This window comes from Mus caroli, unplaced genomic scaffold, assembly GCF_978045245.1.
Source record: "Mus caroli unplaced genomic scaffold, Mus_caroli_1 scaffold_2, whole genome shotgun sequence".
Lineage (NCBI taxonomy): Eukaryota > Metazoa > Chordata > Mammalia > Rodentia > Muridae > Mus > Mus caroli.
In genome coordinates, this window is record NW_028227257.1 from 97466840 (window position 1) to 97538928 (window position 72089).

Below are 72089 nucleotides of genomic sequence, written 5' to 3' on the forward strand. Positions count from 1 at the left end.
TTATCTCACTCAGGATAATATTCTCCAGATCCATCCATTTGCCTAAGAATTTCATAAATTCATTGTTTTAAGTTGCTGTGTAGTACTCCATGGTGTACCATTTTGATTTAATTTGTTTATTTATCAGAAACCATCCAAAGGATAACCACATTGTTCAGAAGTCACCTGTTAGGGGAAAAAATCATGGAGCTTTATAAAAATGATAATCTTCAATTTAGACAGAACTATTTTAGTTAAAAGTAAGCTAAACCCAAGATTTAAACTTTATTTTTATACTTACAAATAATGACTAGAAGTTAATCATATTTAAAGCCAACTTTTTATTATTCATATCCAAAGTTTAATCTAATAAATTTTTTCAACATGGTGAATGTCAATCATGCTGATGGATATATAGCAAAGTATCCCCTGTGAGCTTCACTTTCTATTCGTGTAACTATTATATAATTTAGTACATATATAAGTACATATATATTTATACATTTTATATGCTGTTTTGTAGTGATCTAGTTCAAGGTTTACCTGGGTTTTACTTGACTTTCTTTTATTAGTAAAAAGTTAGTATATCTATGGGTATGTTGTTTTGATTACACTTATGTACTGCATGATTTATAAATATATGTTCAAAATTTGTAACTTATCTTTTTAACCTTGATACTTTATTTTTGATGTCATAATTTTATTGTTTTTATTTTAGGGTTAATCTTGTTTTGTTTGACAATGAGTCTTGTCTGCTCTATGTGTATGGACCTATTCTTCTGAATTAGCATAGAGTGTAACACTGTAGAGCATACTGTAGTTGTCACATTCTGTATCTTCGACAGGATATACAGAAGGCAAGAACTTGTTACCACAGTGCTCATCAAGTTCACAGGTTATTTGGCTCACCTTCCCTCTTCCACTCACCATAGTCTTCCTGTGATAATTTGTGGATCATAAACAAGTTTTTTTTGACATGTATAGAGGAGACCTAGGAGACAGAATATACCTTTGCAGAATTCTCTAAATTTATTTTTTGTTTTCTATTTTGTTAGCACATATGTCATTAAAATACTGGCAGTTTTATTTTGTCTTGTCTCAGGAATTTGTCTTGCTTTTATTTCCTCATAACACGATACTTATCATGAGATATACATAGTATTTTCATACATTAAGTTCATTTATTTAATGATAGATTTAATATATTCTCTTTCCTGGAGTCTTTTATGGTACATCTGTTCTACACCTTAAATCTTAGATATTCCTCAAATTGCAGGTATAAAGTCTTTGTCCTCAGCTTGGTACTATTATTACAGAAAATGTTACCCTTTAAGAAATGGCGCTCTTAGGTTACTGATGACATACCTTTCAAGGACACCACAGGTATTAGTCCCTTCTCTAACCTTTTACTTTCTGGCTGCAACGAGATGAGTGGCTATCTCTCCCATGTGCAGTCCAGATGCACTGTCTAATCTCTGACCTGAAAGCCATGAGGCCAGCTGAGCATGAACTGAGTCCTCCACACTGCAGAAATCTAGAAATCTTCCCTCTTAATAAGCTGATTTTCACAGATAGTTTCTTATTGTAACAGAAAATTCGTGCATGCAGCATACATGCTAGTTCTGTAACAATTTGCTTGGGGGAATGAAAATGTGCTTTTGTAGCACTAGTGTCTACTGTAACCGAAAAGACCAATTGTAGTTTTATATAAAAATATGGGATTCAATGAGCAACTAAAGTATGCTATAAATTTTTGTACAATAAATCTGTATATTTTGTCCATGGATGACCTGGAAGTTTATTCTTAATTACACTAGAGAAGAGATGGCTTTACCTACTAATAAGCATGATTAGGAGTGGAATAAAAACAGAGAACAGGTGTTTCAGTGGTCTTTCTGAAAAACCTTAACAATTAATTTCCATCTGGCTAAAATTGTACATGGAAGACTTGGCTGTTATTCTCCAGGGAAAGTAGCCCTTAAAAGCAGACAAAAAAAAAAAAAAAAAAAAAAAAACCAATAGCATATTGATTAATGATGATTTATTTAATCTTAGTAAATGTTAAAACATCTAAGTATCTGATAGAGTTGTGGTAAATATATCACAGGATTTATTTTATGAGGTGACACTCTTTATTGATAAATTGGCTTCATGTTCATATTCAATTTTGGCGGATTCTGCCTGACTGCTGTGCCATCTGCTTTCAGATCAATGTGCTGTAATTGACTGATGGGAATTTTAAAACAGAAAATCCAGCTGTTTTACATTTGTCCTCTTTGACCATAAGTTAAATTACCATATTATACATCTGCATAATTGCATTCATTTTTAGTGGAGTGTGACCTTGTAGATGGTAGTGTCTTCAGTAATAAGATGATAGGAGATGATGTTTACAGATATTTTAGATTAATAACAGGACAAGTAAAATAGTGCTACAGACTTAAATCTCAAACCAGCCCATTTTAAATGCCAAGACTCTGGAGCCATGAACAATGTCTAATTCTGGGAACTCATCCAAGAGTAAGGCTGCCATAACAGCAGTGTGTGCACACAGCCTATGCCACCTATGCCACGTGAGAGGTCAAACTCATTCAGTTGTACTCATGGTTGTAGTTAGCACATGAATTATGTACAGTTTATGACATTTGTCTTCGAAAGAAATTTCCATGTGATCTATCTAATAAGATTTAATCCATTATATTAATTTACCTATCTAATCAACAAAAAAAAGAACATAACTATGAGGCACTACTGACCATATAGTAGCTAGGCTTTAATCAAAAAAGTAAATAGTAAGTATTGATGAATTCAAGAAGAAATGGAAGTCTTTGTGCACTGTGCAGCTCTTTCCAAAAGTAACCGTCAAGTATATGAAACAGTAACATCCTTTTTCCATGCGTACCCATGGTAAGCGCACCCATGTTTAATATATTAGGCAACATTACTTAGAAACAAATATAGAAAAAAATCCAAATGTTTATAATTGCTAAAGGGATAAAAACCATGCCTGGATTTTTGGAACAGCATCTGACTGTCAGAAGAAAGGATTTGGTGGTCTAGATATAATAGGGTCAAACCTGGAAACATTGAGCTAAGAGACAAGCCAGTCTCAAAAGGCTGAATGTTGCGAGTAAGTTTGCCGAAAAAGAAAATAAGTTGTGAGTTTCTTAAGGTTTAAATTTGGAGAAGGAAGAAATGGAGCTAGGGATCCATCCCATAATCAGCCTCCAAACGATGACACCATTGCATACACTAGCAAGAGTTTGCTGAAAGGACCCAGATATAGATGTCTCTTGTGAGACTAGGCCGGGGCCTAGCAAATACAGAAGTGGATGCTCACAGTCAGCTATTGGATGGATCACAGGGCCCCCAATGGAGGAGCTAGAGAAAATACCCAAGGAGCTGAAGAGATCTGCAACCCTGTAGGTGCAACAACATTATGAACTAACCAGTACCCCGGAGCTCTTGACTCTAGCTACATATGTATCAAAAGATGGCCTAGTAGGCCATCACTGGAAAGAGAGGCCCATTGGACACGCAAACTTTATATGCCCCAGTACAGGGGAACACCAGGGCCAAAATGTGGGAATGGGTAGGTAGGGGAGTTGGGGGGTGGGTATGGGGGACTTTTGGAATAGCATTGGAAATGTAATTGAGGAAAATATGTAATAAAAAAAAATTAAAAAAAAAAGAAGTGGAGCAACATTGCTAATTTGCAGAAACGGTTCTGAAATGAGACAGAATGTACGTGTAAGAGTATATTAAAATGGGGCTGGAGACCTGGCTCAGTAGTTGTTGGCACATGCTACTCTGTTATTTCAGAGAAACAAGCACAGCTCCCAGTAACTACATGGGAAACTCAGAACACCCTGGAGCTGTAGAGGATTTGAGCCCGTTCTCTGCACTCTGTAATCACCTGCACTTGTGCGACATCAACAAATATACACTCAATTAAAAATAAAAAGAATATAAAAACACACTACAATGATAAAATACTATACTTCAAACTGGTTGATTTTATGTAACATTAGTTATTTCTTAACAAAACCACTAAAATTGAAACATTGAAACTTACATCATGGATATAAGCTTGACTTGATATTAATTATTTTTCTGTAAGATCCCCTCCACCCCAGGGGTTACATGTCAGACATCCTGCATATCAGATGTTTACATTACATTTCATAACAGGAACAAAGTAACACCTATGGAGTAGCAACAAAATAATTCTTATGGCTGTGGATTAGCACAACATGAAGCAATGTATTAAAGATTCACAGCATTAGGAAGGTTGAGAACCAGTGCTTTAAAGTCTATTTTATATTGTTTGAGAATTCTATAATACATGTCATGTGTTTGGATCAAATCCCCTCTCTTCTATTCCCATCTTAATCTTCCCTTTACCCACATCCCACATCTTTCCCAATTTTACATGCTATTCTAAAGCATATTTTTCTTTGCTTGTTATCTAATGTATTTGAAGCTTGATTCTATATCTGGGCTATTCTGTGTAACCCTGTAGTAAATATGGTCACACAGACTTATAGTCGACATTAAGCTAATCTAATTTACATGCTTAACAGAAGTGTACAAGGCTTTCTTTCTTTTTTGTCCAATTTCCCTGTCAGTACTCATTATCAATAATCATTTTGATAATAACCATTTTTCGAGAGTGAGGTGGTACCTCCTTGTGCTTTTGCTTTGCATCTCTGATGCCAGATAATTTCAAGCATTTTCTCAAAATCTTTTAAGATATTGTCTTTTGAGAAATACCTATTCAGATCTTTTTGATATTTGCTAATCAGATTGTCTTCTTGCTATTGAGTAGCTTGAGTTCTTTCCTTTCTGTAAATTGTTATTTCCACGTTAGTGTTTCCAATTCCATTCCTCAATTCTGCTTTTGTTGCCTGGGGAGTGGTCAGCTCAAGGATTTTTCTCTCTGTGTGTTTTTCTTTCTTTTCTTTACTGGCTCACATGTAGTGATGCATAGCTTAATTTATTAAGCAATAGGTTATTTCACTCCTTAATCTTACATACACATAAATGTTATTTAATTGTTCCTAATTTAACTCTCTATCTAGTAAAACTAATAATTTCACTTAACCATGAGGTTATACTTACAATATTTATATTTCTTTTTAATTTATTATCATAGCAATGATATTTTTCTGAAAGAATTTTTTATGATTATTTAATAGATTTCTAACTATTTATACATAACATAACAAGATGTTAGACATTCAATATTATTTTTTAATTACAATACTTAAAAATTGGTGGACCTTGATCTGGGATGTAATGAACTGCTAGGTCATAGATTTGATTCCTTGAGATTAGCTTACACAGAGGTGATGAAGATCCTGATTCCAGTGAAAGTTTGATCCTATTTTTAAGATGTGACCCTTCCAAAATTAATATTAAGTGCTCTGGGTGTTCAAAGGGGGTCTTTAAGTCTGGTCAATTGAAATTTCTGTTTCTTTCAGTCTCAAAAATCTGTTCGGTTTCTTAGTCTTTCCTCGGTATCATGAAATCTTAGTCTGTATAGGTAAGCTTATAATGTGCTACAGATTCAAAGTGGCCTCTCTGGAGGATCCTCTTTCTCTCTGTGAGGTTTGCTGGAATTCCAGATGTCCTAGATTCTCAGATTAAGTCCCATTTTTATTTCTTCAAGTTAGCAAGATAATCTCTTCACCCCTCAGTACTAAAGTGTTGTGGCCCACACTATTTTTGGTGCAGAAGAAGGAAATGGACTTCTGTTTTATGATTGAAAAATCAAGAATGGGAGGCAGCATGTACAGGTGCCCTCTGAATAGTGGTCAATAGCCCTGCAGTTTGTAGTTCATGACTGATTGGACGCATGGATGTAACCTGTGTGGACATGGAGAAGTGGCTGTAGTGTCTCTTGCTCTGATTTCATGATATTCACTCTTTCAGTTGCTTCTGCTCCAGAATCTTGTTCTCTTTTAACAAGACCATCAAATCACTCTGTTTTTGAAGCAACATTTTGAAACTGACAAAATGCACTATTTATCCAAAGTACATTTCCACATCATATATTTTCCTTTATTTTTATTTTCAAGAGTTATGTTTATTCACAAATTTACCATCTGTCACATGGATTATTCAACAAACCTTGAAGAATACAGCAACCACCAAACCATAAATAAAATGTTATATCTTAAATGACCTTCATATTATAATTAAAACATACAAAGGTGCAGAGCTAAAACTGAGCATCCTCTCCAGTTGGTATTGCTAACCTTGTTAAAGAGCCTTGCCTTAGTTATGGACAGTTCCACATAAACTGCAAGCTGGATTCTCCTTACCTACTTCATTGTTGTGCCTTTAAATTTTATTCTATTACAATTCATTTCTTCTTTGATAGCATTCTTCCTCTTTTTACTGACTTATAGCAACACATGTTGAGTGTAAAGTTCCTTGCAGAGGACATATTTACCATGTAAACTTCGCCAAATCTATATATTTTCCTAGTAATATCAACAAAACAACTAGCCAAACAGCATAGTATATATCTATTCCTCTGATAACGCATAATAAAGGATTCCCATACATGTGCTGGTACAGGATTTTGTAGGTTTCATATATCTTTTTAGGGAAAAAGATATATATTTTTTTCTTTAAAGAAAAAAATCAGTTCATATGTTAATTCCTTTAACAAAACCGATGAGTGCAAAGTCCTATGTAACCATTCATTCTGGTAAAGATTTTCCCATTTTATAATTTCATAATTTATATTTTACTATTGAATATGAAAGTGAGTCAGTCTATCATATTCAGGATTATGTACAGAAATTGTGAAATTGTGGAGGGAAAATATAATAGTTTCTCTGAATAACAGTATTTTCTTAAATTTTTAAAAGCACACAAAATTATATATGTGAAGCCTAAATTTTCAATATTTAGATTTCCCAAAAAGCACAAATACTTAGAAAAATAAATGGGCATGTAGACTTTGACTGTATCATTAAAATCATGTTTGACTGTGGTTTATATAAAACTGCTAGAGAGGGAAGATGACACAAGACAAAGCTCTGAACTTATGTTTTTCTCCTCTTTTTGGGTCAAACATATAAGTCAATTATTATCAAGTTAAACTGCCTGCTATAGATATGATAGTTATGACACAGTGTGGAGAATACAAGAGGGAAGAAACTTTTCCATTGTAAATAACACATGTGCATTACAAGCCAAACATGATATGAAAATAGCAGGTAGCATTAAATACATAACAATGATCACAAAGATATTAAGTAAAATGGAATGGAAAGAAATGTCAAATATATGGGGGAAAGGAGCTGGATATTGAGATTCCTGTAGGCTATAAATGAAGAAGTAAGTCAAAATAATATTTGAAGTATCTTGACTGGTTTATCTAATCTGAGAAAAAATAAAATCAAAATCATTTCTTATTGTTTTAAATCACAAGTGTTCCTACCGTGATTTAGACCCTAAAAGATAGGGTTTAGGGTCTCACATCCTAAACTAGAAAACAATATAAAATGAAGTATGTCCTTTATGCTTTTCTTTTATTTGTGATCTTTAATATATTTGTAAGGTTAAACTATGAAATAATACCAATATCTGATTTTGCAGGACTTTGTAAGTATAACAAGTTTGAAGTGATAACATGCAGTGATTCAATTTTGTGAAAATATCTCTTGAATTTATAGAAACAACTTTTGTGGCTGGGCATCATAGCCAAGTACACCCTGAGATAATTTAAGCTTTAATCTGCTTTCCTACCAAGTGCCCAGCTTGCTTAAATTTAACCTGCTTCAAGAGAACAATGTGACAGCCAACCTTGGGTTGCCTTGGATTTCCCATGCAATCATTAAACGTATAGCTGTAGTCTTAACTATATACACCTTCATGTCTCTGAAATGAGTGTTATAATCACTTGCTGAAATTGGATGCAACCTTAAATACCATACCTGGCATAAACGTTGGAAAAACGTATGGATATAACTTGATAGAGTCCCTCTGCTTTTCTGAGTGTTTCTCACTCAGTTGGGGTCAGTATAAGCACTTCTTCTATAGAACTTTACTTAAAAATTCTGTAAAATTTCCCTTCCTCCTTTTCCATGTTATGCTTTCTGTGTTATTCAGTAAACACACAGAATGCCCTTTCTTTCTTTCTTTCTTTCTTTGTTTTTGAAGACCTAAATTTTTTATTAGATATTTTCTTCATTTGCATTTCAATGGCTATCCCAAAAGTCCTCTATCCCTCCCCCGCCTGCCCTGCTCCCCAACCCACCCACTCCCACTTCTTGTCCCTGGCGTTCCCCTGTACTGGGACATATAATCTTCCCAAGACCAAGGGCCTCTCCTCCCACTGATGGCCTACTTGGCCATCCTCTGCTACATATGCAGCTAGAGACACAAGCTCTGGGGGTACTGGTTAGTTCATATTGTTGTTCCACCTATAGGGTTGCAGACTCCTTCAGCTCCTTGGGTACTTTCTCTAGCTCCTCAATTGGGGGCCCTGTGTTCCATCCAATAGATGACTGTGAGCATCCACTTCTGTATTTGCCAGGCACTGGCATAGTCTCAAAAGAGATAGCTATATCAGGGTTAGCCCAGAAACTTAGATTACTGAAGATACAATTTGCAAATCACATGAAACTCAAGAAGAAGAAAGACCAAAGTGTGGATACTTCATTCCTTCTTAGAATGGGGAACAAAATACCCATGGAATGAGTTACAGAGACAAATTTCAGAGCTGAGACGGAAGGAAGGACCATCCAGAGACTGCCCCACCCGGGAATCCATCGCATAAAAACCAACAAACCCAGACACTATTGCACATGCCAGCAATATTTTGCTGACAGGAGAATGCCCTTTCTTAGGAGCAGATACAGACATATGGTCAGTTAAACACCAGATAGCATTCAGATAGGCACAGACACATGGAAGAAACTACAGACAGGGTAGTAACCAGATTGATGGAAGATACAGGGAGAGAACTATAGAATGTAAACTTGGTCTTGTTCTTGGTCAAACTAATCCAAGAGGAAGTGCTTTGTTTTCATTTTTTAATGTGACTTCAGAACATTTCAGTGTCTCTGAGGTTAACTTTAATGTATTACTTAATTGGATAACATATAATATGTTCTACTAAACGATGAGAATGATAGTGAGCTCTACCTCAGGATAAGCACATTTGCATAGTTCAACCCAAGTAGTATAAAAATAATTTTATAAAGAACTAAAGGATTGTGTTTGTTTCCCACAGTTTAGATGATGAATACTTAGGTCATTTGATAGATTTTTCTGGTAAACAATATTAATTTCAGCACTGGCTTAAGATATCAAAATTTCATGAGTTTTTTTTTAACACATATTTTCTTTCATAACAGATTTAAAGGCAACCACTAACCTGTTTCTTATAATGGGCACTTGCTTTGCAAATTCTAAATAAAAAAGTTATTTTCTTGTATGTATGTATGTATTTGTGTGTGTGTGTGTGTGTGTGTGTATTTATGTATTCATTCCCTTTTGTATGTCCATATGTTTGTAGGTGCCCATGGAGGCCAGAAGAGGCTGTCAGATCCCTTGGAGTTAGCATCACTGGCCATTCTGATCAGCCCATCTTGTGGGATGGAAGATGAACACAGGTCTTCTGCATGAACTGCAAGAGATCTTAGGGGCTGAGCTGTGGCTCCAGTCCCATGTATCCTATTATAGAATTTAAAAGCCAAATTATAAATCCATAAACTGTCATGTCTGGTTGCTTTCATTAATTTTTTTGGTCCATCTTTGTAGTTGTGTATTTCAGTAGTGTTCCCTCATTTCTCAACATTCATTTCACCATAATGATATGCCACAATTTGTTTGTCCATTTGCCAGTTGATACACATTTAGTTTGTTTACTCTTTGTACTATTATAAAATAAAAAAGCAGCTGTGAACTTTTGTTTACATGCATCTGAATGGATAGGACATGATTTAATTTTCTCTGAATAAATGCCAATCAGTAGCTCAGCTGCACAGAAATCAAGTTGAGCTACCATGTGTCAGTTGTGAATTACAGCAAGATGCCAAACATTAAAAGTTAAGCCTTTGATCACTTATTGTGATAGTATAAAATAAAAAAAAAAAGAAAACTCTGATGCTGGAAAAAAGACCGAGTCTCCTTGTTCTATTTTTGCTGCATAAAAAGGTGCAGCAGTGGAAAGACAGTGGAGTCAACACTTGTGATCTAATTTCTCTGTTGACCTTCGTGAGAAAAAGTTCTTGTGTTTTGCTGGACAGTGAGGTAGGGAGAAGAGAAAGAACATGGAATTTAGAGCAGAATAGCATTGAGTAGTGAGTCAGAGTGTAGACAGATGGCTTTACACTTTCTTCACTTCTCTATTGATAAAGAAATCTAGGCACAGAAGTGTAAGGACTACTATCAAAGGCCATTTGTGCTAGGTCTTCGAGACTGGAGAGATGACTCAGATGGTTATGGTGTTTGCTACCAAACCTGATTACTAGAGATCAATTCCTGGAACTCACATAGCATATCGGGACATATATGACCCTGCCAAATTTTTAAAATATATAAATAGTCTAGGTTTCACGGTGAGAGGTCAAACCTACTCCTTCTTGGGACTGGACTCCAACTTAAAAGGAAAAAAAAGCCCTAGAACTTCACCTGCAGCTGAACCCAAGCTTCAACCACATACCAGGAAGGACCCTCCATCCATGACTTGTCCTTAGCCAGAGTTACGCCCTAGCTACTGTAATCAAATTTCAGTCTGATTGTTTCAGATGCACTTTCAGACCGTTTGTGATTGTATATGGTCTTGCTTCAGCTCACCTACCTGTTGGCTTACAATAGTCATTCAATTAGTTGCTAGCTAGAATGGACAACCCCTCACATGCTTCCATTTCCTATAAAACCTTTTCCTGATGAGAGTTCCGGATGCTTCACCAAACTGTCCTGTGGGCAGACGGTGAGTAAGCCCAAACTCTACTCTTTAGTTTATAATAAAGAGACCCTAACGTGATTGCAAAGGAGTCAGCTCCAGGTTGGTCTCTTGGGCTAGCAAACAAGGCACAGCAATGGTGCTTGGGCTAGGAATGTTTTATTTAAAGAGTATGAGTGGCCAGGGGCAGTGAGGACTTGACTACAGCTTTCTCCAGAGTCAGTACAGTTGATGTACAACTGAGGGATGGTCATTGCAGGTTCCCCCACAAGGGCTTTGTGGCCGAGCTTGAGAGATCCCAATAAGGTTTTAATAAGTAACTTCTTCTCAACTAGGAGTAGAATTCCTGGTTGTATAGTTAAGAAGATGTTTAATAGTTTACCAAATGAAAGCTGTAGGTTTTTATAGATATTTCTTTTAAATTGGGAGACTACATTTGTATTCTTAATTTAATAGTGTTGATGCTGAATAGATATATGTTTCCAATTCATTTCTCTTTCCCATTTGAAATAATCATAAGAATGTTCTTGTTCTGTTAGTATGGTTACATTCATTGATAACTGGATGTGAAAATAGCAATACATTCTTAGACAAATTCCATAGCTTATAAAGTATTCTGTCGTTCATATTTTTGCATTATATTTGCTGATATTAATGAATGACTTCTAAAATTCTGTTCATTAGGAATATTAACCTGTAATTTTCTTTTATGAATTACAGATTTTGTGGCAGAATAGTACATGGTCATAAAGATAATTTATTGTTTTTTGTGTTTCTGGTAAAGAATTTGTATAAATTTGGTAGTTTTATTTATTTTTATTGTGATACATACATAAGTTTGTTAAGATATACATTGCTTTGGGGGAAGATTTATTTTTAAACTTTCAGTTTCTTAATTAGGTATAAATAATTAAAATTTTATTTCTTCATGTCTTATTTGATCAAATTTGTCTTTCAAGCCATTTGTTGCAGAGTTTTAATGTAATTTATCAAATATTTTGGAATAAATCTTAAGTTGCAAAACATTTCTCCTTCCCATTCACATAAAGTAAGTGGTTGTAACAGAAGCTGCTGTGTACTTTTGGCATTGGCTGGCATTTCTGGTCTTTTCATGCAGAATTCTTTCATCTTGTGCAGGTGAGGATATCCTGGATTGCTCCCCAGTGGAGATACATCTGTATTTCTAACTGGGAAGTTTGTGCTTTCAATTTCTCCCTCATTTCTCATTCTCTCGGTTGTCTATCTTAAAGGATCATTGATTCTGCAGATGTGGAAAGTGACTAACTTTTCTTCCATTGTTTACTTTAGTCTAGTCTTCTTTTCATTCAGTGTATTACTACAGCCACTCTCAACTTTTCTTTTTTTTTCTCTTTCTATATAATTAATTACATTTTTACCTCTTTTCTGGCTTCCAAAGAGGGAACTCACTTCAATTTTATACCTTTATTCTGTAATCAATACTTTTTCTTCTGAAACTATTTATTGATTTTTGTGTGTGCATGTGTGTGAATGTGTATGTGCCAGTCTGAGATTTTGTGTACCATGCATATGCATCGATTGAGGCCAAAAGAAGGAGGTGGACTTCCTGGAAGTGGAGTTACAGGGTTGTAAGCTGCTATGTAGGTACTAGGAACTGAACCCAGTAAGAGCAGCAAATGGTTTTAATTACTGAGCCATCTCTCTTGTCCCGTAATAACATTATTAAATAATACAAATTTTATATGTGCTTCAGGAATCTGATAAGTTGTGGTTTTATTGTAGTTAAGTTTGTATTATCCTTTTCAATTATATTGAATCAAATGTTTATAATTAAAGATTTTAATCTATAAAGTTTAGACATTTTAAGCTTCACTATGCTTTATTTGGGGTTTATTTTTTAATTACATATGAATCAAAAGACATATCTGTGAGATTTTAACGTTTTAATTTTTCCCTTTTATTTTCTGGTAGGTTTATAAGGGAACTGAGAACATATATTATTCAATAAGTCTGGAAACTTACTATTAAGAAACATAGTTTATACTTTATATGGGGGACTAATTATAACTATGACTGCTCATCAAACATGTATCATGCCACTTCATTGGTTTACAAGGCTCTAAAAGGTTTGCTTTTTTCTAGAACAAGAACATTTGCAGAATTGTCAGATACTAAAGATTAAGTATTCGAGCCTCATCCATAAATGATGTCGGCAAGAACTAATGGAGATGAATTTCATGTGTTTCCTGTTTTAATCTCTAATTATGGAGGAGCAAAAAATTAACAATAAATAATATATTCCTGGACAGAGAGAAGCTATATAGATCATATCCATATATTTCTCGTAAGGCTCCAGAAATGATTTATTTAAACTTAGTAGCTGTTCAACTCCCTAAAGAGAATGTACATAAATGTTACACATCTCATTAGAACAAAACTGGTCACAAAATCACACCATTTAAACATGTCAGTACTGTGTCTGCACAAGAATGGGACATGAACAATCAGACATAGACTGGGGATGGACTCAGAAATACTTGGTTTTACCCTGGTGGAAATATCAGCTATAAATAAATTCTGCCAGACAGGGAAGTTTCCCTTCCTGCCAATGAGCTCACCAGTCTTCAATGGATAACTCTAAGTTATGGTCACACAGATGGCCCTGCTTAAACTCTGTGAGTCACAACATAAATTAAAGACACATGCATCTGAGAAAGGTAAGTTTATGGAAGTGTATCTGATAGGAGTGGGAGGGAAATAGGAGAGGTTGGGAGAAGAGAGTAATCAGAATGCTTATATACACTTACAAATTTGTCAAAGAATAAACTTAATTAATAATAACACACAGGACCAATCTTTTGCTGGCAAGTAGTAATATTTGAACTTCTATTATAAAAAGTGTCTAAGGGTGATTAACAGAAAAAGTTACTGTGCATCAACCCCTAGAGGTTCAGCTGGCTCTGTGTAGCTTACCCATCTAAGACTGTTTAATGTTTTGAAATGTCCTGACTTTGCTCTCTGTTACTGATCATTACATTTTATAGAGTTGAATGATTAGATAATATCTTGTAAAATTCTTAAATTCATATTATACAAATACATTTATCTAATATACAAGACAGCAAATTTTTGTCTCTTTGAGATGTTTGAAGCTTCTGGATTTTGTGTTGTAAATAAGCAATTCCTGTCTATAGTTTTACATACATATGAGCTTTCTTGATTTCTTTTCTTCAAATCCTTTAAATCCTTTACCTTTTAATTCCTTTTGAAGTTGTATCAATTTGCTGTGTCTCTCATTACCTTGTTAATTAAGATTTTGATGAATTTAATTCTGAGGAAACAAAATATTTGAAAACCAGCCAACTGAGAAACCTAAAAGAGAGTAATAGCTCAAGGATTTCAGTAAAAGAAAAAAAGGATAATTGCTGACTAACAGTTAATGTTGGGAAAATTGCTTAATATTTAACATTAATAATTGCTACTCTGGTTATTTTTTATGTTTTCTCTTCTAAAGTTTCTAAATCTTCTGTTATAAAAGTTTACTTATTGTACAATACAGATTTTTTCAGACAAAATTTATGTAGAAAAATAGCTTTTGGGATATAATAGAATCTTTATTTTTCTTTGACATTTTCCCCTCAGATATGCATAGGTTTACAAAGTTATGTGAATAGTAAGCAGCTCGAAGGACTCAGAGTGTGTTCTGTTGTTATGATTTTTATTGATCAGACATCTATTGATGCTTTATTGCCAATAAGGAAAACTTGGAAATCCAAGGAAAGTGTAAACATTATTACTTTAAAGTTGGAGAAAGATACAGTTCTTTTTGTGTGACTGTATCTTCTGTATCTTTTGTATTTTTTGTCTGATGCAATAGGCAGCTTTAAAACATCAATAACTATATTTCATTTCATCTCGTGGATGGCTAGGTGCCAAAGATCACCTTTGACACCAAAGGGTAAATGGAGGCAGGCAGCCCATGGGGGTCAATGCTGAGAGAAGCTGTAGGGAGTTGGTCCAGATACCAAAGGGGACTGCTGCTGATGGCAGCCAGGGATTAGAGAAATTCCTCAGCAGAATTTTCCCTGAGGGAACAAAGCTTAATTTACTGGGACTGACACTCCCTGTGTCCACCAAAACAAACAAACAAATAAACAAACCTCAACTTTTTTAACTCTTAGGGACTAGAAAGAAAGAAAAGGAAAAAGAAAATTCATACACATGCACACGAATACACACACACACACACACACACACACACACACACACACACACTGAGTGGATGAAGCAAAAGGTAGACTTTTAAACTTTATACATACAAATACATGCACCCACACCCATGTATGCATGCATGCTTACGTGAATAAATACATACAAAGAAACACACAAACATGTGCAGACCTGCACACAGATAAACAAATGGACAGATAGATCCACATTCACTCATAGAATGGGTGGAGCAGAGTTCCAGCAAGCAGGCTCCAAGCATTTCACGTTTGTACATATGTGCATATACATATATACACATATACTCAAATGCCTGTTTGGTGAATGGAATCAATTCCAACATGTACGTTCCAAGCATTTCACAAAAACACACAAGCACATGCACACACACACATATACCAATAATATGCACACGTAGTTGATAGATGGTACAAGCTTCTACACACATGCCTACAAAAGCTTAATATATACACATACATAAAGATTTGATGGATGCAAGAGAGTCCCAACACATTCTCATAAAACGTTATAAATATACATAGATTTGCTACATGTATAAATGCAAATGCACATATATGCATATATACATATACACACATACACACATATACATATATAAGCATACTCATATATATATATACATGTGCTTTCTTCTAGTGAATGACTATGAAAAAAACAACATATTCCCTGATACCTTTACAAGAAATAACATTACATAGTACAGGTAAAGAACACAAAATTATTCCCAAGAACCTATGTTCATTTGTAACTAAGCAACTTCTTATAGATTAACAAAGTGTGGGCAAGCAAGGGAATTTTCTCAGCAAGTTTATCTTAACTTCACAAAGTAATTTGTGGACACAAAGAAAGGATTAATAATTTCCTTATTTATCTTTAAATGAAATCTAAGTATCTTAGAAGAATCACAAATCTAAACTTTTATATAAAAATCAGTCACATCTACTGTACATTCTTATAATGCATATCCATCCATTCGCAATTTTTATTAAATCCTATCAGGAAGCTGGGTAAGATGGGTATAAGAAATTAATCATCACTAGTCCAGCCTCAGTGATAGTCATGACAGCCAGTGCTGTCATTGTTCTTGTTCCCTGACCATAAAGGGTCCTTAGCTTAACTAATAAGAGTGTGCCTTTCTATTGTCCTTAAGATTTTCTACATCAGCGCCAGTAGCAAAAACATCTCAATCTGCCTTCACTAACAATTTTGTTTTTTCCAATGTTTCTAAGGGTGATGGTCATAGCTGACAAACTACATCTAAAAGTTCTTTCCTAGGGTAGTGATTGAATGATTAACCTGTTTCAGTAGCAATGTCTTTAAGATCAAACACTATTATTATGAGTGTCAGACATACTGCCCAGCAAGGGGCTAGAAGCTCCCTTAGAGTTTTCATACAATTCTTAGAATAAGAGGGATGTAAAGAAAACAAATAGAACAGAACTCCGTAACAGCATGGACACATAGTCCTCAGGGTCATGCCTCAAAGTACACCCATCATGACTATGCTGACCGGCGGACCACATTTCATGAGTTCTAAAGCCATTTGTCATTCTTCCTGCATGGACCTTGGCAGCTAGGATTTGTTCATGTGACAATACTGATCTCATTTTACAGACTAAGAAATTGAATATTAGAGGAACCCAGCACTGAGGCCAAATATTTTGAAAGACCAAGTAGTTCCTATCAACTCTATAAAGGATATACTAATCTTATACATTTTTATATCTATTTTCCTTTGATTTTTAACAGAAATGATCGTTTATTTCAATGGGAGTTCTTGAATTCTGCATCATTTATCTGATCATTAAGTCTCTTTTGAACTCTAACTTGTCCTTTGCAATTCCATAAGACACAGTGGTCCCATTTCTATCTGTCATTCAGAGCACGGCTCCTTCCTGACAGGAGGAGCTGCTGCTCTTAAACCTGGCCCACTTAATTCAGAACGCTGCCAGTTGAAATGATGGCAAAGCATAAACAGTTCGGATACTATCTGTCCCCCTGAGACCACGATTGCATTTGGCTCAAACAATGAACTGACTGAAGAGGAGTAGGAGAATAAAAGATGGAGTTAGCTAAGGCACACACAGGAGGACAAATATTGCAAGTTTTCTTTTATAGGATCTAGATTTAATTGTGTGTGTGTGTGTGTTTGTGTTGTAATTATGGTATCATGACTATAATATGTCATGATCAAAATTCTCTGGTCAGTTTATTTGGTGTTTTTATCAGATTGGATGCCCATTTATTTCTCTAGATTTTGATAAATTTCATTTATAATTTATTGAATAAATATTAATTTTTTGCTTTAGTATTTACTTTTAAACATATCCCAGGGTTCTTAGAAGTTATGCTATATTTATTTTGTGCATTAATGTCTGAGTTTAGTTTTACTTTGGTCTTGTAATCCTTACCTGACATTTTCTCCTGATTGATGTTGTATGTTCATAATATTTTCAAATACCTTTCATTCTCAATATTTCTATTTGAGGCCAGATACCTATCCACACCAATAGCCTGCGTGCCTCCCAGGATGTCAGGAGTAACCAAAGACAAGGAGACCAGCTGACACAGGACCCACCCGCATTGATGAGCCCCACTTTCCTACTGCTCTGCTTCTCCACTCAGACCACATCAGCTGCCCAATACCCTCCCACACCTCACAGCCTGTCTGCATGCCAGGAGGCCCAAAATAACTGGGGACACAGGCCCAGCCTGCCTGCCTCCAAGGAGGTCTGCAGGAATGAGAGACACAGGAGTCCTGCTCTAACCAGATACACAAGAGGCCCAACCTAACTAAAGAAAAAGCTGCCTGCCTCTAAGGAGACCAGCTCTATCTGGCTCCAAGGACGCCTTCTCTAGTCAGAAATACTCAGTCAAGTTAACACCAGAGATTATAAAATGGCCAGGGGCAAGTGCAGGGTCATAAGTGACAGAACCCAATGTGACCCAGCAACATGAGAACCCAGTTGTCTTAACACAGCAAGCTCTAGATACTCCAAGACACCTGCAAAGCAAGACAATAACTTAAAATGCCATCTCATGAATATGATAGAGGCTTTTAAGAAGGATATAAAGAACTCTCATAAAAAATACAGGAAAATACCAGTAAACAGGTAGAAGCCCTTAAACAAATAAATCCTTTTAAAAAATGCAGGAAAATACAATCAAGCAGGTGAAGAAATTAAACAAAATGGGCCAAAACCAAAACTGGAAATAGAAACAGTAAAGAAAACACAAAGGGAGGCAATTTAGGAAAGATATCAGGAGTTACAGATGCAAGCATCATCAACAGAATGCAAGAAACAGAAGAGAGAATTTCAGGCATACCATAGTAGAAAATATTGACACAGTGGTCAAAGAAAACAGAAAGTGTAAAAAACTCCTAACCCAAAATATCCAGGAAGCTCAAGACACAATAGAAAGATCAAATCAAAGATTTATAAGACTGGAAGAGGGTGAAGAATCTCAGCTCAAAGGGCCAGAAAACATCTTCACCAAAATCATAGAAGACTTCCCTAACCTAAAGAAAGAGATGGCCAGAAATGTACAAGAAGCTGACAGAACACCTAGTAGATTGGACCAGAAAAGAAAATCCTCTTGTCACATAATAATCAAAATACTAAAGCACAGAACGAAGAAAGAATACTAAAAGCTGTAAGGGAAGAATGCCAAGTAACATGCAAAGGCAGTTCTATCAAAATTACACCAGATTTCTCAACAGAGATTCTAAAATCCTGAAGATCCAGAACAGATGTCATCCAGATCCCAAGAGCACACAAATGCCAGCCTAGTCTACTTTAACCTGCCAAACTCTCAAGAAGGAGAAACCAAGAGATTCCATGAGAAAACATATATATATATATATATGCCAAGGAGATTTCTTACTAAACACAACACAAGAAATTAAATATTTCACCAAAACCCCACAAAGAGAAATATACACACCTAATAACACCCCCAACAACAAAAATAACAGGAACTAAAAATCATCCGTCTTTAATATCTCTCAACATCAATGGACTGAATAACTCCCCAATAAAAACACACAGGCTATATAAAATAAGAAAAATTAAAAAAAAATGTTTCTATTTCATGCCTATGCAGATTTTTTTCAATTGCAAAATGAAATATAGCAATTATAAGCTTTCTTATTCATTTATCTATTTCCTAAATGATTTCCTTATTTCATCTATCTCTTCTTTTAGTCTTCTATGACAGCCATTAAATAATTTTAGAGGTGGAAATCTAAAATAGTTTCTGGTAGCTATTTCATTGTCTTTGGTTTCAGCTGTGGACTGGTTGTAAATTTTCAGAGGGCTTGTTTCATTGAATTGTTTTCTTTTTTTTTTTTTGTATGCTTTTGGAAATTAATGTGACTTCTAGTTTTCATTGTTTAAACCATTATAATTGATTACTTGATATATTTTTGTTAATCTTTTTAGATAGTGATATCTTGGGATATTCATAATTAAGAATTATGAATTAATTCTTTTTTTAGGCTATTTATTTTTTTTAATTTTTAATATTTTTATTACATATTTTCCTCAATTACATTTCCAATGCTATCCCAAAAGTCCCCCATAGCGCCCCCCACTTCCCTACCCACCCCTTCCCATTCTTTTGGCCCTGGCATTCCCCTATATTGGGGCATATAAAGTTTGCAAGTCCAATGGGCCTCTCTTTCCATTGATGGCCGACTAGGTCATCTTTCGATACATATGCAGCTAGAGACAAGAGCTCCGGGGTTCTGGTTAGTACATCATGTTGTTCCAACAATAGGGTTGCAGATCCCTTTAGCTCCTTGGGTACTTTCTCTAGCTTCTCCATTGGGAGCCCTGTGATACATCCAATAGCTGACTGTGAACATCCACTCCTGTGTTTGCTAGGCCCTGGCATCGTCTCACAAGAGACAGCTATATTTGGGTCCTTTCAGCAAAATCTTGCTAGTGTATGCAATGGTGTCAGCATTTAGAAGCTGATTATGGGATGGATCCCTGGATACGGCAGTCTCTAAATGGTCCATCCTTTCATCACAGCTACGAACTTTGTCTCTGTAACTCCTTCCCTGGGTGTTTTGTTCCCAATTCTAAGAAGGTGCACAGTGTCCACACTTTGGTCTTCATTCTTCTTGAGTTTCATGCGTTTATCAAATTGTATCTTATATCTTGGGTATCCTAAGTTTTGGGCTAATATCCACTTATCAGTGAATACATATTGTGTGAGTTTTTTTGTGATTGTGTTACTTCACTCAAGATGATGCCCTCCAGGTCCATCCATTTGGCTAAGAATTTCATAAATTCATTCTTTTTAATAGCTGAGTAGTACTCCATTGTGTAAATGTACCATAATTTCTGTATCCATTCCTCTGTTGAGGGACATCTGGCTTCTTTCCAGCTTCTGGCTATTATAAATAGGGCTGCTATGAACATAGTGGAGCATGTGTCCTTTTTACCGGTTGGGACATCTTCTGGATATATGCCCAGGAGAGGTATTGCTGGATCCTCCGGTAGTACTATGTCCAATTTTCTGAGGAACCGCCAGACTGATTTCCAGAGTGGTTGTACAAGCTTGCAATCCCACCAACAATGGAGGAGTGTTCCTCTTTCTCCACATCCTCGCCAGCATCTGCTGTCACCTGAATTTTTGATCTTAGCCATTCTGACTGGTGTTAGGTGGAATCTCAGGGTTGTTTTGATTTGCATTTCCCTGATGATTAAGGATGTTGAACATTTTTTCAGGTGCTTCTCTGCCATTCGGTATTCCTCAGGTGAGAATTCTTTGTTCAGTTCTGAGCCCCATTTTTTAATGGGGTTATTTGACTTTCTGGAGTCCACCTTCTTGAGTTCTTTATATATATTGGATATTAGTCCCTTATCTGATTTAGGATAGGTGAAGATCCTTTCCCAATCTGTTGGTGGTTTTTTTGTCTTATTGATGGTGTCTTTAGCCTTGCAGAAGCTTTGTAGTTTCATGAGGTCCCACTTGTCAATTCTCAATCTTACAGCACAAGCCATTACTGTTCTATTCAGGAATTTTTCCCCTGTGCCCATATCTTCAAGGCTTTTCCCCACTTTCTCCTCTATAAGTTTCAGTGTCTCTGGTTTTATGTGAAGTTCCTTGATCCACTTAGACTTGACCTTAGTACAAGGAGATAGGAATGGATCGATTCGCATTCTTCTACATGTTAACAACCAGTTGTGCCAGCACCATTTGTTGAAAATGCTGTCTTTCTTCCACTGGATGTTTTTAGCTCCCTTGTCGAAGATCAAGTGACCGTAGGTGTGTGGGTTCATTTCTGGGTCTTCAATTCTATTCCATTGGTCTATTTGTCTGTCACTATACCAGTACCATGCAGTTTTTATCACAATTGCTCTGTAGTAGAGCTTTAGGTCCGGCATGGTGATTCCACCAGAGGTTCTTTTATCCTTGAGAAGAGTTTTTGCTATCCTAGGTTTTTTGTTATTCCAGATGAATTTGCAGATTGCACTTTCTAATTCGTTGAAGAATTGATTTATTCTTATTAAGAATTATGAAGAGAAAGAACTGTGGAAATGGTAGAGAGTTGAAGTAGGAATTGCAAACTATGCAAACTAGATGTCTGAGAAAATAGAAAACACTATTGTTGTATCAAAACAAAAACCAGTTGTAAAAACCTAAAGATAAAAGATAAAACAACCTGCCATCTTCCTTCTGAGTCCAGTGGAGGCCTCTAAGGGCTCGAGAGTGCTCTCCAAGCAGCAGGACTTCAGGATCATGGTGAGTGGAACAGCTCCAAAGAATTGCAGAGGGTCTTGTGCCAGCAGGAACAGGGACAAAGGAACCCCACATGACCAGAGGCTGGGATCCATTCAGGTCGGGTTCAGGACTGCCATCTTCTGTGTGATTCAGGCCTAGGGCATCTAGGGCACAAGGGAACTCTCCATGCTGCAGGACCCCTAGCATGCCCAGGACCTCCTGATCACCTGAGAGAACGTGGGTGATAGAAGCAACAGAGCTTCTTGGTCAGGGTCCAGTCTGGCCTTAATCCTCAGCCAGGAGGCAGAGCTGAGACCCAAACCCTTGGGCACATTTCTTGCCAAAGGAGAGTGGGCCTACAGGGAGAGTTCTGACCCTAGAACTCAGAAGGTGGATCAGAGCTCCAGATAGCTGGACACCTGCCCTGAAAGAGGAGAGCTTGCCTGCAGAGAATGCTCTGAACACTGGAACTCAGGAGAGAGTTGGACTCCCAGGAGTGCTAACAGAGGCTAAAAGAATCACAGGAGGATCAAGCTCCAACCAGAAACAGCTTGAACATTAACATCAGAGATTTTCAGATGGTGAAAGGCAAAGGTAAGAATCTTACTAACAGAAACCAAGAACACTGGGCATCATCAGAGTCCAGTACGCCCACCACAACAAGTCCTGGATACTCAAACACACCCTAAATGCAAGACACAGATTTAAAATCATATCTCCTGATGGTGGTAGAAGGTATTAAGAAGGGCATTAATAACTCAAAGAAATACATGAGAACAGTGTTAAACAGGTAGAATCCCTTAAAGAGGAAACACAAAAATCCCTCAAGGAATTACAGGAAAACACTGCTAAACAGGTAGAAGTCCTTAAAGAACTACAGGCAAACACTGCTAAACAGGTAGAAGAACACAAAAACCCCTTAAAGAATTACAAGAAAACACAACCAAACAGGCAATGAAATTGAACCAAACCATCCAAAATCTAAAAATGGAAGTAGAAACAATGAAGAAAACCCAAAGGGGACAACTTTGGAGATAAAAACCCTAGGAAAGAAATCAGGAACCATAGATGTGAGAATCAGCAACAGAATACAAGAGATGGAAGAGAGAATCTCAGGTGAAGAAGATCCCATAGGGAACATGGACACAACAATCAAAGAAAATGCAAAATGAAAAAAGATCCTAACTCAAAACATCCAGAAAATCCCGGACACATGAAAAGACCAATCCTACGGATAATAGGAGTTGATGAGAATGAAGATTTTCAACTTAAAGGGCCAGCAAATATCTTCAACAAAATTATAGAAGAAAACTTCCCATACCTAAAGAAAGACATGCCCATGAACATACAAGAAGCCTACAGAACTCCAAATAGCCTGGACCAAAAAAGAAATTCTTCCTGACACATAATAATCAAAACAACAAATACACTAAATAAAGACAGAATATTAAAAGCAGCAAAGGAAAAAGATCAAGTAACATGTAAAGGCAGGCCTATTAGAATTACTCCAGACTTATCACCAGAGACTATAAAAGCCAGAAGATCCCAGACAGATGTTATACAGACACTAAGAGAACACCAATGCCAGCCCAGGCTACTATACCCAGCAAAACTCTCAATTACCATAGTGGAGAAACCAAAGTATTCCATGACAAAACCAAATTCACACAATATCTTTCCAGGAAAGCAGCCCTTCAAAGGAAAACAAAGGGAAAACTCCAACACAAAGATAGAAATTACACCAGAGAAAAAGCAAAAAAGTAATCCTTTAACAAAACTAAAAGAAGACAGCCAAGAACAGAACATCAACTTTAACAACAAAAATGACAGGAAACACCAAATACTTTTCTTTGATTTCTCTTAACATCAATGGACTCAATTCCCCAATAAGAAGACATAGACTAACAAACTGGGCACACAAACAGGACCCAACATTTTGCTGCATACAGGAAACCTACCTCAGGGATAAAGACAGACACTACCTCAGAGTAAAATGCTAGAAAGCAATTTTCCAAGCAAATGGTCCAACGAAACAAGCTGGAGTAGTCATTCTAATATCAAATAAAATTGACTTCCAATCCAAAGTTATCAAAAAAGACAAGAAGGGGTACTTCATACTAATCGAAGTTAAAATCTACCAAGATGAACTCTCAATTCTGAATATCTATGCTCCAAATGCAAGGGCAGCCACATTCATTAAAGAAAATTTAGTAAAGCTCAAAGCACACATTGCACCTCACACAATAATAGTGGGAGACTTCAAAACCCCACTCTCTCCAATGGACAGATCCTGGAAACAGAAACTAAACAGAGACACATGGACACTAACAGAAGTTATGAAACAAATGGATTTAACAAACATCTACTGAACATTTTATCCTAAAACAAAAGGATATACCTTCTTAGTAGCACCTCATGGTACCTCCTCCAAAATTGACCATATAATTGGTCACAAAATATGCCTCAACAGATACAAAAATATTGAAATTAACCCAGGCATCCTATCAGATGACCACTGACTAAGGATGATCTTCAATAAAAGCATATAATAGAAAGCCAACATTCTTGTGGAAACTGAAGAACACTCTACTCAATGATACCTTGGTCAAGCAAGCAAGAAAGAAAGAAAATAAAGACTTTTTAGAGTTTAATGAATAGGAAGCCACAACATACCCAAACTTTGGTGTACAATGAAAGCAGTCCTAAGAGGAAAACTCATAGTCCCGAGTGCCTCCAAAAAGAAACTAGAGAGAGCATACACTAGCAGTCTGATAGCACATCTAGAAGCTCTAGAATGAAAGGAAGCCAATTCACCCAAGAGGAATAGACTGCAGAAAATAATCAAACTTAGGGCTGAAATCAACCAAGTTAAACAATAAGAACTATTTAAAGAATCAACCAAACCAGGAGCTGGTTCTCTGAGAAAATCAACAATATAGATCAACCCTTAGCCAGACTCACTAGAGGGCACAGGGACAGTATCGTAATTAACAAAATCAGAAATGAAAAAAGGATCATAACAACAGATCCTGAGGAAATCCAAAACATCATGAGATTCTACTACAAAAGACTATACTCAACAAAACTGGAAAACCTGGATGAAATGGACAACTTCCTAGACAGATACTAGGTACCAAAGTTAAATCAGGATCAGATTAAAGATCTTAACAGTCCTATTTCCCCTAAAGAAATAGAAGCAGTCATCAATAGTCTCCAACCAATAAAAGCCCAGGACTAGATGGGTTTAGAGCAGAGTTCTATCAAACCTTCAAAGAAGACCTAATTCCAACTCTCCCCAAACTATTCCACAAAATAGAAGCAGAAGGTACTCTACCCAATTCATTATATGAAGCCACAATTACTCTGATATCTAAACCACACAAAGATCCAACAAAGAAAGAGAACTGCAGACCAATTTCTATTATGAATATCAATGCAAAAATACTCAATAAAATCTTCACAAACCAAATCTAAGAGTACATCAAAATGATCATCCATTATTTCCAAGTAGGGCTAATCACAGGGATGCAGGGATGGTTTCATATATGGAAATCCACCAACGTAATCCACTATATAAACAAACTCAAAGACGAAAACTGCACGATCATCTCCTTAGATGCTGAGAAAGCACTTGACAAAATCCTACCCCTCTTCATGATAAAAGTTTTGGAAAGATCAGGAATTCAAAGCCCATACTTAAACATAATAAAAGCAATATACAGCAAACCAGTAGCCAATATCAAACTAAATGTAGAGAAACTCAAAGCAATCCCACTAAAATCAGGGACTAGACAAGGCTGCCCACTTTCTCCCTACCTATCCAATATAGTACTTGAAGTCCTAGCCAGAGTAATTCGACAACAAAAGCTCAAGGGGATACAAATTGGAAAGGTAGAAGTCAAAATATCACTCTTTGTAGATGGTATGATAGTATATATAAGTGACCCTAATAATTCCACCGGAGAACTCCTAAACCCGATAAACAGCTTCAGCACAGTAGCTGGATATAAAATTAGCTCAAACAAATCAGTGGCCTTTGTCTACACAATGGATAAACAGGATGAAAAAGAAATTAGGGAAAAAACACCTTCAAAACAGTCACAAAGAATATAAAATACCTTCGTGTAACTCTAACTAAGCAAGTGAAAGATCTGTATGACAAGAACTTCAAGACTCTGAAGAACTAAATTGGAGAACATCTCAGAGGATGGAAAAATCTCCCATGAGCATGGGTTGGCAGGATTAATATTGTAAAAATGGCTGTCCTGCTGATAGCAATCTACAGATTTAGTGCAATCCCCATCAATATTCCCATTCAATTCTTCACTGAGTTAGAAAGGGCAATCTGCAAATTCTTCTGGAATAACAAAAAACCTAGGATAGCAAAAACTATTCTCAACAATGAAAGAACCTCTGGGGGAATCACCATGCCTTACCTCAAGCTGTACTACAGAGCAATTGTGATAAAAACTTCATGATACTGGTAGAGTGACAGACAGGTATATCAATGGAATAGAATTGAAGACCCAGAAATGAACCCACACAAGTATGGTTACTTTATCTTGGACAAGGGTGCTAAAAACCATCCAGTGGAAAAAAAGACAGCATTCTCAACAAATGGTGCTGGCACAACTGGCAGTTATCATGTAGAAGAATAGAAATTGATCCATTCTTATCCCCTTGTACAAAACTCAAGTCAGTGGATCAAGGAACTCCACATATAACCAGGAACACTGAAACTTATAGAGGAGAAAAGTGGAAAAAGCCTCAAAGATATGGGCACAGGGGAAAAATTCCTGAACAGAACAGCAATGGCCTGTGCTGTAAGATCAAGAATCAACAAATGGGACCTCATAAAATTGCAAAGCTTCCGTAGGGCAAAAGATACTGTCAATAAGACAAAAATGCCACCAACAGATTGGGAAAGAATTTTTACCAATCCTAAATGTGATAGGGGACTAATATCCAATATATACAAAGAGCTCAAGAAACTGAACTCCAGAAATTCAAATAACCCCATTAAAAAGGGGGTACAGAGCTAAACAAAGAATTCTCAACTGAGGAAGACCAAAGAGCTGAGAAGCACTTTAAAAAATGTTCAATATCCTTAATCATTAGGGAAATGCAAATCAAAACAATCCTGAAATTCCACCTCATACCAGTCAGAATAGCTAGGATCAAAAATTCAGGTGACAGCAGATGCTGGTAAGGATGTGGAGAAAGTGGAACACTCCTCCATTGCTGGTGGGATTGCAAGCTGGTACAACCACTCCTGAAATCAGTCTGGAGGTTCCTCAGAAAACTGCACATAGCACTACAGGTAGATCCAGCAATAACTCTCCTGGGCATATATCCAGAAGATGTTCCAACTGGTAATAAGGACACATGCTCCGTTATGTTCATAGCAGTCTTATTTATAATAGCCAGAAGCTGGAAAGAACACAGATGTCCCTCAACAGAAAAATGGATACAGAAAATGTGGTACATTTACACAATAGAGTACTACTCAGCTATTAAAAACAATGTATTTATGAAATTCTTGGGCAAATGGATGGATCTGGAGGATCATCCTGAGTGAGGTAACCCAATCACAAAAGAAGTCACTTAATATGCACTCACTGATAGGTGGATATTAGCCCAGAGACCTAGAATACCCAAGATACAATTTCCAAAACACAAGAAAATCAAGAAGGAAGACCAACACGTGGATACTTCATTCCTCCCTAGAATACGGAATAAAATATTCATGGAAGGAGTTGCAGAGACAAAGTTTGGAGCTAAGATGAAAGGATGGACCATCCAGAGACTGCCCCAACCGGGGGTCCATCCCATAATCAGCCACCAAACCTAGACACTATTGCATATGCCAGCAAGATTTTGCTGGAGGGATCCTGATATAGCTGTCTCCTGTGAGGCTTTGCCAGTGCCTGGAAAATACAGAAGTGGATGCTCACAGTCATCTGTAGGATGGAACACAGGCCCCCCAATATAGGAGGTAGAAAAAAGCACCCAAGAACTTAAGGGTCTGCAACCCTATAGGTGGAACAACAATATGAACTAATCAGTACCTGCAGAGCTCGTGTCTGTAGCATATGAATCAGAAGATGGTCTAGTCAGCCATCATTGGGAAGAGAGGCCCCTTGGTCTAGCAAACTTTTTATGCCCCAGTACAGGGGAATGCCAGAGCCAAGAATTGGGAGTGAGTGGGTAGGGGAGCAGGGCAGGAGGAGTGTTATAGGGGACTTTTCAGATAGGATTTGAAATGTAATTGAAGAAAATATCTAGCAAAAAAATTGGGGGAAAAAAAAAGAAAAACAAAGAAAGCAAAAAAAAAAAAAACCCAAAAACAAAAAACAAAAAACTAACCAATACAACTTTAAACATATAAGAGAAACTTAAAAATATGTAAAACTAGAAAGTAAACTAGTTAAAATATGATGTCATCAGTTAATACCTAATTCTTGTCAGGGTGAATAAGGCTTCTACCATCTCCTAAAATGTGCTTCCCAGCTGACACTGCACATGGAAAGAAGGCTACTAGTTCCTAGTTCTAGAAAATACGTTAAATGAGAATGGTTTCCATATTAAATTCTGTTCTTGGACAGAATGTTTTGTAGGCATTCTGCAGTCTTCATTATGGGTTTCCCCCTGTAGTAATTCCACACTCTTGCGACAAGCCACCTGCTACTTATATCCTTTCCTCTTGTATACTAGGTGATCATCTTTTCCACAGACATTTTCCAATGTCTAGAGGTCTGAGAGAGTGGGTATGTACTGGCCCTCATCTCTGATGATTACTATCCCACCAATACTCAGGCTGCTCTCTGATAAATGAATCACAGTCCTTACTTGTAAATATTAGTGTCTGTAGGTCTGTGCCAGGTTCAGCTCACCTTTCATATTTAGATTACTATCAGTATCACAAGTCTGGTCAGTAGAATGGTGGGTCTCTCTGGCTTTTGAGAGATGCCATACTGTTTACTTTTCCAGACTGAGTATTTGGAGCTGAGTGACAGCTCTATAGAAGTCCCTTCCCAGTGTATGTTTCACAGGCCTCAGTTTGGAGATCTCATTTCTGGAATCCATCTCTGTTTTTCTTGCAACCCTAAAGTGGAATATCTTCAATGATTTCAATGATCAGTTGCATCATGGAACTCAGGAATCACTCAATAAAGTATCTGCAACTTTTATTTTCTGATTAAAAAAAAAAAAAGACTTTTCCTGTGATGTTAGATGGGTTTCTATAGGTTGTCATTTTAAATTCCTGATAATACACAGAGTAGAATAAGACTTGGAAATTAAAATTCAAAATAAGTGTGAATAAGTTTTAACAATTACTGAATAATTTATTTACTTTTCATTCATTATTGCATATTTTTATAAAGTTTATCTCCAAAATAGTGATTATAAAGTAACCAAATTCTAGAAAAAGTGGCCTTATAAAATGAATACTTGAAACTTGAGATATGTAGTCTAAGTACAGAAACTTGTACTTCTCTAAGCCAATGTGCATTTACAGAATTTTAGTTATAGAAAGTAATAGATAATTTAAATGCTATAACAAATGGCAAAATATTTTTCCAGTCATGTATATCACATAGGAGTAAAATTATAGATTTCCCTTCATATATATCAAATCATAAGTTCTTTTCCTCAGCAATCTTTCCCAATGAGCCCAAATCATCCCAGTGATTTCTCAATTAACTGTAATGAATGACATGCCCTCCTGTGGTACATCATTGGGGAACACCAGATGAATATTAACTATGATGCTGATTAAAAAGTTGCAAGAGCAAAAGCCAGGTTTGTCAGTTTGTCAGCTCAGTAGCATAATAACCTTTCCTATGCCAAGCCAAATCAAATAATGCAATTTAGCAAGAAATGCTGTACAGATCCCCAAACTGTCAAGTTTGTGTGTTAAGCTAATGAAAGAAACCTCATGAATGTTGATCTTGCTATGCGTGGGTGAAGAAATGCCAAGAAAACCATTGCTCCAATTATTCTGTTTATGACAAGTCAATTATTAGAAGCGAGATAATAAAAATGTAGCAAACACTAAGGTAATCAAGATACTGGCGAATGATTCTAGGCCATAATTTTAATATAATGTGTGAATTCTGAACAGAAAAGCCAAGTTTTATTAATATGTACAGAGATATTTACATGTTAACCATCAACTACTAGTGATAGACTCAGGTAGATCTGGTTTATTATCAAAAGGAATATTAGGCATAGACTGTACTCAGAATCATTTCACTGTGTAGCAGAAATGACAAGCAGTAGTTATGTTACTCTGTCAAGGAAGTTTCAGCAGATGCAAATTCCACGTGTAGATGACAAGTAGTGGCTATCTTCTAAACATGTCAGGTGATTTGTACAGTAATTTGTTTTTGTAGCAAAATGGAATGTGATAAGATTATCTATGGAATCAAATCTTTATTGTAACTTTAGTTGTGCTATATTTCATGCTAGAACACTAAACTTTGAAGACTGTTGTCATTTTTACAGGTGTTACTAAGTACATTTTTTACTAAATAATTTTGCTAATGAAGAATTTAATACCCATGTGTAAGCCTTAATTTTCTCAACCCTACTTTAAATGACCTTAAATGCTTTACCCTCCCTTCTAGCCTACCACCCACCAGATGTACCAGGAAAGAAAGGTTATTAGAATACAGGAGAAGTAGATTTGTTCAGAAATTGTTCTTTGGAGCAAATCTCATCTGTGTTATTAGGAAATCAGCAGCTTAGTTCACAGGAATCATCAGCTGCAGCTCTATCTACTTGCAAACACTTCACAAATATACCAGTAGTCCAGTTGGGTAGTTTAAGGATAACTGAAACAGCTAAGCCTTGGCCTAATCAACATGAGTCAGCAGGAGGAACCAGGACCACCAGGGATGCCAGGAGAAGTTCTATGTCTTGCCTCTTTCAATGAAGTGAAGATAAGTGGAGTTAGGAGATTAAGAAGTGTTCCAGAACTAGCTATGTAAGCAAGACAAGCCCCTCTCACAGTCCATTGAGTCCTATATATACTCCCTCCAAACATCACATGTCCTCTGTGGATTTTGCCTCACCACCTGTCTTACCTTAGCATGTGAGTCTGTCTTAGCAAAACTTCACGTGAGTATTTATCAGGTGAAATGAATCTGACAATTGGCCCAAGTCCATGCCAGCATACTACCAGTTTTTAGTGTGTTCCTCTCTGTGGAGTCCCAACAAAGAATGGCCAATAAACAGTGGTAAGCAGTTCTTTTTTTTTTAATTAGGTATTTATTTCATTTACATTTCCAATTCTATCCCAAAAGTCCCCCACCTGCTTCCCCACCCAATCCCCCACCCACCCACTCCCACTTTTTGGCACTGGCGTTCCTCTGTACTGAGACAGATAAAGTTTGCAAGACCAATGGGCCACTCTTTCCAATGATGGCCAACTAGGGCATCTTCTGCTACATCTGCAGCTAGAGACACGAGCTCTGGGGGGTACTGGGTAGTTCATATTGTTGTTCCACCTATAGGGTTGCAGATCCCTTTAGCTCCTTGGTTATTTTCTCTAGCTCCACCATTGGGGGCCCTGTGATCCATTCAATAGCTGACTGTGAGCATCCACTTCTGTGCTTGCTAGGCCCCAGCATAGTCTCATAAGAGACAGCTATATCTGGGTCCTTTCAGCAAAATCTTGCTAGTATATGCAATGGTGTCAGTGTTTGGAGGCTGATTATGGGATGGATTCCCCAGATATGGCAGTCTCTAGATGGTCCATCCTTTCATCTCAGCTCCAAACTGTGTCTCTGTAACTCCTGCCATGGGTGTTTTGTTCCCAATTCTAAGAAGGGGCAAAGTGTCCACACTTTGGTCTTCATTCTTTTTGAGCTACATGTGATTAGCAAATTGTATCTTATATCTTGGGTATTCTAAGTTTCTTGGCTAATATCCACTTATCAGTGAGTACATATTGTGTGAGTTTTTTTGTGATTGGGTTACCTCACTCAGGATGATGCCCTCCAGGTCCAACAATTTGCCTACGAATTTCATAAATGCATTCTTTTTAATAGCTGAGTAGTACTCCATTGTGTAAATGTACCACATTTTCTATATCCATTCCTCTGTTGAGGGGCATCTGGGTTCTTTCCAGCTTCTGGCTATTATAAATAAGGCTGCTGTGAACATAGTGGAGCATGTGTCTTTCTTACCGGTTGGGACATCTTCTGGATATATGCCCAGGAGAGTTATTGCTGGATCCTCCGGTAGTACTATGTCCAATTTTCTGACCAACTGCCAGACTGATTTCCAGAGTGGTTGTACAAGCTTGCAATCCCACCAACAATGGAGGAGTGTTCCTCTTTATCCACATCCTTGCCAGCATCTGCTGTCACCTGAGTTTTTGATCTTAGCCATTCTGACTGGTGTGAGGTAGAATCTCAGGGTTGTTTTGATTTGCATTTCCCTGATCATTAAGGATGTTGAACATTTTTTCAGGTGCTTCTCAGCCATTCGGTATTCCTCAGTTGAGAATTCTTTGTTTAGCTCTGAGCCACATTTTTTAATGGGGTTATTTGATTTTCTGGAGTCCACCTTCTTGAGTTCTTTATATATATTGGATATCAGTCCCCTATCTGATTTAGCATAGGTAAAGATCCTTTCCCAATCTGTTGGTGGCCTTTTTGTCTTATTGACGGTGGCTTTTGCCTTGCAGAAGCTTTGCAATTTTATGAGGTCCCATTTTTGATTCTCGATCTTACAGCACAGGCCATTGCTGTTCTATTCAGGAATTTTTCCCCTGTACCCATATCTATGAGGCTTTTCTCTACTTTTTCCTCTATAAGTTTCAGTGTCTCTGGTTTTATGTGGAGTTCCTCAATCCACTAAGATTTGACCTTATTACAAAGAGATAGGAATGGATCAAATCATATTCTTCTACATGCTAACTGCCAGTTGGACCAGCACCATTTGTTGAAAATGCTGTCTTTTTTCCACTGGATGGTTTTGCACCCTTGTAAAAGATCAAGTGATGATAGGTGTGTGGGTTCATTTCTGGGTCTTCAATTATATTCCATTGGTCTACTTATCTGTCGCTGGACCAGTACCATGTAGTTTTTATCACAATTGCTCTGTAGTACAGCTTTAGGTCAGGCATGGTGATTCCACCAGAGGTTCTTTTATACTTGACAAGAGTTTTTGCTATCCTAGGTTTTTGTTATCCCTGATGAATTTGCAGATTGCCCTTTCTAAATCATTAAAGAATTGAGTTTGGATTTTGATGTGGATTGCATTGAATCTGTAGATTACTTTTGGCAAGATAGCCATTTTTACTATATTGATCCTGCCAATCCATGAGCATGGGAGATCTTTCCATCTTCTGAGATCTTCTTTAATTTCTTTCTATAGAGACTTGAAGTTCTTATCATAGAGATCTTTCACTTCCTTAGTTAGAGTCATGCCACAGTATTTTATATTATTTGTGACTATTGAGAAAGCTGTTGTTTCCCTAATTTCTTTCTCAGCCTGTTTGTTCTTTGTGTAGAGAAAGGCCATTGACTTGTTTGAGTTAATTTTATATCCAGCTACTTCACTAAAGCTGTTTATTAGGTTTAGGAGTTCTCTGGTGGAATTTTTAGGGTCACTTATATATACTATCATATCATCTGCAAAAAGTGATATTTTGACTTCTTCCTTTCCAATTTGTATCCCCTTGATCTCCTTTTGTTGTCGAATTGCTCTGGCTAGCACTTCAAGTACAATGTTGAATAGGTAGGGTGAGAGTGGGCATCCTTGTCTAGTCCCTAATTTTAGTATTATTGCTTCCAGCTTCTCACTATTTCCTTTGATGTTGGAAACTGGTTTGCTGTAGATTGCTTTTATCATGTTTAGGTATGGGCCTTGAATTCCTGATCTTTCCAAACCTTTATCATGAATGGGTGTTGGATTTTGTCAAATGCTTTCTCTGTGTCTAAGGGGATGATCATGTGGTTTTTGTCTTTGAGTTTGTTTACATAATGGATTACGTTGATGGATTTTCCTATATTAAACCATCCCTGCATCCCTGGAATAAAACCTAGTTGGTCAGGATGGATGATTGTTTTAATGTGCTCTTGGATTCGGTTAGCAAGAATTTTATTGAGGATTTTTTCATCTATATTCATAAGGGAAATTGGTCTGAAGTTCTCTATCTTTATTGGATCTTTCTGTGGTTTAGGTATCAGAGTAATTGTGGCTTCATAGAATGAGTTGGGTAGATTACCTTGTGCTTCTATTTTGTGGAATAATTTGTGCAGAACTGGAATTAGATCTTCTTTGAACTCTGATAGAACTCTGCACTAAACCCATCTGGTCCTGGTATTTTTTTGGCTGGGAGACTATTAATGACTGCTTCTATTTGCTTAGGGGATATGGCACTGTTTAGATCATTAACTTGATCCTGATTTAACTATGGTACCTGGTATCTGTCTAGCAATTTTTCCATTTCATCCAGGTTTTCCACTTTTGTTGAGTATAGCCCTTTGTAGAAGAAGCTGATGGTGTTTTTGATTTCTTCAGGATCTGTTGTTATCCTTTTCCCTTTTCATTTCTGATTTTGTGAATTAGGATGCTGTCCCTGAGCCCTCTAGTGAGTCTGGCTAAGGATTGATCTATCTTGTTGATTTTCTCAAAGAACCAGCTCCTTGGTTGGTTGATTTTTTGAATAGTTCTTCTTGTTTCCACTTGGTTGATTTAGCTTGTGAGTTTGATTATTTCCTGCAGTCTATTCCTTTTAGGTGAATTTGCATCCTTTTGTTCTAGAGCTTTTAGGTTTGTTGTCAAGCTGCTAGTGTTTGCTCTCTCCAGTTTCTTTTTGGAGGCACTCAGAGCTATGAGTTTCCCTCTTAGAAATGCTTTCTTTGTGTCCCATAGGTTTGGGTATGTTGTAGCTTCATTTTCATTAAACTCTAAAAAGTCTTTAATTTCTTTCTTGATTCCTTCCTTGACCAAATTATCATTGACAAGAGTGTTGTTCAGTTTCCACGTGAATGTTGGCTTTCCATTATTTATGTTGTTATTGAAGATCAGCTTTAGTCCATGGTGGTCTGATAGGATTCATGGGACAATTTCAATATGTTTATATCTGTTGAGGCCTGTTTTGTGACCAATTATATGGTCAATTTTGGAGAAGGTCCCGTGAGGTACTGAGAAGAAGGTATATCCTTTTGTTTTACGATAAAATGTTCTGTAGACATGTGTTAAGTCCATTTGTTTCATAACTTCTGTTAGTTTCACTGTGTCCCTGTTTAATTTCTGTTTCCAAGATCTGTCCAGTGATGAAAGTGGTTGTGTTGAAGTCTCCCACTATTATTGTGTGAGGTGCAATGTGTGCTTTGAGCTTTACTAAAGTGTCTTTAATGAATGTGGCTTCCCTTGCATTTGGAGCATAGGTATTCGGAATTGAGAGTTCCTCTTGGAGGATTTTACCTTTGATGAGTATGAAGTGTCCCTCCTTGTCTTTTTTGATAACTTTGGGTTGGAAGTCGATTTTATTCGATATTAGAATGGCTACTCCAGCTTGTTTCGTCGGACCATTTGCTTGGAAAATTATTTTCCAGCCTTTCACTTTGAGGTAGTGTCTGTCTTTTACCCTGAGATGGGTTTCCTCTAAGCAGCAGAATGTTGTTTCTCGTTTGTGTAGCCAGTTTGTTATTCTATGTCTTTTCATTGGGGAGTTGAGTCCATTGATATTAAGAGATATTAAGGAAAAGTAATTGTTGCTTCCTTTTATTTTTGTTGTTAGACTTGGCATTGTGTTCCTGTGGCTGTCTTCTTTTTGGTTTGTTGCTTTTTCTAGAGCGTGATTTCTGTCCTTGTATTGTTTTTTTTTTTCTGTTATTATCCTTTGAAGGGCTGGACTTGTAGAAAGATAATGTGTGAATTTGGTTTTGTCGTGGAATACTTTGGTTTCTCCATCTATGGTAATTGAGAGTTTGGCCGGGTATAGTAGCCTGGGTTGGCATTTGTGTTCTCTTAGTGTCTGTATAACATCTGTTCAGGCTCTTCTGGCTTTCATAGTCTCTGGTGAAAAGTCTGGTGTAATTCTGAAAGGCCTGCCTTTATATGTTACTTGACCTTTCTCCCTTACTGCTTTTTTTTTTTTTTTGGTTTTTCGAGACAGGGTTTCTCTTTATAGCTCTGGCTGTCCTGGAGCTCACTTTGTAGACCAGGCTGGCCTCGAACTCAGAAATCCGCCTGCCTCTGCCTCCCGAGTGCTGGGAATAAAGGCGTGCGCCACCACGCCGGGCTTCCCTTACTGCTTTTAATATTCTATTTTTATTTAGTGCATTTGTTGTTCTGAATATTATGTGTCGGGAGGAATTTCTTTTCTGGTCCAGTCCATTTGGAGTTCTGTAGGCTTCTTGTATGTTCATGGGCATGTCTTTCTTTAGGTTTGGGAAGTTTTCTTCTATAATTTTCTTGAAGATATTTGCTGGCCCTTTAATTTGAAAATCTTCATTCTCATCAACTCCTATTATCCATATGTTTGGTCTTCTCTTTGTGTCCTGTATTTCCTGGATGTTTTGATTTAGGATCCTTTTCCGTTTTGTATTTTCTTTGATTGTTGTGCCGATGTTCTCTATGGAATCTTCTGCACCTTCTCTCTTCCATCTCTTGTATTCTGTTGCTGATGATGGCATCTATGGTTCCAGATTTCTTTCCTAGGGTTTCTATCTCCAGCGTTGCCTCACTTTGGGTTTTCTTTACTGTGTCTACTTCCCTTTTTAGGTCTAGTATGGTTTTGTTCATTTCCATCACCTGTTTGGATGTGTTTTCCTGTTTTTCTTTAAGGACTTCTACCTGTTTGGTTGTGTTTTCCTGTTTTTCTTTAAGGACTTGTAACTCTTTAGCAGTGTTCTCCTGTATTTCTTTAAATGATTTATTAAAGTCCTTCTTGATGTCCTCTACCATTATCATGAGATATGCTTTTAAATCTGGGTCTAGCTTTTCGGTTGTGTTGGGGTGCCCAGGGCTAAGTGGGGTGGGAGTGCTGCATTCTGATGATGGTGAGTGGTCTTGATTCCTGTTAGTAGAATTTTTACTTTTGCCTTTCGCCATTTGGTAATCTCTGGAGCTAGTTGTTATAGTTGTCTCTAGTTAGTGCTTGTTACTCAGGTGATCGTGTTAGCCTCTATCAGCAGACATGGGGGACTAGCCCTCTCCTTAATTTCAGTGGTCAGAGTACTCTCTGCAGGTAAGCTCTCCTCTTGCAGGGAAGGTGCCCAGATATCTGGTGTTCGAACCTGCCTCCTGGCAGAAGTTGTGTTCCACTCACCAGAGGTCTTAGGATCCCGTGGGGGATCCTGTGTGGGTCCTTTTGGGTGTCCGGAGACTCCCTGGACCAGGAACCCTGGTTCTGCAGTGGACCAGAAGGGACTTGTGCCCCTGATCAGGCCGGGTTATTTGCTTCCCTGGTTAATGCAGTCTCAGGTCCCGTGCGATTTCTCTTGTTTTTTAGAATCCACATTTAGTACTTCCTCTACAGCCATTGTTATTAGACCATCGTTTAGATTTTGGGAAGTTTCTCAAGGCCTGTGTTCCTGAAGAAAACTGATTCTCACAGCAGCTATCAGTTGGCAATAGCTCCTCAGATACAGTGTGGTACTTTGTGAGCTTTGCCCACACTCATGGTGGCAATTTGGCTGGCTTGATCTTGTCCAAGGGTTGTGCATAAAGTCACAACTAATGTGAGCTCATGAGTGCAGTAAGCCTGTCATGTACAACAAATACTACAATGCAGTATTCACTACTGTTTGATCCTACAATATTTCTTGCTCTCTTCTGTGATGATTACTGAGCTTTCAGGGGAGGGGAAGTGATATGGAAGTCCTGCATAGCTGGTCATTCCATGATCACTTATTCTTGGGATATTGATGGATGGTGAGAGATATTGTCCAAATTTCATAAAGACTGGATAGCAATAATCAATGTTGAGTGAAGCTACCAAAATTCATATTTCTCTGTCTCCTCTCATTGTATGAGAAATGTATATTATGTGGAAAGTGTGTCTTCAAACTCTACATTCCACTTGGAAGGTGTTGTAAGTGGGCTGCTAAGTAAGAAAGTAGCCAAAGTTATAGTAAATAAAATATGTAATGAAGACCATGGGACACAGTATAAATATAGGTGAACTCACATATTTAAATACAATAGGCTGAAGCTGGACATATGATGCCAGACATCAAAAGTAAACCTAAAATCCAACTTATTTGTGTAAAGATCCTCTTTTAAGTGACTGTTTCAGATTCTGCATTGACTGCAAAGTTTATGAGACAGAGATTGGTGTCAATTATTCTTATTGCTACATTCCCAAGACTTTGAACAGTTTGCTAAGATAGTGATTTATGTACATTTCCTGGGTAAACTGAAACTGAACTACAGACAAGAAAATTCTGACATAATAGAATTATTAATGAAAAACCTACTCACGTTTCTCTATCTGCTTGCTGCCATAGATCAGTGTTGTACTATTAAAAATCATTAACTACTTTAAAATGTGTTGCTAAAAATCCAAAATTACTAGGGGCAAAATTAATTGAGGGGGGGGAAGGAAGACTAGAATTTATGGTACTGAATAAATACTAAATAATGTAAAAATCATGAGATGACTAAATATAAACATATTATATTTGTAGTGGATAATTGTCTGGTTTCTATGTTTAAGATTTATTTGATAGAGTGGTCTGTGTTTAGAGATCATGAAATAGCTATTAGCAGCCCTCTATCGGATGAAGGAGTGGTAAAGATCTTTTTCCAATCTGTTGTTTGCCGTTTTGTCCTATTGACAGTGTGCTTTGTCTTACAGAAGCTTTGCAATTTTATGAGGTTCTATTTGTTGATTATTGATCTCAGAGCATAAGCATTGGTGTTCTATTCAGGAATTTTTCCCCTGTGCCCATGTGTTCGAGGCTCTTCCCTCCTTTATCCTCTATTAGTTTTAGTGTATCTGGTTTTATGTGGAGGTCCTTGACCCACTTGGACATGAGCTTTGTACAAGGAGATAAGAATGGGTCAATTTGCATTCTTCTACATGCTGACCAGCACCATTTGTTGAAAATGCTGTCTTTTTTCCCACGAGATGGGTTTAGTTAGCCCTTTGGTTAAAGATCAAGTGACCATAGGTCAAAGTAAATGGGTTTACCTCACCCCTCAAAAAACAAAATAAAATAAGAATAGTAAATAATACTAAAGTAGTAAAGTCACATTGAAAAAATATTAAAGAAAGCCAAAGATTTAACGAAGAGGTTAGAGATTGAGAGACATACAATATAATGTCCAACTGGTGATTGATCAGCAATCTCAAAGAAAAATGAGTGTAATCATAAATGTGAGCCTAGAGCTCTTTATGAAAAGTATGAACTACAGGAAAGAGGGGGAAATGATGATTTTTTTTAAAAAGGCAAGCAGGCAGAAAGAATGGAAGAAAGATAACAGAAGAAAGAAAATCATTACTTAAAACTGTATTTAATGACGTTTAACAGCTTGGTAAAGGTGGCACAGGCTTTGCACAGTAGCACTTGCAAAGTATTGGTGATGGGTTCCAATGAATGAAATTGTCCCAAGCTAGGGTTACATAGTGAAAGCTTATAACAACCTCAGATGAAATGCCCTGTAGTAGGGAGAGGGAACTTGTAGAGTCCACTTCCAATAGAAAGACAGGTCATCAAGTGGAGGGATGGGGTTGCCATTCCACAGTCAAAAACTCAGACCTAGAATTGTTCCTGTCTGAAAGAGCTGCAGGAACAAAAATGGAGACGAGTTTGAGGAAAAGGATGTCCAGTGACAGGGCCAAATTGGGACCCAGCTCAGGGTGAGGCCCCAAGGCCTGTCACTATAACTGATGCTATGGTATGCTTACAAACAGGGGCCTATCATGGCTGAACTAGGTAGAGGAGTGGTATTGTGAGTAAGAATGGCCCCAATAGGCTTATAAATTTAAATGATTCTTGGTTGGTCCACTATGTTGAAGTAGGTGTAACTTTTCTGGAAGAGGCATATCACTAGGAATGGGTTTTGGAATTGCAAAAACCCAGGCCAGAGTGAGTCTCTCTCTTTGTCTCTCTTTGCCTTTGTCTCTATTTTGTGGCTCTTCTGTCTCTTTATCTAAGTGTATGTCTCTGACTCTGTGCAACGTATTGACCATGTGTGAGCTCTTAGTCACTGACCTAGCACCATTCCAGCATCCCTGTCTTCCTTCCTGTCATTGGTGATCATAGACTCAATCTCTGAAACTATAAGCAACCCCTAATTAAACAGGCTTGGATATTTTAATGCTTTATTTTAGAAGTTGGTGTGATCATCGTAATATATTTCTAGCAGTAGAAAAGTAACTAATACACAGAGTTAGTAGAGATCCCAACATCCTGAGAATATAGATTTTCACAGAGATATGTAGGATATGACAGGAGTTAGAAAGGCGTTTTATCCTTTGAACAACAAGGATATCTTCCTGTTCGCATTGTAGCACAACTATGAAATATCAAAGCAAGTGGAAATCATGAGCAGTTGTCAAGAAAGAACACTTACTGCTAACAGAGATATGACAGTTAAAATTACGGCAAGTTTTCCATCAGTCACAATACGTGACAGAAGTAACCAATCTGCCATCTCTATCCAGATACATTTGAAGACTAAAACAGAAATAAAGATAATCCAGCACATATGTAGTAAGCATGAACTGAGGAAAGTAAACAACAATGAATTTCAGAACAAAAATGTACCTCAAAATAAAGAGCTGGTTAAAAATATTAGAAAAGCCACCATTCTTAATCTTAATGCATAGTCAGTAACAATAATGCTGGTAGTTACGAGTTCGAATGAAAGTTCATCTAAAAACATAGTCTGGACTCTGAAGATGATGACAGAAAGCCATGGAAGGACAGGTCTCTAGTCACATATCTAGCACAGGATGGCCTAGTTGGGCATCAATTGGAGGAGAGGCCCTTGGTCTTGTGAAGACTAGATGTCCCAGTGTAAGGGAATGCCAAGGTGGGGAGGCAGGAGTGTCTGGGTTGGTGGGGGAACACCCTTGTAGAAGCAGGGGGAAGGGAGATAGGATAGGAGGTTTCCATGGGGGGAGGGGGGACCAGGAAAAGATATAACATTTGAAATGTAAATTAAAAAAATATGCAATTAAAAAAAAAGAAAAGAAGAAAATGCTCAATTGAAGTTAGCCTGAAGGAGTTTGTAGAGCATAGCAAGGAGAGTCTTTCATGAATAATGAAGTTTGAAAGCATGGTAAAATTAAATAAAACTCAAGTGAACACCATGGAATCAACAAATGTAAAGGTAACAGCATACTATTCCCTGCACATGAAATCATAGTAGCCTTATAGATATATGCAAGAACCTGAAACTGTAATCCCTTAATCATGTAACAGAACATATTTACAGTATTTGTTGATCTCTTTACATTGCTGTAACAAATGTCCCAGTGGGTATCTTTTGAACAGTAGAATTTCCTTTTCTTTTTCCAAAAGATTTAGCTGGAGGGATCCCTCTTATTTTGGACAGTGATGGAAGCTCATTGTGTCCTAACACATTGAAGACAATATAGCATTAGGGAACAGACTAGCCACCTCTTGGTACAACACATTTCTTATGTTTAATTGAAAATATGTAACCTTTGGCCAGCATCTTTCCCACCATCCAACTCCACATGCCTCCAATTCTTCATAACCTGAGATTTTTGCCTAGTCTATGAGATGAATGTGTAAAGTCTATTCATAAGAACATGTGCTTGTTTGCCTTTCTGGGCTTGACTAATATCCTCACCAGATTACTTACTTAGTGTCACAAAAGTCAAATTTATTTGGATTAAAATCCAATAGATAGATAACAATTAAAATCAAATAGATAACTAAAGTTATCTATGTTCTTTATAATGTCTCCATCTTATTAATTGAAAGTACTCTTACATTAGATACATGAAATAATGATTTGATACATCTTTATTTTTATCAAATGTTAATGTTATCAAGTTAATTTGCTCATGAACTTATTCTGTTTTAAACTGGAACGAATTTTATGAAACTTTCAATTAAAATTTGTACTTTTTTAAAAATATTTTTATTACATCTTTTCCTCAATTACATTTCCAATGCTATCCCAAAAGTCCCCCATACCCTCCCCCCCCCACTTCCCTACCCACCCATTCCCAGTATTTTTTGGCCCTGGTGTTCCCCTGTACTGGGGCATATAAAGTTTGCAGGTCCAATGGGCCTCTCTTTCCAGTGATGGCCGACTAGACCATCTTTTGATACATATGCAGCTAGAGTCAAGAGCTCCGGAGTACTGGTTAGTTCATAATGTTGTTCCACCTATAGGGTTGTGGATCCCTTCAGCTCCTTGGGTACTTTCTCCAGCTCCTCCGTTGGGGGCCCTGTGATCCATCCACTAGCTGACTGTGAGCATCCACTTCTGTGTTTGCCAGGCCCCGGCATAGTCTCACAAGAGACAGCTATATCTGCATCCTTTCAGCAAAATCTTGCTAGTATATGCAATGGTGTCAGCGTTTGAAAGCTGATTATGGGGTGGATCCCTGGATACAGCAGTCTCTAGATGGTCCATCCTTTTGTCACAGCTCCAAACTTTGTCTCTGTAACTCCTTCCATGGGTGTTCTGTTCCCAACTCTAAGAAGGGGCACAGTGTCCACACTTCAGTCTTCATTCTTCTTGAGTTTCATGTGTTTAGCAAACTGTATCTTATATCTTGGGTATTCTAAGTTTTGGGCTAATATCCACTTATCAGTGAGTACATATTGTGTGTGTTCCTTTGTGATTGTGTTACCTCACTCAGGATGATGCCCTCCAGGTCCATCCATTTGGCTAGGAATTTCATAAATTCATTCTTTTTAATAGCTGAGTAGTACTCCATTGTGTAAATGTATCACATTTTCTGTATCCATTCCTCTGTTGAGGGGCATCTGGTGTCTTTCCAGCTTCTGGCTATTATAAATAAGGCTGCTATGAACATAGTGGACCATGTGTCCTTCTTACCAGTTGGGACATTTTCTGGATATATGCCCAGGAGAGGTATTGCTGGGTCCTCCGGTAGTACTATGTCCAATGTTCTAAGGAACTGCCAGATTGATTTCCAGAGTGGCTGTACAAGCTTGCAATCCCACCAAAAATGGAGGAATGTTCCTCTTTCTCCACATCCTCACCAGCATCTGCTGTCACCTTAATTTTTTGATCCTAGCCATTCTGACTGGTGTGAGGTGGAATCTCAGGGTTGTTTTGATTTGCATTTCCCTGATGATTAAGGATGTTGAAAATTTTTTCCGGTGCTTCTCTGCCATTCGGTATTCCTCAGTTGAGAATTCTTTGTTCAGTTCTGAGACCCATTTTTTAATGGGGTTATTTGATTTTCTGGAGTCCACCTTCTTGTGTTATTTATATATATTGGATATTAGTTCCCTATCTGATTTAGGATAGGTAAAGATCCTTTCCCAATCTGTTGGTGGTCTTTTTTGTCTTATTGACAGTGTCTTTTGCCTTGCAGAAGCTTTGCAGTTTCATGAGGTCCCATTTGTCAATTCTCGATCTTATAGCACAAGCCATTGCTGTTCTATTCAGGAATCTTTCCCCTGTGCCCATATCTTCAAGGCTTTTCCCCACTTTTTCCTCTATAAGTTTCAGTGTCTCTGGTTTTATGTGAAGTTCCTTGATCCACTTAGATTTGACCTTAGTACAAGGAGATAGGAATGGATCGATTTGCATTCTTCTACATGATAACAACCAGTTGTGCCAGCACCATTTGTTGAAAATGCTGTTTTTCTTCTACTGGATGGTTTTAGATCCCTTGTCAAAGGTCAAGTGACCATACGTGTGTGGGTTCATTTCTGGGTCTTTAATTCTATTCCATTGGTCTACTTGTCTGTCACTATACCAGTACCATGCAGTTTTTATCACAATTGCTCTGTAGTAAAGCTTTAGTTCAGGCATGGTGATTCCACCAGAGGGTCTTTTATCCTTGACAAGAGTTTTTGCTATCCTAGGTTTTTTATTATTCCAGATGAATTTGCAGATTGCTCTTTCTAATTCGTTGAAGAATTGAGTTGGAATTTTGATAGGGATTGCATTGAATCTCTAGATTGCTTTTGGCAAGATAGCCATTTTTACAATATTGATCCTGCCAATCCATGAGCATGGGAGATCTTTCCATCTTCTGAGATCTTCTCTAATTTCTTTCTTCAGAGACTTGAAGTTTTTATTACACAGATCTTTCACTTCCTTAGTTAGATTCACGCCAAGATATTTTATATTATTTGTGACTATTGAGGAGGGTGTTGTTTCCCTAATTTCATTCTCAGCCTGTTTATTCTTTGTGTAGAGAAAGGTCATTTACTTGTTTGAGTTAATTTTATATCCAGCTACTTCACTGAAGCTGTTTATCAGGTTTAGGAGTTCTCTCGTGGAATTTTCAGGGTCACTTATATATACTATCATATCATCTGCAAATAGTGATATTTTGACTTCATCTCTTCCAATTTGTATCCCCTTGATCTCCTTTTGTTGTCAAATTGCTTTGGCTAGGACTTCTAGTACAATGTTTAATAGGTATGGGGAGAGTGGACAGCCTTGTCTAGTCCCTGCTTTTAGTGGGATTGCTTGAAGCTTCTCATCATTTATTTTGATGTTAGCTACTGGTTTGCTGTAGATTGCTTTTATCATGTTTAGGTATGGGCCTTGAATTCCTGATCTTTCCAAGTCTTTTATCATGAATGGGTGTTGGATCTTGTAGAATGCTTTTTCAGCATCTAACGAGATGATCATGTGGTTTTTGTCTTTGAGTTTTTTTATATAATGGATTACATCGATGGATTTCCGTATATTAAACCATCCCTGCATCCCTTGAATAAAACCTACTTGGTCAGGATGTATGATTGCTTTAATGTGCTCTCGGATTCAGTTAGTGAGAATTTTATTGAGTATTTTTGCATTAATATTCATAAGGGAAATTGATCTGAATTTCTCTATCTTTGTTGTTTCTTTCTGTGGTTTAGTTATCAGAGTAATTGTGGCTTCATAGAATGAGCTGGATAGAGTTCCTTCTACATCTATTTTGTGGAATAATTTGTGCAGAACTGGAATTAGATCTTCTTTGATGGTCTGGTAGAACTCTGCACTAAACCCATCTGGTCCTGGGCTTTTTTTGGCTGGGAGACTATTAATGACTGCTTCTATTTCTTTATGGGATATGGGACTGTTTAGCTCATTAACTTGATCCTGATTTAACTTTGGTACCTGGTATCTGTCCAGAAATTTGTCCATTTCGTCCAGGTTTTCAAGTTTTGTTGAGTATAGTCTTTTGTAGAAGGATCTGATGGTGTTTTGGATTTCTTCAGGATCTGTTGTTATGTCTCCCTTTTCATTTCTGATTTTGTTAATTAGGATGTTGTCCCTGTGCCCTCTAGTGAGTCTAGCTAAGGGTTTATCTATCTTGTTGATTTTCTCAAAGAACCAACTTCTCGTTTGGTTAATTCTTTGAATAGTTCTTCTTGTTCCACTTGGTTGATTTCACCCCCGAGTTTGATTATTTCCTGCCGTCTACTCCTCTTGGGTGAATTTTCTTCCTTTTTTTCTAGAGGTTTTAGATGTGTTGTCAAGCTGCTAGTGTGTGCTCTCTCTAGTTTCTTTTTGGAGGCACCCAGTGCTATGAGTTTCCCTCTTAGAAATGCTTTCATTGTGTCCCATAGGTTTGGGTATGTTGTGACTTCATTTTCATTAAACTGTAAAAAGTCTTTAATTTCTTTCTTTATTTTTTCCTTGACCAAGGTAAATTTGTACTTTTTGACTCAACTCTTTTGACCCAAATCTTTCGACCTCCCTCCCTTGCCTTGGTAGTCACTAGTCTACTATATGGTCATGTGACCTTGACATTTTACTCTCCATTTTTAACAATATCATATCTTTTTTCCCCCTGTGTCTGACCAATTATTAAACTGTTCATCTACACCCAATGTTCTCATATCACAAATTTCCTCCATCTTTTAAATATGAAAAGACCTACTAAATCTTCAAACCTAGGCTGCTTTTCAGTGAGAAGTGTTCTTTCCTTGATATATGCACCTTGATCTATCTTTTCTTGCACATGACTATAAGACGTAAGAGGGGAGCCATGCCTTCTTTCCACACTTTGCTTACTAATTTCTACAGTCACGTATTCATGCTCTTACCTTTCAAGTTCCATCTCATACAAAGCAATGTACACAAACACAATCCAGTCAAGTTATCGGCCATTTCAAAATTGATTCTCCTCAAGTTTTCACCTAGATTTTACTAGAGTGGGTGGCTTAAATAACTGAAATGTATTTCTTGTAGTCATATGAGAAGTTACGGATACATGTTAAAAGCAAGATCTGTTTCTGATGACATAACTGTATTTCAAAACTATGACCACAGATGTTTTATCTTCAGGATTGCTCCATTCACATTTTACATTTATATATACAGGTAAGGAAAAGACCTAGCAATGACATCTTTACTCTTTGCCTCTGGGCTAGGAATGAGCCAAGTGCTGCTTCTTGATTCCATATGCTCCTTTCCATCACACTGCTAGTAATTTATGCCCCCTTTTAATTTATGCCCCTTTGAAATAACATTTAAAATATGTTCTGTTCATTTTCTCTTAAAGAAAATGACCCCTTTTGAGGGGTCATAGTACTATCAAATACATTTCTGACCCTATCAGATTCCCAAGAAGATATTAAGCAGCAATCAAGATTCTGTGCATATAAGATGATTCTTTATCTGTCCCAGTTCTATTTGCTTTCTGAGCTTGTAGCAGAAGCACCTTAAAATTTCTTTAGTCTCTAGTTCTTATGTAGTTTCAAAACTATATTAATCATTTGTTACCGCATCTCATTTCCTGATGCCAACAGTCAATTCTGGTTGTCACAACAACATGCCATAGGGTGGGCGATTAGAAATAGGACTCATAAATTGAATGCCAGTACTAGAAGAAGCAAGTTCCCACATTTTGAAATAAGGATCCACAGTATCTTGGTTCCTTTTTAATATCTGTACATACTAAAAGGCATGGGTGTGAAGTTTGAAGTCATGTTTGTTACAGCTAAATATGAATTTTAAAATGGCAAGTGCAATCCTTTGCATTTTTGGCTTTTTTCCCCACTCTCTGTAAATTGTGTGTATATTTATACTCTCTGTCCCTTTGCATGCACTTTCTATGCCTATAATATCATTTACTTTTTTCCTTGCAGGGAAAAAGTTATTCATTTCTACTGCTGTCTCAAACATGTTTGTTTTTATTTTATTCATCTTTTTATTGCTGTCTCTAAAATCATTATTTTTATCTTATTCATTTTTATTGTTTTCTTTATTTTTTTCTGTGAAGTGTTCATTGGACATTTCTTAAAAATTTTTATTTCTCTGAAGTTTCAGTCAGTGCTGTATGATTAAGTATATACACTTTTTTCTTATCAAAATGTTTGGTATATGTAACAAAACAATTAAACTTTTCATAATTATACTAAAATTGGATGCTGCTTTTTTTTAAAAAATCCAAAATGATTGTCTGACAGTGTGTTTTACTAAGTAAACAAACAAGAATTCACCATTTTTATGCTAATTTTGTTTTTGCTATGCACAGCATAGTAATTGTGTTTCTTCTAGGGTACACAACTAGTTCACTGTGAAAGGATTGACCTCTGTTTACTATATTCTTAATGTGTCTGTGGAAGTAGTATTCTAAACAAAATCAGTAATATTAAGAGAAGTAGCTTTTGGGTTTAGAGTTCATTATATAAAAATTCACATGTTTTTAAATGACATATTTTTGATACTAAATTAATTTCAAGTAGGTTATAAGATTATCTTCATTTGGGTAGCTGTCCTGTGATAAAAATTACTAAGTTATTACTATTTTTTAAACCTAAGACTATTGATTGAGGTGCATTACCAGGAAAGCTCTCATCACAACAACCTGCTCATCTGAGTTCAGTCCCCAGAACCAAGCAGAAACAATTAGAGAATATCTCTCATCAAAGTTGAGAGAACCTACTTTTAAAGAGTTAAGATCCAACTTTCATACATACACTGTCATATATATACACACACACACATTAAGTAAATAAAGAAAAATATAAAACATTATCCCAAATATTGTAAGAATTTGATAACTGTAACAAATGTGAATTTGTAGCCTTGCTAACTTGAAGTGTTGCAGTGAGTTTGTTGAGGTTTGTTCTGTGGCCATGTACTGTAATTCTCTAAGTTCAGGAGAAGACAGAGTCTATATAGGTAGACCCAAGTGACTCTGTGACCTTGCTCCCAAGTCATTTCTGATTTAAAAATAAAAATAACAACAGCCAATAGCTGGGCATAAGAGACATAGACCAAGTTTAGGGTTCAAGGGTTTGGGGAAAACAATGAGACAGGAGAAGAAGGTGAATAGAGGAGGAAGCTGACATGGGTCATGAAATAATGGCCATGTGGGTTGTCTAATTGGAGTCAAGAGCAGCCCAGATGAAACATGGCAAATTATATAATGGGATTATTGGCTGGGAAATAGACATAATAACATAGAGGATAGACTTCTGCCATGTTTTTGTGCTGATGGAAGTTTATTATAAATATAAAGGTTATGGGTGTCTTTTATCCAGGAATTGGTCAAAGGTGGGGTAGAAACTATGGGTTGGGATTACATTTTTCTATAAAAGAGTCTGTTGCTGTGATCAACATTGTGGCCAAAATCAAACTGAAGAGGAAAGGTTTATTTTACCTTATCCCCCCCCCCCCCCTTCACACTTACACTTTATCATGGAAGGAAGTCAGGTTAGGAACTCAAGGCAGGAACCTAGAGTCAGGAACAAGACATAAAAACCATGGAGGAACACTACTTTGCTCCTTGTGGCTTGCTCAGCTTATGTTCTGAACAGAGCAGAAATACCTGTCTAATGGTGAGCTACCACATAGATTGGATTCTCTTACATTAATCATCAAGCAAGAGAATGTCCACAGACCAATCTTTTGGAGGCAATTTCTCTAACATGCTTCCTTCTAGATAACCCCAGCTTGTATTGAGATGGGAAAAAAAAAAGCAGGAATCAAGTTATTTTTGTTCAGCTACATTATGGTCAGAATTAAGCCATTTGTCAGTCTTGTTAAGGTTATTGGTATATAACATCAAAGTTAAAACTGCAAATGTGATAGTTAATCATACACTATGGAAGATTCTATCATATAAGCCACAGAATATAAGCAAAATAAAACATGCATATGTACTGAGGGAATTCATGTGTGTGCTATGGAAAGTTATAGGTAAAACATCATAAATTCATGGTAAACTGATTTACTTGTACAAAAATATACATATTTTGAACCTGGAAAAAAGGTAGTTTTGTGATTGGTGTCTATGATTTGGTTAAAGATGAAAGAATTAGATTGTACTAGCCCTTGCTGTATTTGAGAATTCTTCAAGTAATGCTTTAATGTAATGTCTCAGAGACACCAAAATGTGTTGGTTTCACATTAAGAAAAGAAAAGAAAAGAAAAGAAAAGAAAAGAAAAGAAAAGAAAAGAAAAGAAAAGAAAAGAAAAGAAAAGAAAAGAAAAGCTAATCTCTTCTTAGATTAATTTGATCAGGTTGTGAGCTCTAATTTGAATCCTCCAGTTCTTTCTCTGCGTCTTTCTTCTGTTTGTAATTTGTGTTACTGGCATATCTGAAATCTATCTGTTGTGTAACTGTGCTTGACATCGTGAGTGGTGCTTATACCTGTGTCTGTGAATCTGTCACTCGAATCGGTCTGCCTGCTCCCAACAAAGGGCTTTTTTCTCTATTGAACAGCACAGAAAATACGGTTTGAGAAGAATGCGGGATTCTTTATAGAAACCATAACCAGAGTTTTACAAAGGAAGAAACTTTACTGATCTCAGATGACTTTTAAGCACTCTGAGAAGTAAAGAGTACAGCATAACAGATATTATCCATGTCGCTTGCAACATTTATGTTAGATATTTGTTGTATAAAATTGGTTCTAACTTGTTGACTGCTTTCAGAAATAATTACTATATCACTTACATACATACATACATACATACATACATACATACATACATACATACCTCTAAATAAGAGCTGTGGAAAAGTTCATAAGATTAAAGCTATGTATTACCTTAGGCTATTAAAGGTAAATGTATGGGAAATCCAAGGCTTCTAAGATTTTGCTCTCTTAGAATAACGTTAAACTTAAAGAGGTTTATTACACAGTAATATAGTAGGGTAATTAAATAGTGTTAAACAATCTTAATGCGTATTATTAACATTCTTGTAGGGTCTGCTTAAAAAGTCAGTGTTTGGGGTTCCAGAGATATTTTTATGTAATTGAGTCATTACAGTGTCTTTCTTGGTGTTATAAAATATCCAGAGAAAAGCAATTTAAGATGAAAAAAGTTCTTTCTGGTTTGTAGTTCCAGAGCACTCTTATCCTTCACGACAAGAAAAACATGGTAGCAGTTTCTGTACCAGGAAGAAGACACAGGGTGGACTCACATTTACTTTCAAGAAATAGAAGGCAAACAGGAAATGGGGAGGGATTATAAATCTTCACAGTTCCTAATGTCCCCAGTGTCAACAGCTGGTGACCACATGCGCTAATCCCTGAGACTGTGAGGAACATTTCAAGTGTAAAACACAACAGTTACTTAACTGAAGGATGTTATCCAGTGCCAGGGTTTCACAATTTTTAATTACAAAGCAGATTCTTCTATTACTTGTTTATTCATTAGTTTATTATTCTGACATTGTCTATTGCATATGAAATAAAGTTTTATCTGAAAAACAGTTTAAACAATTAAACACTTCCTTTATATGCAGTGTGTGTGTGCGTGTGTGTGTTTTATGCTTTTGGTAATTTAATTCAGTTTTGACTCCAATGACATTTCCTTTTTTATTTGGGATAGTGTATAGTAGGAGGTCTTTCAAATCTGTACATTTGAGCTGTCATGGTAAAAATGATTGGCATTTCCCATCACTGATGCTTCAGTTAATGCTTTGGCATAACTCACTCTGGAAAAACTAGAATTTTAAAAATGTCATGTAGCCTGCCCAGTGTTTCATTTTAAAATATAATAGACTCTACGATAAGGTTTTACAACCGAGGTCAATTATATTTAATTAATTATTCTTCATATCAATTTATGGCAATGGTAAATTGATAATATCGAAACTATAATTTTATATTCTATATGTTGTTTTTACTTCCAATTAGTCAACGGCAATTTTGGCATTAAAACAGAAGCTTGATTTAATCAACTTAAGTGAATATGCCTCAAAATTAGCTTTTCCCCCAAGGTATTGGCTCTAGAATATAGGAACCACTTTCCTCTTCACTGCATCTTGCATTCTCTTTTTGTCCTTGCTAATCAAATCCCTTTCTCTACCTTAAATAGTAACTTTAATTGTTCTCAGATGAAGTTAACCACAAATTTGATAATTTTTTTTCAAAAATATCTAAATAAACACTATCAGTATTCTATTTAATTGGATCTTAATGCTAGGTAGGAACACACAATATAGGATAAAGTGCTACATGCAAAAATTCATAATACATATGTTTACACAAATGCATGTAATATAATCATTTCACATGTGTGTAAAATATTATTCTGCTGAATATTACTCAATGTTTCTTTGATTGGCATGAGGAGTGAATAAACCACTTTATTAATCTATTCAATTATATATTTACTGGATATGTAAAAGTGAAACTAAACCATAGAGGAAAGAGTGAAAAGGGTGCTGTGAAGATGTAACTATTAATAAATGGAAGACTCTTAAGACAAAAATCCTAAGAAAGAATGATGAGAAACAGCAGGATTCACCAGAGAATTATTGAGCTTAGGTGTTTTCAATTCAATTGGATGAATTTTCCTCTAGACAAAAGTAAGATCATGAATAGAATGGATAGAAACAACAACAAAAGCAGAGCTTAGTGCTTAAAGCCAAGAGTCTGAAGTTAGTATCTGTCATTACTGGTTGATGAGCTTAGTAAGGTTTGCCAGTGAGGCTAGTTACCCAAGACATTTGGAAATGTCTTATCTGAAAATGGCAAACATAGTGTTCATGTGAGGAGTGAATGAGTTAGTGTGCATAGTACTCTTACAGTAGCTTGGCAATATTTCATCTATAGGTGTAGTTGTTTTTCTTTTTTTAGCATAATCTATTTTGTCTAGCCATTGTTTGGATCTTCTTAAATTTAAAATAGTTTTCATGATCATGAGAATTGGTTGTGAGGATATGCAGCACTTAATAGTCTATCAAGCCAAAGAAGAATTGGCCACTGTGTAATCATTTCTTAATTCTCTCCATAGAGACTCCACTTTCACCAAACCATACATGACCTATAGTTATAGCTGCTCTGTTTTCTCAGGCAACTTCTCTTGACTTACTTGTCTCCAACAACACTACAGTCTTCATTTAAATGGCCTTTCTCTCCGATTCATTAGGTTTCATTTCATCAGTCAATTCTCTTCCTGTGTTTCTTGCATCATCTTCCTAAGAGTGTTTCTCTGCATTTTCTTATTCCCCAGTTCTTTCTTCCTCTTCTGCTAGCATCCTTTACTAATAACTTCTAATATTTCCCATTTAGACTTAAATATCAGTTTCCTAATGCAAATAATTTCTTGAACACTTTGTAAGTATTTAAATAAAACTTGCAATATGGTTCAAACTATCTCTTATTACATATTTTCTTTATACACATTTCAAATGTTATCCCAAAAGTTCCCTATACCCTCCCTTTACCCTGCTCCCCTACCCACCCACTCCTGCTTCTTGGCCTTGACATTCCCCTGTACTGGGGCATATAAATCAAACTATCTCTTAATTTTCCTCAAAATCTTATCAACATGATTTAAGCTTTATTCTTATTCATGTTTCCCTGTCTTTGTAAAGACACATTGTCTACTGTGTTCATAAAAGTTTCCAAATGTCTTCTGGGATACAAGTTTGCCCTTATCTTATGTGAAATACACAGTGATTATTGAACTTGTAACTACCTTAATTTATATCCTACTTTTCCTATTGACACATTTCTTATTGGTCCTGAGCCATGGCTTACATATATCAAGCACTGATCATACTATCTGAAGGAAGTAATGATTGCTTTATTATTTAATTCTAACAGGTTCAAATGCAAATAAATAATAAAGTGAAGATGTATTTATAAGATTCACTGCTGAATATTATAAAATAATGTTTAAGAAATAATGTATATATAACATCAAATTCACAAATGACTTGTTTGTGCTTTTCTTATATATAAAATTTTTGAGTAATACATTTGTGAATAAGTGTCCTGATAAAGTGTAAACTAAAGGAGTTGGTAATTGTAATCACTTTTTCCTTCCAACTATTTGCGTCTCTTAATGGCCAAACAATAAGTGAATCAGTAACATGGCCCATTAGTAAGTCATATAGGGCTTTGTTGCTGCTGTAATATGAGAGCAATACAGGCAGATAGACCTGAGCAATACAGTCTGTCCAGAAGTGCTGCAATGGTGAGACTTAATTCCCTAATGTATACAGCTGTGCATCCTGGGAGCATCCAACATTGACCTATTTTTATTCTTTCATTAACTTTTAAGCTTTTTCTGTGTAAATTCAGAATTATTCTCTAAAGAATGCCCATAATCATGGATTGCTATTCTAAATTTAAATGATTATTATTAATACTGTATCTATCCATTTTCCTTCACATTGTGAATCTAACACATAAAATAAAACAAAATAAACAGCAGGATATGTCTGTGTTTTAGACTGAAAGCCCAAGAAAGTATAGGTCATTAGAAGACTAATAGGATTTCTCTTACTCTGTAGGAACATAATTCTCTTTGCTCTGTCACCTTCGTTCTAATCCGGAGATCCAGCTGTTGAATAAATAGAATTGTGATTATCACATACTATGTATTTATGTGTAAAATGGTTTTTCCTATTAAAGCTCATTGCTTCAGTTGAAATATGCTTTGTCGCACTCCCTGTGAAGAACCCTGCTGGGGTCTGTCATGATACACTGAAAACAGACCTTCCTCTTTCAGCTTTCTCTTTAGTGCCTGGGGAATGTGTTATTACCTTTATTTATTTATTTTTGGCTACATTTTACAATGTTTTGACAGAAATGCCACCACTTGTGGCACTACTTTATGGTTATAATACAGGGTAACATATAGTAATTTTATACCAGCAAGACTATTAAAATGTAGAAAAACACCAGAAACAAATCAGTATCCTTTTGCTGCTGTGAGAACTACTTACATGTATACAAGTAAATATTTATCTATTTTGCATTCATATAGTAAGATGTACTGAAAGCAACATTATTGTAAGAATTTCCTCTAGATAAATTTTAATCTTGGTGCAGAATATACTATTCACATTTGTCACAAATAATAAGGCATTATTTTCAATTTGGATCAGTATTTAAGCCAAGAATATGTGTCCCTATCTGATTTCCTTCTTTCTCCTTAAATTTATCTAAGCCTCTATCAGAAGATGTGTGACTAGTAAGAAACATTTTATTGTTCTCTTCCTGAGTGCAATGATAAGCACATCTTCATGTATAAATAATGTAGGGAAGAATATAAGTTTTAAACATGAAATTCTAAAAACATGTTACATTATTGTTAAAAACACTCAGTACTTTTCTTATAAACTATAGTCACAATTCTTCTGCAGATATAAACATGGACCATAGAGAATTTAGTAGAAAGGTGTTCAGAATAAAGAAGGGAGGGAGGAGATGGAGATATGGTTCAGCATATAAGGAGCACATAAGGCTCTTCTTAAGGATTAGAGCTCCCAGCACTTGTTGGCAGCTCACAGTTATAGGGTATCCAAAACTCTCACCTTGAATCTTTAGATACAAGGTTTAGAGACAGACACAGAGACACAGAGACAGAGTCAGAGATAGAGAAAGACAGAGACAGAGACGGAAAAACAGAGAGAGAGAGAGAGAGAGAGAGAGAGAGAGAGAGAGAGAGAGAGAGAGAGAGAGAGAGAGAGAGAGAATCCAGCCTTATGTGAGCTTTTGAAACCTTAAAGCCTATTATCAGTAACAAATCTTCTCCAAGATGGTCATTCCTATTTCAACAAGGCCACAACCTCTCCAAGGCCACACCTCCTAATTCTGCCTAAATAGTACATCTACTGGGTAATAAGCATTCAAATATATGGGCCTCTGAGGGAGCATTCATTTTCAAACGACTATGCGTCCAAGTTGCTTTTTTCCTGATGTTAATTACTAAATCAGAATCTTTTCTTTTAAGGCACAAATTAGTATCTGGTTGATAGGGTAATGCTGTGACAGATAGCATTGTGTTGTTTTTGGAAGGAGCATGGAAGGACAATGAAACTGTAGGCTGGGGAAGCTATTGAGTTCTCAGAGCTTAATGTTCTACTATTGGAGATCAGAAGATAATATGGAGAGCAGTTCTGATGATGGAGGCCTGGTTTGTGAACAGAACTACAGGGAACCAAGGAAGTCATTGATTCAGGTGAGGCCACAGTTATAATGTATGCTTTATTATTTGGGTTATGTCAGTGCCATGGACAGAGCTAGTTGCAGCATAGAGCCATCCTCTGCCTAGAATATTAACTATGTATTCTGTGGATGACTGAGGAATTCAATACCCTGGGAATCTAGAAGATTTTGAGTCCCAGAAGTCTGACATTGAACTTTCCATTGCTGGATTTGGTTTTGCTCTAGTATGAATGTAACCTTGGCCTAGTTCTTCCCTCTCCCCTCCCCTGAAATAAGTATGTACTTAAATGGGTTTTATTTTATTTTATTTTATTTTTCATTTTACAGGAACCTGCACCTAATCCCATAGCTGCCACTGGGAGTCCAGTGGACTGGAGAACCATCACTCCTCAAAACCCCACCCACCAAATTCCACTCCCCTTCCTGGCAGTCTTTTCTGCTGGAACAGAGTGCTGGCTGGTCTGCTCTCCTGAAGACAGAGAAATTTTAAAGAAAATGAACTTTTAATAATTGAGTTTTTTAAAACTGTGGAATTTTTTAGAGCTAAACTATATTTATATTGACTATTAATAAGTTGTCTTGGGGATGAACAAGAAAGGAAAATCTCAGGTTCTATAAATGATATGCTTGCATTTCAAGCTAATGAAGGATCACTTGTGCAGTTGGCTTTTATCAATTTGATACAAACCTGTGCATACTTAGAGGGATTTAAAAATATTTATTATACTTTTTAGATTATATGTAATTAATAATTTTTGTCTTCACTTCCTTTCCTTCAAATCTTCCTATATACCCTTTCTTGATCCTTTTCAAATTAATAGGGAAGAGGGTATGACCAGACTACTATCAGAAGATATGGGATGACAAATATTTCAGTCACTAAAAGAGAACTGACATTATAGGCTGGCCTCTTAACAGCCATGAGAGAATTTTTACACAGACTGAGATTATGTTATCATTTGAAATAATTAACTCAAATAATTCCTCAGTAAGATTGGTATATAGTCACATTTGGAGGTTGATTAATGACTAATGAGGGAGTTCCCAGCTCACTGTGGGTAATGACAGCCCCGAAAAGGTAGTGTTAAATGGTATAAAAAAGCAAACTGAACAACTCATGCAAAGCAAGCCATTAAGCAGCACTCGTCCATGGACTCTGTTTTAATTTCTGCTTCCAGGTTCCTGTCTTGTGTTCTTACCCTGCCTTCTTTTCATGATAGATTTTAAGCAATAAGGTGACATAAATCTTTTCCTCTCCAAGTTTATTTTGGTAATAGACTTTATTATAAGAATGAAAACACTACTAGGACATACTATTTTTATCAAAATTAATTAATTAATTAATTAATCCATTCATTCATTCATTTTTGTTGAAACACAGAAGCTAAGTTCCACTTGGGTGCTAAGAAATAAAAGTCTCACCCAGTTTTCATACTGGTTGTGTCTATGGTCTGAAAGGACAAGGACAAGACCTCTGTTTTAGCCACATTTCAAATAATAACATAATCTCAGTCTGTGTAAAAATTCTCTCATGGCTGTTAAGAGGCCAGCCTATAATGTCAGTTCTCTTTTAGTGGCTGAAATATTTGTCATCCCATATCTTCTAATAGTAGTCTGGTCATTTATGTGAGCACCAGTTTACATCTGCCACTGGTTAAGACTGGCCATACCATTGGGCAGGATATATGAATTTTCTGATCTTTTGAAGACAGCACCAGGAATGCTCCTATTCCCTTGCATCACTGACTATGGCAATGCAACTGAAATTTACAGCCCAAAAGTAACTACCTCAGGTCACAGGAGAAACCTGCAAGTCACCATAGTACCATCATTTCACCTTTTGCCCAAAGAAGTGGGAGTGTCTCTCTTGCTGTCTTTCACAGTGAAGCAGATCCCTGGAATGGCAGTTACAGTCATTGTGTATCCTCTGATATGGGTGTTGGAAACTGAATCCTGATTCTCTCAAAAAATACTAAATATTTTTAATCACAGAGGGACCTTCCTACCACCAGTTTAAGTTTTTTAAAGAATTTTACCTGAGTAAAATTATTCCTTGATAAAGGTAGATATGCATAAAATGGTTATAAAAATCTTCTAGTTTTAAATGGAGTGACCCTAGTCAAGGGAAGTAATGCACCCAAATAGACACCATGGACTGCCCGGTAAAATCCCCAGTAACAGAAATGAATTATCCCATCTTGGGTTGTTGGCCAACTGTATCCCATAGACTGTCCCAGAAACATTACCAGCTATTGCAAATTCTACTACCACTAGTAAGACACTACTGCTGAAGAAGCTACATAGTAGAATCATAAAATGTGAAGATATCTAACTGATATTGACCTGGGAGCTTCATTGTACTGGCTAGTATTCATAATGCTAGACGGTAGTATGTATATATACTACTAGAGGAGGAAAATAATCATAAGTCTCTTCTTGCCATGAAATCTGTTAGGTACAATAATCACCAGCTCACTCAAGAAACAGTGGCATGGATACTGTGAGATTTACCACTCAATTTTTTTTTTTATTAGATTTAAAGCACCCTCTGCAATATAGAGCACATATGTGATACTGTCAGTGAGGACAAGATCGGTGCCTCATTAGGTCATGGGCCATAGGGAATACTCATTACTAAAAGTCTTTTAAATGAACGTAGCACTAAAACAACTCCTAATGACAAATGTCCACAGCTCCCTGTATTGTTCACTCCTCATGAAAGAAGCTCTTTTATGCCACAGATGCAATTACTACAGAAAACCACAGAGTCAATGTACAGAAAACAAAAGGCTTTTAAATACTAAGCTCTAAATGTGAGGTCTACATCAAACTCTTACTCCCAAGTCACAGAATCTATGAAGAAGAGAGGACAAAACTATTAAAGGAGTCAGACGTAGTGGATGACTTAAGGGAAAACGTTTTTAGACACAACAGGGCAAACACACATATGAACTCATGGAAGATGTGACAGCACATGGAGGATGTGACAACATTTATAAGATATATCCCAAGCCTGGCAAAATCTCAGCATGCAGGAGTAGAGGTGGACATGAAGTCCTATCCCTAGTTAAGGAGCTTAACTAGAGAGAGAGAGAGAGAGAGAGAGAGAGGAGAGAGAGAGAGAGAGAGAGATGACAAACAGACAGAGAACAATCCCATGTATGCAATGCCCAGAGAGACCAAGCAATGCATTAGATACTTTGAAAATGTATTTGTGGGCTGTTGTAAGCCACTTGATATAGGTTCTTTAAAAGCAATTCCGGTCTTTGACAAAAACAACAAGACTGTTCTTAAGTGCTGATCAGAGCCACCCATATTTATTGCTATTTCTACTTGGAGTTCATACTTGTATTAGACTGAATGTAATTTTGAGGGAACAGAAAAACAAATAAAAAAAGATATGGATGTGCTATAAAGAAACCAAATTACTCTTCTCTCTAATTTTTACAAATGTTTTCTAGGGTCATTATTACTAAACAGTTAAAGAACTCTAATAAAACCTATCAGAAGCTTACCCAGTCAGATTAGCACCTTCCATTTATTGTAGTTATTAATTGAGAATGAACACACTTTAGTATTTCCATTGAGAAAAAGAACTTGCACCGTCAGTTGCTGTATTAGGAAAGATTTTTATTACTGTAACAAAAACCATAAACAAAAAGCAAGTTGGGGAGCAAAAGGTTTATTTGGCTTACACTTCCATATTGCTATGCATCATCAAGGAAGTCAGTACAGGAACTCTAACAGGATATGAACTTGGAGACCAAAAATGAAATAGAGGCCATGGAGGGCTTCTGATTATTGTCATGCTCTGCTAGATTGCCAAGCCTGCTTTCTTGTACAATCCAGCATCAGTAGCTCAGGAATGGTACCATGCACAATGGAAAGGGCCCTTCCCTACTGATCACAAACTGAGAAAATGCCTTGTAGACATCATGGAGGAACTTCGTTTAGTGAGGGTTCTTCCTCTCTAATGACTTTAGCTGTGTCAAGTTGACATAAAAACAAGACAGAACAATTGACCTCACATCAACTTGACATACAAATATATTATTAAGCTACAAAACTCTTTTCTTATTCATTCCCAAGATAAATAACGCTAAATGTTCCACAGTCGCTACAGATTCAAACACATTAAGCTTTAAATCCCTTTTAAATAATCGATCTCTTTTAAAATCCAAAGTGTTTGGTTGTTTGTTTCAAATTCAAATTCTTTCAACCATGTGGTCCAGTAAAATACTCTCTTATTTCAAGAGAGAAAAAACAGGGCACAGTCACAGTCAAATCAAATCAAATCAAACAAAACTGAACTCTGACTGTCCAATGTCTGAGTAACACTCAGAGTCTTCTGTACCTTTCCAGCGTGCTTGCTTCACTTTCCAGCTCTGCCTTCTGTAGTCTACATGCCTTGTCTTCTCAGCTTCAGTTGGCTCCCCTTGCATGGCTGTTGCTATTGGTGGTCACCCCATTGTACTGGTATCTCCAAAACCACTTTTGTCCATTGCTGCAATTGGGTTGCATTTTGATCTATAGTCTCTGACAGGCTCTCTTCCTGATGCCAACTTTAATTTCTCTGCATGACCCATGGGCCTTCAACTCCACTGAGGCTGCACCCTCACCAAAATTTCTCCTGGCCTCTCAGAATGCCAAGACTCAATTGCTCTCTATGACCCTTTAATGTCTTCAAAACCAGTACCACCTGGGTCAATCATATACATTTCCAGTTTTGGCTGTCAACAAGAGGTACAACCATGGCTCTCTCTGGAACATAGCTTCTTTGCAATATCAGGTAAGACTTCCAAGAAAATTTCACTTCAGTGGTACTGGCCTTTTCTTAATCACCAGCTAATATCTTAGTTCAAGGTAACAAACATCAGTTGTCCTAGTAATGAAAAGGTTTCACTTCAGTGGTGCTGGTTTCCTGTTAATTGCAGTTAACCCTTCAACTCCAGCTCACAAGGGCAACATAATCTCAATTCAAAATAGCAAATGGCACTGATGAACTTTAAATTTCCCTCTGAAATTTCACAAGCCAGGCCTTCATCTTCTGTATTACACTCAACATTCTTATCATTCAAGCTTTTAAAAAAGTTCACACTGAGCTCTCAACACTCAACAGTTTTATAGTTCAAAGTTCCAAAGTCCTTCTGCAATCCTCCTAAGACATGGTCAGACTGGTGACAACACCCTACTCCTGGTACCAACTTGTCAACAATCAATAAATCTGAGACTGTCTTAGTAAGTGTTACTATTGCTTTGATGAAACACCATGATCAGAGCAACTTGGGGGTAAAAGGGTTTATCTGGCTTACAATTTAATATCACTGATCAACATTGAATGAAGTCAGGATAGGAATTCAACCAGGGCAGGAACCTGGAGGCAGGAACAAATGCAAAGGCCATTGAGTGGTGATACTTACTGACTGCTCCACATGACATTTTCAACATGTTTTCTTATAGAACCCAGGAACACCAGCCCAGAGATGGCACTACCCACAATGAACTGGGTCCTTTCACATCATTCACTAATTTAAAATATGTCCTACAGGCTTACATGGAACCCAGTCTTATCAAGGCACTTTTTAAAAATTCATATTCTCTCCTCTCAGATGACTTTACTTATATCAAGTTGACATAAAACTATCCAGCACAAAGAAACAGTACGAATAACAAGTCAGGGTACTACTTTTGTGTCATTTCAAATATAGTATGTTTCTAATGTAAATTTTAAGTTACAGGAAGTCCTGACATGTTTACTCTTCTGCCGCTTTATATACAGTAAGATATTTGCAAAGATCTTGCATGGTGATATAAAGGATACATTGATTTGCTGTGATTTGTAGCTAGGTAAGCATGGTTCTGATTGTATTGCAGTAGCAGAGATGCTGCTACTACAATAGCTTTGATGAACTACCCTGACTGAGGTTTGAAAAGGCATATCAGTCAAATGGATGTCATTTTGACTGGTTCTTTATCTGACAAGGTTTTTCTGCAAGAAAAAAAATTTACATACAATTTACTTTAGGTAAGTTGACAAAGATGTATTTGTGTAGCAGAAACTACAACCAGTCAAAACATCAGTGGGGAAAAAATTCAGTATGAGAAATTTGGGGAAAATAAAAATGGTTCAATCCATTCTAAAACAACTCAGAAGGGTGTTACAAGAAATAATTCCTTCAATATAGAAATTACCTCTTATCATCTAATATGTTTGTAAACTAAGAACAAATGAAACCCTTTTTTGGAGCTCAATACACAAGTCAATATGTATGAACTTTAATTTTTGAGACTTAGTTTTGAATAAGAAATGCTAAGTATTTTATTTCAAAATAGTTTTAGAGTTTTAGAAATATTTCAAGGTGATATAATATTACCTAATTCTTTATAAAACTTTCTAATTTATACTTACAGCTTAATATTTTGAACTGATTGTTCTACTCTTGTGTCTGGGTGAATGAACCATAGGTTTTATACATCCTGATGCATAAAGTATGTGAAATATTTGTGCAAACAGCTAGGGAACTTTTATTTTAGTGTAGAACTATGATTGACTCTAGAACAGAAGTCTTTTGGAGGCACTATAAGTTACAAGAGTTGGTGATAGTGATGCTTAATAGTCATGTTATTCATCATTGGGCTTGATGTATTCACTGCTATTTAAATTTTTTCTCCTATCATTTACAGTTGATCAGCATTAAAATAATCCCATGATTATCCAACTTCATTTATTTGGATTCCTATGGTCACATTCTAAGGCTTGAAATTCAACAGAAGTAAAGACTTTGAATTCTCCCAAGCACAGATTTCAGCTCTACTACTAAATACTTTGGGGGTCCTAATTCATGAATAGAAAAGAGTATACATGGGTTATGCATGATTAGAGGTCATTGAAGATAGACCTCTCTCTGGTGGAAGGATTTGGTCCCCACTCTGTGTTTTCCTAGTAATACTAAAAAAGTAAATACCACCATCACTTCTCTTTAGAATATAAACAATCACCCAGAAAGCTGAAGATAAACAGGATTTTGCTGAAGTCCATTATGGGAAAGTTTCTTCTTACAGGTCAAGAGAATGGAATCTGTGTTGTAATTCTGACTCTGGGTAGAGACAAGTCACTTTTTATCTTCCACAAAGATTAAAATATTACAAGCTATTGGCTCATTGTCTCTTAAGAGAATCATCAGGGCCTGTTAATCATCTGGCTTTGAAACAGAAAGTCTTATTCAGTTGAAGACAAGATATGCTATGGGAGGACTGTTAATCCTCTAATAAGATATTTGATTATCCTTCCTAGAATCCTCTCTCTTGGTGCAGCATCTTCCAGAGATGCCCTCATACTGCACTGATGAGGCTGCCAACTTTTCTAACTCAGAAAAGCATAACTTTCCCTTTGGTTTCTTCCTCTTGGATTCTGGCCAAAGCCTAAACACTTTTTTTCCCAACACTGTGCTTTCTTATTCTTTGTCTGAAGTCCCCAATCTCTCTTACCAGGTATCTGCTTCAGGATTTCTGCCGTTGAATAAGCTAGCTTTCTTAGACGCTGACTCAAAAGGGGTGTCTTGTTTTCCTCTTCTGTTTCATATCTTTCTTCCTTGCAGCTGCTGAAAATGTCAGCCTGTACGCCCTGTGGTTTTTCTCTAAAACTTTAATAAATTGGCCTTCAACTTCTGTTTTTTAGTCTATTAAAAATTCTTTTATTAACGAGTACAAGAATTCAAAAGGGAACTTCAATTTTCTCTGTAGTATAGACTGTGGTGTGTGGTACACATTTGTATTATTTCCAATCTGTGAATTGTTTGGTAACAAAACACAGTGGCATAAAATTATTGTACACATTTTATTAAAGGCGATGCTAGATAATTCAGGGACAAAGCTCACAGCACAAGCTGGATATGATGCAAGATTCTTCCTAATCATGGGCACAGTATTGTGTTTTAGTGTTTTACAGTCTAGAGATTGATTATTACTTTTAAATAAAATTATATAAAAATTCACCCAATAATATTTTAATAAATTGCATTAGAGTGTTTTAATATTAACCTTAACATTTTCAGAGTTCAAGATTATTAGCCAAACTAAATTATTAAAATTTGCCTCATTTGTTTCAAATCCTAATCACTTAAAGTAAAAGAAGTTTCAGTATAATTGTTCTTTGCACTCATGTGACAAGTCACAAAAATCAGTAACTGTGATGTCCTCTTCGGGTTGCCTATGGCAATGATCATGCGTGCTAATGTAAGCCCACACAAGCAAAATACTCACATACTAAAATAAAAATAAATAAAGCTTGTTTTATTATGAATTTTAACTAGTTCTTTGAGAATTTCACATCATTCTGTGAGTAACTTTTTTTTTTTTTTTTTTAGTTCACTTTACATTCCACTCACTATCCCCCTCCAGGTCACCTCTCCCATAATCCTTTCTTCCTCCCCTTCTCTCTGAGCGGGTGGGGCTCCTGGGTATTCCTCCACCCTAGTGCATCAAATCTCAGTGAGACTAGCCTCATTTTCTCCCACTGATACAAGAAAAGGGAGCCCAGCTATAGAATAACATATTCCATGTAAAGGCAAAACTTTTGTTACAGCCCTCTCTCCACTTGTTCAGGACCCACAAGAAGATCAAGCAGCACATATGTTACATGTGTGCAAAGAGGCCTAGGTCAGCCGTTGTATGTTCTTTGGTTGGTGATTTGAGCCTCAAGGATCTAGGTTTGGAACTGAACGCTGGTGAGCTACTCCTGGGCAGGGCAAAGCCCAAAGGAAACTCTGATGAAGGTCTGTCCATAGTGGTACTGAAGTGCAGGTCTGTCATCCGACCTGGGTATAGGGGTGAAAGACTAAATCGAATCATCTAGTTGCTGGTTCCCTCCAAAATTTCCCTCAGGATAGCCAGAGGGAATTCTAGCAGTTTTATCTGGTATAGCCAATGATTAGAGGTCTTGGGGATCAAACTTTTTTTTTTTTAAATCAAAGGTAGTTAACCTGTTTGTATGGTTATTGTCTTTTAGTGTGCCTGTGTGTGTGTCTGTGTGTGTGTGTCTGTGTGTGTGTGTGTGTCTGTGTGTGTGTCTGTGTGTGTGTGTGTGTGTGTGTGAGAGAGAGAGAGAGAGAGAGAGAGAGAGAGAGAGAGAGAGAGAGAGAGAGAGAGAGAGAGAGAGAGAGAGAGAGAGAGAGACTGAGACGGAGACGGAGACGGAGACAGAGTAAGGGAGTTTTAAAAATGAGTGGGTTGGCCTGGGAACGATTCCGATTTCCTGAAACTTCCTCTCCTTTCTTTGCTGATCAATCATAGAAGATAATAGAGTAAACTCTCACCAATGGTATGAGATCCAGCCCGCTGGCACAATAGTGATAAACACATAAGCCAGATATGTCCTCTTATGTTTCTACTCTGGTTTTGGTGGTGCACACTTTTTGCAAAAAAAATTACATTGCTAAGAAAGGCTTGTTGTTTTTGTGAGTTTCTTTGTGCACTATGGAAATTACTCAGTTTTGTTTCTAAGAATAACCATCCCTTCCTCAGACTCTTCTTTTAAAAAAAAAAATAACAAATACAGTTGAACTTCCATAAGGGTTTATATACTTAAAGAAAACTGAATTTCCGTCTTTCGGCAGCTATTAGTTGCCAGTAGCTCCTTGATTAGGGGTGGAATTACTTGCTAATCTCCCAACTCCATGGTGTAGTTTTGTTGCCTTGAGCTAGCACAGGTCTTATGTCTCCACTACTATGAATTCATATGTGCAGATCCTTTGCTGTTTTTATGCACTAGAAGCTGGTTCTTGTATTCATTTCCTCTCTCCCTCTGCAATAACTGCTGTACTTTGGGAGGAGGCCGTGTAATGAAGATATCCTCTTTAGAAATGGGGATCTACAGTCTCTTCTCTGCACCTTGACCAGTTTGGCTATGCATTAGTTACTATCTTAAGAAAATAAAGATATGTTTCTTAAAATGTAACAGTAGCAGATTATGACAATGGAAGTGATAATGAAGAAAAAAGATCAAATGAGTAGTGTGAATTTTACTATGAAGTATGACTTAGTTGAAAGTATAATTGTTCCTAAGTTGTTAAAGCATATATATATATGTATATATATATATATATATGCTGTTATATATAAAGGTATATGAATAATTAATGTCACAAATCTGTAATCAAAATTCATGCATATATACATATAAATACATATGTATATATGTATACATATATTTACATATACATATGTACATATAAACACAATATATAAAACATTAAATATAAAATATATTTAAATATATAAATACATATACATGTACACACATACACAAGGAGACAGCTATATCAGGGTCATGTCAGCAAAATCTTGCTGGCATATGCAATAGTGTCTGTGTTTGGTGGCCGATTATGATATGGATCCCTAGGTGGTCCTTTCTTTAGTCTCAGCTCCAAACTTTGTCTCTGTAACTCCTTCCATGGTTATTACAAAGTTTGGTGTACAGAGTTACAAAATACTCAGCTTCACCATTTGTCCTGAGTTGCTTCTAAGACTTAACCACTTAGCTATATACAAAGTTTCAGGACTTCCTGATTCCATTTAAATCAACATATTGAGGTCCATAGTAATGCTGGCTTAATATTTTGTATTATATTCTCATGTATATTTTAGAGCATATCTTTCAAATTCCATCAAGAAAAGGAACATGAAACATTTTGTTTGCAATATCTAATATTGCAGATTAACACTTTGAAAAATAACTAAACAATATTTACTTTTAGGAAATTTAACTCAAATTAACAAATGTGTGTGTGTGTATCCATATTTACAAATGTAAATGGGGGATCCATCCCATAATCAGCCACCAAACACTATTGCATATGTCAGCAAGATTTTGCTGAAATGACCCTGATATAGCTGTCTCTTGTGAGGCTATGCCAGTGCCTTGCAAATACAGAAGTGGATGCTCACAGTCATCTATTGTATGGAACACAGGGTCCCCAATGGAGGAGCTAGAGAAAGTACCCAAGGAGTTGAAGGGATCTGCAACCCTATAGGAGCAACAGCAATATGAACTAACCAGTACCTCTTGAGCTCGTGTCTCTAGCTGCTTATGTAGCAGAAGATGGCCTAGTCGGGAGAAGAGGCCCTTGGTCTTGCAAAGATTATATGCCCCAGTACAGGAGAATGCTAGGGCCTAGAGGTGTGAGTGGGTGGGTTGGGTAGCAGGGCAGGGCATTTGAAATTTAAATTAAGAAAATATCTAATAAAAAATTGATAAAAAAAACTGGTCATACTGAGGTGCCTATTTACATATCAGTTCATTGCAGGCCAGCTCTCCCAGTGTTTCTCAGTACCTGTGGCTCCCCTCAGTTCTACCAGCATCACCCATTCCCTGTGGCTCCTTCCAGTGCATCTCACTCTGGCCCCTACCAGAAACGTTTCGCTCTCAGAGGCTGGGCTTCCACTTCCTTTCTCTGGGCCTGATCTCTAATAGCCATTCTGGATATACTTCTGTTCTCTTGACTCTGGCTAACTGTCTTGGTTGATGGCTACTGCCCTGCTCTTCTTCCCTATCTCTCCTCGCATGGTCAGTTTTAGTCGGCTGGCTCTGTTTAGCCTAGACCCTTACATCTGCCTGATTTCAACCTTATAGTTACAAAACAATCTTTATAATTTAGGGGAAGTCATGTTCTCCTACTTTTTTATTTTTATTTTATTTTATTTAAGTTTATGAAGGTGTGGAGTAGATTCACCCGAGAAAATACTTTGACATATTGTAAGCTTCCTGGGACTTAATTAAAATAGAGTTTTATGTTAGGAATAAAGTACCCAATGTGTTCATAACTACCTACTCCATATCTGCAGAACTGTATTTTCGGTAATGAAATATAGATGCTTAAACCATTGTAATAAAATAGTTAATGTTTGGGTACTGAAAAGGGTGGTCTATAGAGTCAGTTTTCCAATAGTTATTTAGGTCCTGTTTTTTTTTTTTTTCCTCTGGTCTTCTAATTCTTTTTCCTGTCTTCTATTTTATTAATTCTATTGGTCATATTTTAAAATTGACCTCTACTATCTTTTTTTTATACCTTATATGTGCTTGTCATATTTGTGGTTTGGTTAAAGTAGTGTTGAAGATCCATTTAGGGTAAGTTGTTTTTCTTTTTCCCTTTTTCTTTCTCTTTCCTTTTCCCTTTTCCCTTTCCCCTTTCTTTCTTTCTTTCTTTCTTTCTTTCTTTCTTTCTTTCTTTCTTTCTTTCTTTCTTTCTTTCTTTCTTTCTTATCAAAAGAATGGAATGTATATGTGGGTGGACGTGTACCATTATTTTCTTCCTTATGAGTTAATCCAGTTGGTTTATCAATCTTGGTAAAGAGACCAACCATCAAGAAAGCTGATTTATTCACTTAAAGCCATGTTAAAGAGACAAGATGATTATTTCGTCTTTTGTAAAAATGTGCTTGGCCCTCCAGCTTTTCTGGTGTATTCTTACCCAGAAAAGTATAATTTTTTTTTTCATTTTTACTACCACTTCCTTCTTCTTTTGGACCCATGTCAAAGCCATGCATGCTTCCCTGGACACTCTAGATTTTAAATTATGTTTTGATTTGATTTGTCTTCTTCCTCTCCTTTTGCTATGTATCTGCTCAATTCTCCAAACTCCTCCTCTGAGCAGCTGACAAGATTTATATATTGCCTGGTCGGTGGTTTTCTTTTCAATTCTAAGAAAATTGTACCCAAGCTTTCTTCTGAGTACATTCTTAAATCTTTTGTTAGCAGTTTAAAACTCTGACAGGGCACTCCAAATATTCTTGGTAATGTATGGTATGCAAGGTAAAGCTCCTCATATTTCTTGAATAGTAATACCACCTATCTTTGCAAACAACTTATCAATATTTTACCATTTAGTGTAAATGATGGTGACAGGGGTTACAACTCCAGGGAAAATAAGGGTGGGCACAAATGGTGAATTATGAACTAGGCACATAGTTTGAGAACAAAAGAAGGAAATTACTTCATCAATTACCTCAAAATTCATAAGACTAGTTGGAGGAAGGAGTGGACAATAGTGGCTACAATACGTGGCCATGATTAATTGCGTGAGCAATTAACACACAACCACCTCTCTGGTTAGAAACAAAGGTCATGCAAATGATGTTTGTGCCCTCACTGAATGTGTTAACAGTAGATTCAGAGACTGCTTGATTTAAAAACAAAGATATTTCAGTCTCTTTTTAAGGGTTTGTTTGTATTCTGTGAAGAGACATAATAATGATAACTTTTATAAAGGAGAGTACTTAGTTATCGCTGGCTTCCAGTTCATCAGTCCGTTATAGTCCTGGTAGGAAGCACAGTGGCATGCAATCAGACACAGTGGTGAAGAAGTAGCTTACAGTTCTATATCTGGATCCTCAGATAGTAGGAAGAGAATGTGACACTGGTATGGCTCCTGCATTTCAAACTTCAAAGCTCAAACCCTAGTGACACACTTCTTCCAACAAGGCCATACCCACTCATAGTGCCACTCTCTATGGGTATATGGGGGGCATATTTTCCAAGCTACTACAGTCTCCATCCGGTCTCTAACATTCGTCACATAAAACACCACTGGAGAGGAGAGATTGGGTGCATCTCTCTCTGGGACAACCCTTCCCATTTTGAATCTACTTATTTCTCCTTTATACATCCATTTTCACTATGCTCATTCCTTGTCCACAGTTCTTATTTTTTTGTGGTATTAGACAATGAATCTGGAAGCCATTGTCTTTTAGTGACTACCAAACTTTCAGCTCTGTACCTCCTGATTTAAACTCCAGAGCAAAGGAGGGCTATACTACTCTCAATTTCAAAATTTTGAAGCAGGGTTTTGGAGACTGAAAACACAATTGTTACCCAGTTGCTACCGCATATTGCTCTAAAAACAGCACAGTTATTATCCTAAAAAGTCATGTTCTTTATAGAAATATGCAAGAAATATAGTCTAAAAATATCTTAATCTCACACTGAAGCATTTCTCCTTGTCTTCAATTTCTTATAAAATGTTAACATGAGATTTTGTTTTATATTTCATCTTTTCCCTTCTGGGATTCTATCATTGACCAGAAACCCAATGGCCCTCTGGTTCCATCTTAATCAAATGTGCCTTTTGTTAATGCTGTTAATGTGCTTTTGTTAATGTCCATGAGTAACAGTTAATGCCTGTAATCATAGCACTTTGTTATTTAGGGCAGAGTGATGCCATGTTTTAGGGAAAAGAGGAACACAGACTCTAACTACAGAGAAGAAAATAAAACACATGTTCACAAGTACATGCATACACACACACACACACACACACACACACACAGTCATCCAATAAGCAGAGGAAAATAGTTTCTATTTAGTAAGATTAATAACAGATAAACAATCATTCCACTATGTTATTTTATTGTAGATTGCACATTCAGTATACAAAAACTTTTTAAATTGCTTTTTTATTTGAGATTATAATACAATTATAACCATTTCCCTCTTATTTTTCTCCCTCTAACCTTTCATTTACTTCTCATTTTCCTCTTTCAAATTCATGAAAAAGATCCTTTCCAAAATTCCTGAGGGCTATTTGGGTAACACTGACAATATAATTACAGATATTTTGTTTTAGGTCTTTCTGGATTACAAAGAATATGGGTGCTGGGATATAATTCAATTTTTATTGTAATTATGCTTGTCATAGTCAACTATTGCACATGTATTCCATTTTTCATAGGAGAAATAATGATTTCAAGCAATAGCACAAATCACCCGTGTTGGGATCTTATAAGTATAATTTAAAGATCCCAGAGGATTTTCAGCAACTTTCATGTAAACCACCTGCAAGGGCATCTCAACCTTTATGGTGCCTTTGACTCACAATATTAATCATGCTCTCCAGACAGTGGGCATGAGAGCTTGGGAGCAGAAAACTCAGGGGATGAAACAATGATATAAATTGACATTTGTGATTAACTGAGCTTGTCATCTGGAAATTTGCTGTCAGTACTGACCTCCACGTTTGGCTCATACAGCATTCTTCAGAAATGCTCTGGCAAAAATCAGTAGGCATAAGCATGTAAGATGTCTGATCAGTTAAATTAAGTAAGATGGCCCCGCAAAAGCTTACAAAATTCATTTTATAATACAATGACTAGGTATTTGGACACTATATTTAAAGACATGTTGGATAGTAAACCCTTTTGAATTTTTTTTAATTAGGTATTTTCCTAGTTTACATTTCCAATGCTATCCCAAAAGTCCCCCATACCCACCCCCATAATCCCCTACCCACCCACTCCCCCTTTTTGGCCCTGGCGTTCCCCTGTACTGGGGCATATAAAGTTTACAAGTCCAAAGGGCCTCTCTTTCCAGTGATGGCTGACTAGGCCATCTTTTGATACATATGCAGCTAGAGACAAGAGCTCCGGGGTACTGGTTAGTTCATATTGTTGTTCCACCTATAGGGTTGCAGTTCCCTTTAGCTCCTTGGGTACTTTCTCTAGCTCCTCCATTGGGGGCTGTGTGACCCATCCAAAAGCTGACTGTGAGCATCCACTTCTGTGTTTGCTAGGCCCCCGGCATAGTCTCACAAGAGACAGCTATATCTGGGTCCTTACAGCAAAATCTTGCTAGTGTATGCAATGGTGTCAGCGTTTGGAAGCTGATTATTGGATGGATCCCTGGATATGGCAATCACTAGATGGTCCATCCTTTCATCACAGCTCCAAACTTTGTCTCTGTAACTCCTTCCATGGGTGTTTTGTTCCCATTTCTAGGAAGGGGCAAAGTGTCCACACTTTGGTCTTCATTCTTCTTGAGTTTCATACATTTAGCAAATTGTATCTTATATCTTGTGTATCCTAAGTTTCTGGGCTAATATCCATTTATCAGTGAGTACATATTGTGCGAGTTCCTTTGTAAGTGGCCCTTTTGAATTTTAAACCAACTCCTTTGCTTTTTTTCCTTTTTATAGAATCCTTCTCCTAAAAAGTAGCCAATTCCTTTAAATTCTTTCAATTCTGCCACATGGCACATGAAAGGAGGAATACTTTACCTTAAAGCATCAAAAAGAACAAAACAAAACAAATAATCACCAGCAACACCAGCAGCAATAAAATCCCACAATAAGCCTTATATTTTGTATAATTATTAGCAGAAGTATCTATAAAATTGAACAAGCGTTTGCTAACAGTATGTGAAGATATCAATTATATCCTATTACTCTAAATCTAAATCATCTATAGTAAATGAAACTGAAATGAGTCTTTCATGGATCATGTAAAGTTAATTAAGAGCAGGAGTTTGGATCCCAGGATCCATCTTGGGAGTGCACAAATGCCTATAATTCCATCTCCAAGGGACCAAGTGCTCCCTTCTGGCCTCTGTGGGCATCTGCATACATTTGGCACACACAGACAGATACCCATATACATAGGCACAAGTAAGAGGGTGCAACTAAAATATAGTAACATTTTAATAAGCAATGTGATCTTGCAGGCAGAAAGTGTAAAGTTAAATATAAATTTATTCTTTTTCTCTCAGATACTAACAGACTTGTTAATCATACTTCAAATTATGAGACTTCTGCTTTTAATTATAAAGAAATAGAATCAAAATAAATTTGAATTTTGCAATCATACCTATCCATAAATCAAACAAATAGATCAATGGGTAAGTCACAAGAGGAATATTATGGATGAATCAATGT

The 72089-nt window shown here is 36.7% G+C and overlaps 1 long non-coding RNA gene across 1 annotated transcript; it reads left to right on the plus strand.

Moving 5' to 3' along the window:
• The first annotated feature begins 13518 nt into the window (after window positions 1-13518).
• On the plus strand, window positions 13519-56091 carry LOC115030395 (uncharacterized). Its single transcript, XR_003835992.2, has 3 exons — window positions 13519-13605; window positions 55243-55405; window positions 55720-56091. It is a non-coding gene; the product is annotated as an uncharacterized LOC115030395 (long non-coding RNA).
• The last annotated feature ends 15998 nt before the right edge of the window (window positions 56092-72089 follow it).